The 72,089-nt window shown below is 40.6% G+C and overlaps 1 protein-coding gene across 4 annotated transcripts; it reads left to right on the top strand.

Annotated features, from left to right (window-relative positions):
- The first annotated feature begins 23,558 nt into the window (after positions 1 to 23,558).
- Positions 23,559 to 38,609, top strand: EDA2R (ectodysplasin A2 receptor). 4 transcript variants are annotated; one of them, XM_090264797.1, is made up of 5 exons: positions 23,559 to 23,645; positions 32,558 to 32,736; positions 33,276 to 33,361; positions 35,338 to 35,499; positions 38,227 to 38,609. In XM_090264797.1, exons 1-5 carry the CDS (start codon positions 23,559 to 23,561, stop codon positions 38,601 to 38,603), a joined length of 891 nt encoding a protein of 296 aa, XP_090120923.1. In that variant the 3' UTR covers positions 38,604 to 38,609. The 4 variants fall into 4 exon arrangements, with proteins under 4 accessions (XP_090120923.1, XP_090120922.1, XP_090120924.1 ...); XM_090264796.1 differs by having other exon boundaries at positions 38,221 to 38,609; XM_090264798.1 differs by lacking the exon at positions 33,276 to 33,361 and having other exon boundaries at positions 23,575 to 23,645; positions 38,221 to 38,609.
- Positions 38,610 to 72,089: the final 33,480 nt, after the last annotated feature.

The following is a 72,089-nucleotide window of genomic DNA, read 5'->3' as shown; positions in this document are numbered from 1 at the left end:
CCGTAGGGGGCTGGGGAGGAGGAAGAGGCTCATGCTCTCCTCTTCTCTTCCTAAAGGAAAAGCCAAAAAATGGGTAGAGAGGGAGAATGTTATAGACATAGGGGAAGGGCTTATAGGAACTTTGTGCCTAAAGACATCTGTCTTCTTGATGAATAGGACAGGAGTCTGCTTTCTGGACTGAGAATTAGGTGACAGAGTAGGGACTTTAGGGGGAGAGTATAGGTATAAAATAGCTGTTCAGGGAGTATGGGTAGAGCCTCTGGTTCAGAAGAAAAGAAGGGATTGTATTTTCGAGTGTGACAATAAATAATTCAGGAAATCAGCTATTTTTTTAGAGTCTTAGGTCAATTACTTACTGGTTGTGGAGCCTCATATTTCTCTTATTACCTCTTATTTCTGTGCCTCAATTCTATCATCTATAAAATATTAATGATATCATGGTATTTATCTCATTAGGTTATTGTAAAGATTAAATGAGATATTGCAAGTAGAACATTTAGCATATGTTCTTACATATGGAGTTGATCAGGTGCTGATCAAGTGTTGCCTGTTACTATTTTGCTTGTAGGGATCAATGTTCTTCTTTGTATGATGGCCCACCCAGGGACAGGGAGCTCCTTAAAGAAGGATGAATTGAAAGGTGAGCATTTTTCTCCTTGAACCCACACATTCAGTTGTTTGTTCCCTCATTTATTCAACAAAGACATATTGAATACTTAATATGTTTTAGTACTGTTATATGTGGGAATTAATCAGTGTAATGACAGATGAGATTCCTGCCACACAGGTTCACACCCCAATGAGAGAAGTTAGAATCAAGAAAGAGGGATAATGGGGGGCTCTGAAAACCCTCACTATTTAGGGGGCAAGTGGAGGAGAATCTGGGAAAAGCTATAGAAGAAAGAGTGAAACCATGGGTTCTATGAAAGTCAAGAGAAGACAGTCAGTAAGGAAAGGAACCAAACAATTGTGGATGTCTCAGAGAATTGGAATAAGACAGGAAGAATCCACAGATTTGACAGCAATGAATATATAGGTGATCCTGAGGAGAACAGAGTACAGCAGCCCCTCTCTATACCGCGGTTCACTTACTGTGGCCTCACTCTATGGCAGGGTTTTAAAAAATATTATATTTAATTATGTATCGTGGATTTTTTGCTATATCACAGGATTTTGTGGTACTGTATGTGTACATTAAAGTTACATAGGTTTGAGAGTGTAGAATATGTTTAAGAACATAAATAGTGTTTATAAAAGTGTGGAAAAGGTTAATAAGGGAGTGGGAAAGGTTAATAAGGGACTGGGAACAGTTTATAAGTGTGTGGGAAGGGTTTCTAAAGCCTTAAAATATATATAAATACTAAAATAAATGTAAGGTTCCTACTTCGTGGATTTTCACCTATCGCAGGTGTGTGTGTGTGTGTGTCTAGAACGTAATACCCATGATAAGTGAGGGAATACTGTATAGTGAGTTTAGACATGAAGCGAAGGAGGTGAGGATACGAAAGTAATGCTTGTGGAAAACCCTTCCCATAATCTTGGCCCAGAATGGAAAGGCAGGGTTTATAGGAGACAAGCAAAGGAACACTGGGAAGAAATACCACAAAGAAAAGCAGAGTAGACAGGAGGAGTGGACAGAGGTAAAGAGATTAATCCAAGACAGTAGGAAGCTCTGAAACAAAAGACAAAGATAGGCTTGAAGGTGGAGGGATCAGACGTTGTTTAGAAGGTTCTAGCCTGGTGTACTTTTATGGTCTCACTGAAACTGGAGGTAAAGTTGTCTGTTAGGATTTCAGGGTAGGATGTATTCATGTTGGGTGATCAAAAACAAGGGAATGAGTTTGAAACAGCCATCTTAGGCAGGGGGAAAGGAAGAGGATTAAGGATGAGAAAAAAGACTGTTGAACTAAGCTAACATCCAAGTGAAGTTTGACAAATTCCAAGATCAGAGTAACTCCTTCTTATATCCCAACTTTCTAATCCAGAAGATCCAAGCCTGTAGAGGGCATTGCCTTACAAATATATGGCAAAGGTTGTTCACACACATCCTACAGGCTCACTAGAGGGCACCAGGAGCTGATCTTAATATTCAGGAACATTCCAAGAGATGATGAATTCCATAGGGACTGACACACAAGCCTCGGTATCCCCTTGTCCCTTAGTTTCTGCTTCTTCTCTTTGTTCCCAGTTTCCAGAATTACTTTAAGGGCTCCATTGTGCCTGGATAATGCAGAGGCCTTCCCACAAGGGGTCCCTCTGGAATTAGAGGTTTTCAGGCTTCTCTAAGACACAGCCAAGGCCAATATTCTCCTGAGTGACCCTAGGTGACTCTGAGAAAGACATGGGGTTGGCATAAGAGAGCCCTGCATTTTTCACTGGGCCTCCGAAGAACATCTCTGACTCCAGAAATAGGCATGGGGGCAGGGTGGGGGGAAGCTGGCCCTATCTATCAAGCTGTCAGCTCAGGCTGATTTCAGCAGTGAAGTATAATCAGAGAAACCCTTTACCTGGGACGGGCAGGGAGAGGTTCCAATTAATGAGTGGATTCAACCTCACTTCTACTGCCCTGACACACGAGGCCAAAGTGATTGTCCCATAGAGGGCAGTGCTGAGAGCCTTAACTCTGCTGACCCCCCCACATTGTACTTCAGGTCTGGTTGTGAGGAAAAGTCCAAAAGGCCCTGGTAAACCGTTGTCAGATAGGGTGTTTAGGAGTCCTCTTTGTTGAGGTGAAATTTAAGCAGAGACATGGAGGAAGTGAGGAAAGGAGACATGCAAATATCTGGGAGAAGAATTGCCCAGTATGAAGGGACAGCAAATGCAAAGACTGAATTTTGAACATGTTTTGAGTACTCAAAGAAGCAGCAAAGATGTCAGTTGGATTGAATATGGTGGTCAAGGAGTGGTGTGGTAAGAGATGATATTAGAAGTACAGGGGTAGAGTGGTTGCGGGTGGGATAGAGTAGACCGGAGTGTAGGCCGTTGTTAAAGATTTTGGCTTTCAATCTGACTAAAAAGCCAGCCACTGGAATGGTTTAGATGGACTTGGGCTGATTTACATTTTCAAAGGATCACTTTGGCTGCCGTGCTGAGAATGGACTGAAATGGTGGAAAAACAAGAGCAAAGAGACCCATCAGAGGCTACAACAATAATCCAGGGGAAAACTGATGGTGGTGTGCAATGGAGTAGCTGCGGTGAAGATGCTGAGAAGGTCTGGGATCCATAGTATATTTTGAAAGCACAGCTGGTCAGTTCTGCTGAGAGATCAGATGTGAGGTGTGAGAAAAAGAAGAGGCAAGGGTGATTCCAATGTTCTTGGCTTTATCAAGCTTCTGTAACAATGAGTTGACTTAATCCATGTGAAACACTTGGAACAGTGCCTAGAAAGCGCTTTGTGAGTTTCAGCCACTAGTGTAGTGTTATTGGACAGGGTATAGTGGCAGATAAGTAGCTTCATGGTTGCTACTTGAGGTCGTTTTCCAAATAATAAGCCAATAGCTTTTGGACTCTGAAGTTTCCCTTGTACCTTTACCTCAGGCTTCTTCCCATCGTCGCGGAAGCATGATGGATCCCAAGGACCTCCTTCCTCTGTAAGATATGGATAATTATCCCTATCTCATAGGACTGTTGTAAGCTATGAAATGGAGCATTTGAATGATTTATAAATGCTTATTAAATGTTGTTCCTTCCTACCTTCTCTTCAAAGAAAGATTCTGATAGTGCTGTCCCCTTGCCAATGCACCAGCAAATGTCCTTCCAAGTTAGTTTACCCACATTAAGTGCTGCCAATAACACAGTATGGCTTTCTTTTCCCGCGCTCAGTCTGCTAAGCAGTATCAAAAGAGGCAAAACAGTGTATCTGGGAGCAGAAAGGATGGATGAGCCTCTGAGGCTGGAGTTGTTGAAAGACTCCTAATCCAGGCCTTGAAGGATGTTCCCATCTCAGTTGGAAAGGAATTGTTTTTTTAAAAAAATAAAAGACAGTGTGGTTGTTCCAGGTGGGAGAGTGTCTTCAGGATAAAGCGTCCTTTTCACCCCAGTTTAGATTTCTTTGCCTGCAAGACATTCCACCGTAGAGGCTTTCTTGGCAACTCAGGTTTAACATTCAAAGTCTTCCTGATAGTTCCTGTTTTGTCCTTTGTACCCTGGTCCTCAGGGTACTAACTACTGTAATGTTTATTTTAGATACGAAGAAATTGAGGTACAAAGAAGCTTTAAAACTTGCCTAAGGTTCTACAAGGGGTCCAGGCAAGTGGCATAACCACTTCCCTCTGACCCCTGTGCGCTTAGAATGCATATATACTGATAGACATCATTCTAGACCATTGCTACTATAAGCATAGTCTGGGGTCCGGCAGCAACAGCATCACCCGGGGATTTGTTAGAAAGTCAGAATCTTGACTCCACCCCAGAGCTACTGAATCAGAAGCTGGGCTTTAATGATCTCCCTGGATGGTCCATGTGCACATGAACATGTGAGAGGCTCTGCTGCGGAGTTTCAAGGTCATTGAGTTCAACAATCTCTTCAGGGACAAGGCAGAGTAAAGAGGTACATAGATCAGCTATTTTCATTTTAATCTCACAGATGACATCAAGGGCCATAAGAGTGCTTGCTGGCATTTATTAATTAATTTGTCTATTTTAAAATTTATTTAAATTCAAGAAACACTTACTTACATGCTAATATGTCCCAGACACTGTTTTAAGCTTCTTATACATACTAACACTATTTTGTATATTAACTCACGTAGTGCTCAAAATGATCATATAAGGAAGGGATTATTATTGTTCCCATTTTACAGATGAGGTCACTGAATCACAGAGCAGTTAAGTAACTTACGCAAGGTCCCACAGCTAGCAAGCGCAGACCCAGGATTCCAGCTCAGGCAGTTTTCCCTCCTTCTAGGCTTCAACTTATAGTTACACTGTAAAAGGTCACATTCTGGGCCCAGATCTGACCATAAGCCATACGTAGAGTTCACTTAGGACCTTTTCAAAGTCATCTCAGGGCCTATTCAGCCTTTTTTTTTTTTTTCCACCAAAGACTTTACAGCCCATGTAGTGAGACTCCATCCTAAACTCCTAGCATACAGCTCTTGTCCACACCAGGTGGGGAATCCAATCAAGGCACATTGTTTGGTCCCCTCCCCCAGGTTTTGGGCTGAAACTTTCCTTTCCCTCTACGCTTAATGCTATTTGCTTTTCCACATTTTTGCCCCCACCCCCGCCTCCATCTATGGAACAGCTTTGCATTTTGCCTGCACCTTATCGTGCCTGATTACATCTACATTGTCTCTGTCTCCCTGTCTCTCTCTCTCTCTCTGCTTCTCCCTGCCCCCTCACTGCCCTTCTAGCCTGTACCTCATAGATCGGTCCCTCATTATTCTATACTGTGTGCTGTTCTTTGACTATGCAGTTTCTTTTATCTCCCCAATTACTCTGTAAGTTCTAAAGATCAGAACCTAGTAACTAACATTCCAGGACTTCTTTACTGCTGCCTCTGAGCATAGACTCATAAATCCCCAGTGTCATTGCTGCAAGAGCCCTTAGAGGTTATCTAGTTCAGTTTCTTCTTTGAACAGAGACTCTGGGGCCCAAGGAAGGTGATTCCAATTCAATTCTTCTTTGTTTTTAGTAGTCTTTCCCCTGCTTTATGTCTCCTCTCCTCCTCCTGTCTAACTCCTACCTACCCTACTAAAAGAAAGACTTTTTTTTTTGTTTTTTTAAGTCAGGGCCAGGCCTGACAAATAGTTTTTCCACACGTCTGAAAATTGTTACTTTTCCAATGCTAATTTTCCCTGTCAAACTCCAGTCCTGCTAACACCAGTGTACAGAACTCTGAGGAGCTGAGCTGCATCCAACTGTGAAACAGTCACAAGAAATGGAATCTGCAAGATGTCCCCAACTACTTGACCTGCCCTCTGTGTCCACAGACTAAGCAGGACTTTAGTCTCTGCCCATATACCTTCTCACCTCTGCTTCAATCTTAGAGCTTTTCAGTTCCTGCCATAGGAGTGGCTTGGTCACTACTTACCACCTCCCCTTTGCTGCCCTCCCCACACCGTTCCGATCAGGGGTGGTACTTCTTTGCGAAGCCACGCCTAGACCCTTGAGTAGTCCAATGGCTGCTTCCTGAGCCTCACAGAGGTGGAGAAGTAGGCGGAACATGAAAGGGAAAGAGGATGGGTTTGGGCTGTTGTTGCTACACGTGGATGTGAACTGAGCCAGAGAGGAGCTTTGATTGCTACGGATTTCATCTACTGTGAGTGTGGTATGCAGGCTGGGGGCTGAGGGGTGGGGGCTTGGTGGGGTAGCTGGCCTGCACTGAGGTATATTTCCCCAGGAATTCTGTTGCTGGAGCAAGATCCATCTCTCCATCCATTTACAAGATAAATATGGGAACACCTTCTGGCATGGCAAGGAGGCTCAGACCTGTGAGAAATAGGGGTGGAAGTTCAAGATCAGGTTAGGATGACCCTGTTTATATACTACAACGTCAGAATGACTGGGAAGGCATCCGTGGCCATCTGTACGTCTAGCCATCTGTATCCAGGTGACAGGGACCTGGGATAGTGCCCTGGTGGCCTTGGCAGCAAGTTCCTTCCTGTGTAAGCTTTTACTGGACTCCTGTGGCCTCTGAGAACATGCCCGGATGTGCCCAACCACCCCGAGCATCTGAAGTTGGTAGATAAGGAAGAGAGGGAGGCTGAGAGCTCAGGGGAGGGAGGGAGGGGTCAGAGTAGATATGTGAAACATCCAGAGGGAAGTTGAGCTGCCAGCCCACCCATGTGGCCCCTGGGCAAGTCAGGGCTTGTGGAAAGAGCACGCAGGCTCTATTTGGGGGCTTTCAGCCTTCCCCCTCACCCAGCCGGCTGGGTTTCACTTGATCCCTCACTCCTGGAATCTAAGCCCAGGGCAGTGATATTTTGATCCTGCCTTACCCCAAACATTGGCCAAGGCTGAGGCAGCTGTGAGAACTGGGAGACAAGAAGAGACCCGCCAGAAACCAGGCTTGGAAAGCAAAGGCATCAAGGTCTGATTTGGACAAGTGTTAGCATGTCGTGCAGAGTGACTAAGGCAGGAGAGTGGGGGACATCTTCTACATAACTCTCGTGTTCCTTCCTTCACCCCAGCGTACCTTTAACTCAACATAACAGACTCACTGAACACCACCTCTGTCTCATCTCTGAGACAGAGAAATTCATAGGCTGAGCTTATTGAGACCCGACAGTCTCAACATGGATATAAGAAAAAATAAATTGAACACAAGATAGTCTTTCAAGGTTCAGTCAAAATTCTTTGAGATTGTCAAGTAAGGATTGTATCAAGCTGAGCCAGAGAAAATCAGAAGGGTTTTTTATTTTTACTGTTTTTTGAAATTGTAACACCTTCCAGAGCTCCAGAGGTAGAATACTTGAGTTCAAATCTAACTTCAACCATTTATAAACTTGTGTGACATTGGACAAGGAAAATTACTTCCCCTCTCTGAACTCTGATTTACTCTAGGCTAAGATGAAGGTAATAATAGAGCTTACTTCATCATGTTTTTGTGAGGATTAAATTAGATAATCCATGTAAAATACTTGTACACACTTAGCACAGTGGCTGGACCAAAATAAGCACTCAATATATGTTAACTATTATTATTATTTATGAAGCACAGATAGGATTTCAACAGGTGGAGATAGGACAGAAAGCAGTCTAAGCAGAAAAATCAACAGGAACAACTGTTGGAAGGCAAGGAAGCTCAGGGCATGTGAAAAGAATACTGGCTCAACTGGATTTCAAAGTACAATTAGGGAAAAAGTGGAAATTAAAGTTGTGATGGTTAGATTGAAGGAAACTGTAGAAAATGTTGGATGCTGTACTTTCTGTTTGACTCAACAGATAGTGGAAAGGCATTGTAAGTATCTAAGCTAAGGGGAAAAAAAGGCAAATCTGTGTTTCAGGAAGAATAACCAGGTAAATGTGAGTCAACTGGATTGAAATAGGGAAACATGAGAGGTGGATAAACCAGATGCAGAAAGGGAATAAGTCCCTGGAACTGAAGTGGTGGCTATGGGAATAGAAAGAAGGCAGCAAATTTTACAAGGCGTCACAAAACTTGAGTCTGCAGATTTTAGATGTTGATAAATTATATGAGGCTGAAAAAGAAGGGATGAAAACATGAGAATCTGGTGGGATTGGCTTAGACCTTGAAAGGTTATGCATTACAATCACACTGCCATCCACTTATGTGATTAGTGCAACAGAAAGGATATCCACTTTCCAAATTAGACACAGCTCTGTGGAAGTCCTGTGCCTGCTGCTTACGTGCTCTTGGTGGTCTTAAACATATCATTTATCTCTCATTCCTGACCAACATTGCATTTCCGTAGGGAATTTAGAAATATGTGTGGTGAGTGGGATTGCCTTTTGCACAAATACTGAGGTACACTGAATTTAGTGCCAGCCAGTTTGATGCAACACAGAACTGTTCCTCCTACCCACTTATAATACCAGTAGTAAGCTGAACTCTCAGCCTCAGTTTTCAGCACTGAAAAACAGGGAGAGTAGTACGCATGTCATTGTTTTGATGGGAGGATTAAGCGAGATAATCCCTGTAAAGTATCGAGCACAGTATCTTACACATAGTGGGCTTTCATGAATCGTAATATTCTTTCACTCCAATTGACTGCTCCTTAAAAACACCCTTGCTAGTCTCTGCTTTGAACACTCCCAGAGGGGAGTGTTACTTACTCATCTCTGAAATAATCCATTTCTTTTATGGGAAGCCTTGGCTCTTCAAAAGTTCTCCCTTTTGTTAAGGGGAAAAGTCTTCCTGTGGTTTTTCCCCAGAGATCCTAGTCATTCTTCCTGGGGCCACTTATGATAATTTTCTAGAGATCTAATGACCAGAGATCACACCTTCCTGCATCCCCCATTCCCAGATCAAACAGCCTAGCTCTTCCACCATTCCTCACATGCCATGGTATCAAGTCAAATAAGACTCTGAGGTTTTGAGCTATAGAAATTGGGGCAATGGTCATGATTTCAAAATCATGGGAAACATTGCAAAAGGAACAGGATGAGTGAATGTGTCAAGCTGCTTTGTAATATACTATTTCTTAAGTCCTACTATGTGCCAGCTGATTTCAAATCCATCATCCAATTGACTCCTTACCCCAGCTCAGGAAGGTGCAGGTGTTCTTGTCTTAATTTTACAGGAGGCCAAACAGGCCCAGAGAAAATAAAACTTGCTGGAGGTTGTTTAGTTTAGTCAGTGTCTAAGCCAAAACTGGAAGCCATATTTTTCTTGTTTTTTTTTTTTTTGTTTTTTTTTTGTTTTTTTTTTTTTCATTTTTTATGGCTCTTTGGATTTAAGGGGCAGACTGGACAATTATACGAACTTTGGCAGTAGAGAAGGGATCCACTAATTACTGTAGACTAGTCCTTCTTTGAAGGAACTCATTTAGAGAAGCTGTTTAAGGGGGACAAAAGATCCTAATTCCAGAGGAGAGTCAAACAATACCTCTCTACCTGAGAACACAAGTCGGGCCCCAGAATCCCTACTTTAAGTGTCTTCTTGAGCTGCTCGCACTTGAATGTCTCCTCCAGAGAGGGAGACGTCTTTTGTAGCCATTCCTTGGAGCTGAAGCCTGATGTTAAAGGATAAGCAATTTCCTTTCTGCTTTTTTTTCTGGAAACTGGTCCTGTTCATCAGTTGTCCCTTTGGGTTCTTGACAAGAGGCATGTGAGTCAATTTTACCATCAGTCAGTAAAATGGAAGGAATATTATTCTGTTCTCATGTGAGATATGAGGATGGCTAAAGTTTGTCCGTGATTTCCTAAAGGTAAAGATGATGCTTGATTCAGCGTTGATTTCTCCTCTTGTTACCAAGTCCTCATAGAATGACTAGAATAAAAGGTTCTTGCCAATTTTTTTGAGTGCTCAGATAGCTATTCTTCCTATGCCAGTGTGACTACAGTTATATCAACCACCCCCAAATACATCATAATAGTCTCAAAAATAAAGAAATTGTCAAGTAACATATGTGGTAGAATCAAAAAGTAAGATGTTTTCACTTTAGGAGGTTATTAGTCACCATGTACATTAGCCAAAGGGAGTGGGCAACACCACTTTCTTTCCATGAGCCAGCCCACCCTTTGACCCAGCCCACCCTTTGAAATTCTTCCTATTGAGGGTAAAATAAGCCAAGATTAGGCTTTGGAAGTGCATAAAAAAAGAGAGGGAGAAGCTACAGCTGTGCTAATATACTCAATGAGTGTTCAGTCCTGAACTTGGGCTTATCCCTCTCTTTAATTACAGAAAGTACACAAATTTGGAGACTTGGATTCTAGTCCTGGCTCTGTCGCTGACCAACTATGTTACTTTGGGAAAATTCTAGCCCTTCTCTGGGCCTCAGTTTCCCCATCAGGATCATTGGGGATTAGGATTAAGTTATCTTGAAGAATCCTTCTGGGATTTCATGACAATATGTTTCCAATTATCTGATGGTTTGGAGTTTTAACCAGTTCCTGAAGAGAAGAAAAATAAGCCATAATGAAATGTGTTGTCTTATGAGTTCTGATGTGGCAGTTACTGAAAGAGTTCAAGCTGGGTGGTATTTTTTTATTGGACAACAAGGAAGCTGGGAATAAGATGAGTTTTCAGCTCCCTTCTAACTCCAAGGTTGTAGGATTCTGTAAATTGACTTACAGAATAGGCACTTACATATGAGATCATAGGCTTTTTATTACATCAGCTTCACCTTTCACCCACTGTCTTGCCCACTGCTATACGTTTTTGTCTTGGTCATCCTATTGACTGATTCTTTTTTTTTTTTTTTTTTTTTGAAGACTTTATTTATTTTTAGAGAGAGGGGAAGGGAGGAAGAAAGAGAGGGAGAGAAACGTCAATGTGTGGTTGCCTCTTGCTCACCCCCAACTGGGGACTTGGTCTGCAACCCAGACATGTGCCCTGACTGGGAATTGAACCAGTGACACTTTGGTTTGAAAGCCGGTGCTTAATCCACTGAGCCACACCAACCAGAGTGGACTGATTCTTGCATTTCAATTGTAAGGATAAGCGGTCCTGAGCTATGCTTGCATATGTCCATTCATTTGTATGTTTGCTTCTTTGGAATATTTCATTTTCTGGCCTATGAGGAAGAAATGTGCATTTGATAGAATTTATATTGCTATGGGAGCAAAGGCACTGTTCTTACTGACATCTTCAAAGAGATAGAGCTATTCCAGATTGCTTTGTAAATTGGACAGGGTGGAGAGAATGTGGGGAAAGACCAAAAAAAAAAAAAAAAAAAACTTTAATAGATCTTAGAAATTAGTGCACATGATTGAGTTTTATCCAGTCCCAGCCCTGCAAAAAAATATATATATATCATACCATGAATTCAATTTCCAGCTGGAACAAGTCAGAAAAGCATAACCATCTTGGGAAGTCAATTAATATCCACTCCCTATGCTGCTAGTGGGATAACTAATTTTTGATGATACTATAATTTTATAGTATCTTGTCATGCTTGGTATGTGAATAAGTGAATCACTTTGGCTAGGGCCACAGCAGAGCAAAGCAAGGGCTTCAGTGTTGGCTGAGTGTTCATCTGGCCTGTGGCTTCTCTCCAATGTCCTTTGCTCCCCGGCTCTGGGTGGGATAACAACAACTATCACAACAACCCATTACATGTGTACCACTACCCAGAGTTTCCAGAACACTCTCACATACATTATCTCATTCTGCCCTTGAACCTCATCCAGGGCCGTTTCTGTGCCTTTGCTCCCACTTGGGAAGACTGTTTCAGCAATCACTAAAAGAATATTTTCCCATCACATTCAGCCCAAAGTTGGCTGTTATTAATTATATCACTATAGTCTTGGCTACACACTGTTTTTTCTCCTCCCTTTCACAATTCTTCTTAAGCCATTGCCGGGCACTAACCAAATATTTATATACTTTTTAGTTCTTTGTCCTCCTCAATTTAGAATCTTTTAAGTTATGTTTCTCTTTTTAGGTTTGTACTTTTTTGTTGTGAATGTGTATGCTCACACATGTTTTGAAGGAGAAAGAATTTAACTCATATGGTTAGCATTTGCTTTTGGCTGAATGGAAATGGCCCAGTTCAATTGGTTATTAATTGTATTTGTACAGTGACAACTGCTTTTAAGCTTTTTTCTTTCTCCACCCAAGCATCTTCATCATTATCTGTTGCTCTGTACACTCAAATAAAGGACAAGGTAAATATGTGAAGTTCTTTAATTTTGCACAGCTTCCTTCATTCTCCTCTGTTGATATAGTAATCCTAACATTACTGGAGCAGATGACGCTATCACTATCATTTGAAATTCTTCAGCCACTTTGGAAATGGAAAGAGACGCCTGTTTGTAAACTGTAATAACCATGTGTAGTTTCCATGAACATATAATATACTTGAACATTAAAAGACAATTTACTTTTATCACATGCTTACAAAGTAAATCAAAATAACGCATCCCTAGTCCTGATGCTCCTTCGTCTCCCTTTACGAACAACTGATGGTTGTTTTTTTAAAATCAAGGACATTCTCTTATATAGCCACAATGCAAGACGTTACTCAGATTTCACCCATTGTCCTACTTGTCCTCTGTAGTAAGAATATTTCAGGTCCCAGATCCAATCCAAGATTACCTGTTACATTTTAATTGTCATGTCTCTTTAGCATTCCTTCATCTGGATCAGTCTTAGTCTTTTTTGTCCTCTCAACTTTGACATTTTGAAGAGAGGGGGCCAATTATTTTGTAGACTGTACCTTGATTTGGGTTTGTCAGATACTTCATTAGATTCAGGTTATGCATAGATGGCAGAAATACTCCAGAAGTGATGTTATGTTCTTCTCATTAATCCTGTCAGATGGCAGGAGATTGTGACTTGTTCTCATGATGGTGATGTTAAATTTGATCACCAAATCCTAGACATGTCCTCTAAGTTTTTCTAGTGTAAAGTTACTATTTTCCCCTTTGTATGAAATAACTAAGCTGTGGGGAGATTACTTGAAGTTATTGTGAATACACTGTTCCCTATAGTAATTGATGGTTCACGCTCGAATCAAATAACAATTTCCAAATAGTGCTTTATAAAGTCTATTATTCCTCCTGCATTTATTGTTGACTCTTCACTGAACAGGTCTTTTTTTCTCCCTTCTTTACTTCTGTCAATATGGATCTACGGATTCTGATTCTACGCAATGGGTTATATTCCACTACTGTCATTACTTATTTTGATGTTCAGATGGTCCCACATTTGGCCAGCGGAAGCTCCATCAGGCTGGCTTCTGTGCCTGTCATTCTTTGAGCACATTCTTACTTCTGGCACAAGATGGTCCAGGCTTACTGCCCCAGCCCCGGCCCTGGGCTCAGCCATTTAGTTAAGTAGCCCTGGGTCTTTTTAACGGGGAGTGATATTAGAACCCAAGATCTGGAAACTAGATGTGTTCATTGCCACTGAGGTATCAACACTCATGTCCTTCCAGTGGTGAAATTGGGGAAAATAGCCATTTCATATTATCCTTGCTTTTCACCATTTTATATTTGTAACTCCTTTTTCTTACCACAAGAAGCCTGGCTCTCAACAAAATCAATATATTTACTCCTTTGCTCAGTTCTACAATAGACATAAAATTGTTTCAGGATTACTACACCCACACTACTATTAACAATAAACTACTAAGCTATTAAGTCAAATTGAAGTTTTCTTTGTAGTTCTTCTGGTCTTTTCAGACTGAGAGGAGTTAAAATACTTTAGCTAAAAGTTACTCAGATTCTTTATTTTCTACTTTTCTTTAATATCATTGTTATCCACTTGGTATATATTTAAGTTTATTTGTTTCTGTTTGTTTTCAACTTTCAAGTTAAAAAAATCCTTGTTGATTTAACTTTTGGCATTTTAATTATGATGTACCTCCGTGCAGGCCTCTATGGGTTCATCTTGTTTGAGATTCTCTGCACTTCTTGGACCTGGATGTCTGTTTCCTTCACCCGGTTGGGAAAGTTTTCAGCCATTATTTCTTCAAATAGGTTTTCTATCTCTCTCTCTCTCTCTCTCTCTTTCTTTCTTTCTTTCTTTCTTCTTTCTTTCTTTCTCTCTTTCTTTCTCTCTCTCTCTTTCTCTCTCTCTCTCTCTCTCTCTCTCTCTCTCTCTCTCTCTCTCTCTCTTTCTCTCTCTCTCTCTCTCTCTCTCTCTCTCTCTCTCTCTCTCTCTCTCTCTCTCTCTCTCTCTTCCTTCCTTCCTTCCTTCCTTCCTTCCTGCCTTCCTTCCTTCTCCTTCTGAGCTCCCTATGATTCAAATGTTGTTATTCTTGATGTTGTTCCAGAGGTCCCTTAAATTATATTCATTTTCTTTATTGTTTCTTCTTTTTACAGCTTCACTGGGGTGTTTTATGCTACCATGTCTTTCAAATCACTGATTGGATCCTCTGCTTCATCTCATCTGCTATTGATTCCATCTAATGTATTATTTTTAAAGATTTTATTTATTTGTTTTCAGAGAGAGGAGAAGGGAGAGAGAAGGAGAGGGAGAAAAACATCAAGGTATGAGAGGAACATCAGTTGATTGTCTTTTGCATGCCCCCAATCAGGGACCTGGCCCACAACCCACGCATCTGCCCTGTACTGGGAGTCAAATCAGCAACCTTTTGGTTCACAGGCTGGCACTCAATCCACTGAGTCACACCAGCCAGGGCCATCTAATGTATTCTTTGTTTCAGTTAGTGTATTACTCATTTCTGACTGGATCTTTTTTATGTTTCCAATCTCCTGTTCTATGCTTCCTATCTGTTTGTTGCAGTTCTCACTGAGATCATTGAGCATTCTTATAACCAGTGTTTTCAACTTTTTATCTGATAGATTTCTTGTTTCTGTTTCACTGAGTTCTTTTTCTGGGGTTTTGTCCTGGTGTTTCATTTGGAACCTGTTTTTTCTGTCTGCTCATTTTGGCTGTCTTTCTGTGTTTGTTTCTATGAATTAAGCAAAACAGCAACCCCTCCCAGCCTTGAAGGAGTGACCTTGTGTAGGAGATACCCCTTGGTAGACTATGTGTGTCAGGTGTCATCGTGGGCCACCTGAAGTGTGCATGGGCCACAGGGAGTTGGTGGGGGGGGGAATCCAAAGATTACCAGAACTAGAGCTAAAGTGGGCTCAGGATTAGGGTTAATCCTAGGGGCAAGCCACACCAGAGGTAAACTGCTGGAGCTGGAGCTGACAGGAGTTTTGTCTGCAGGAAGTCCTGGGGACAAGCTACACTGAGATAGAAGCTATAGCTAGGGCAGTGCGAGCTGGGGGGGTTCCCAGGGGCAAGACGCTTGGCTGGAAGCTAGAGCTGGAGCAGGCTGTGGAGGGATCTGTTTCCATACGGTCTCTCTCTCTCTTTATTGTACCGGAGCTATTAAGTCAGTCCTCAGTTCTTCTTCAGGAGCGGCTGCTCTGTCTGTAAGTGTAAATTTGATGTGTTCCCGGGAGGAGGTGAGTTCAGGGTCTTCTTATGCCACCATCTTGGACAATAAGCCAAGAAGTGGAGAAATGTGCTCCCAGTGTTGACCTCCCAACTATAACACAAGCTTGAACTGACACTCACCTTTGGAGACTTGGATGGGCCTCATCCCTTAATTCTTAAAATGTTGTCCTATATTACCCTATTCATGTTCTATTCTTTCTTTCTTTCTTGGGGTACCCTTCTTGGTTGCTGCTGTCTGTCCTTCCTTTTTTTTAACTTCAAATACGTATGTTCCTCAACATCTTACTTTTGGCATTTTTTCTTTGCTCAAGGCCAGTGATTTTCGAGCAATGTGCCACAAGAATGTTTAAAACATATGATACCTGACTATTTAGTCAGGGGCACTGACCTTTTCTCCCCTATATTGTCAACTTTAAAAAATGACAACAGCCGACACAACCGTAGCCACCCAGTGTGAATGTATCAAAATTGTATCTATTTTACTTCTGTAGAATTGACAAAAAAATATATGTTTTGTTGTGCCATAGAATTTTAGTAATTAGTTTATGAGCAGCATGAGATGAAAAAGATTGAAAATCACTGCTCTAGGTCAGTGGTTCTCAACTTCCCAGAAGTTTTGGTTTCATTGGTCTTAGGATATAGGTATTATTTTAAAGTTCCCCAGATGATTCTGATGTACACCCATGACCTAATCATTTTATGAATTTGACTTATATCTAGCCCTAACCTATGTTCTACATATTTGAATTGCCTGCTAGGTACCAGCACTGACATGTTCCTCTGTCCCCTCCAATTCTGCATACTTAAAATAATTTGAAAAACTGAGTATGTTGTCTTTTCTTTTAACAAGAAACTTCTCTTTTATACTCTTCATGGCCCTGAGATTCTTCTGGTTCTCCTGGCAAAAAGCTCTCAGAATCTTCTCTGACTCATATCTTTCCCTTGGCTCTCACATCCAAAGAATTGCAAGGTCTATTGACTTTCTTTGTAAGGTCTGTCTCTCTCATCCTCACTTCCTTTCTATTGCTATTGCTACCACCTCTGCCCTGGCCTTTATCTCTTAAGGCTTGGACAGTAACTCTGTATAGGCATTATTTAAAGCATACTTACATTAACGTTCAGAAAATATCTTCTTTTCAATTTAAAATGCTACTGATGAAAAATCCTTTTTTTAAGATTTAATTTATTTATTTTTATAGAGAGAGGGGAAGGGAGAGAAAAAGAGAGGGGGAGAAACATAAGTGTGAGAGAAACATCACTGACTGCCTCTCATAAGCATGCCAACCAACCAAGGACCGAATCTGCAACCCAGGCATATGCCTTGACCAGGAATTGAACTGTTGGCCTTTCATTTTGCGGGACAATGCTCATGCAACTGAGCCACATTAGTCAGGACAGAAAGTTAAATTTCAGTGACAGGCTAGGGGGACCTTTATTCCCTATTATAGAGTTCACTACTACCTTGGAAATCATATAAAACTCATGGGTCTTAAGTTACCTGTGAGTTCCGGTTATGCTTTTTACTAGTTAAATCAATTTAGGGGAATCTTTTCTCTTCAAACTTGTTTTTTTCAAAATCTATTAAGTGGTGCTAATAATCTCTAGCTTACTCTTAGGGTTATTCTAAGTATCCATTGAGCTAACTGATGTGAAACCCTTTAAAAACTGTGAAACTTTTCACTCAAGCAGAAGATTGTTACTGTTATTTTATGTATTTATACTATCTACTCAGCCAATTAACATTATTTAGTGCTTTCTATGTGGCAGGAACTGTCCTAAGCAGGGAAGATAAAGCAGTGAACACTGTGTTATGGTTGGGAGAGGAATAGGCGATAAAGAAGTAAAAATGATATATTATGTCACATGGTCATTAGTGCTATCGAGAAAAATGAAATAGGAATGGGAGATAGGGACTGTGGAGGGAAGCTGCAGTTTTATTTTTTTCTACTTTATTTTTTATTGTTTATGCTGTTACAGTTGTCCCAATTTTCCCCGTTTTCCCCCCTCCACCCAGCCCACCCCTCTCACCTGCAATCAATCCCCTCTCCATTGTCCATGTCCATGGGTTATTCGTACATGTTCTTTGACTAGATCCTTCCCCTTCCTTCCACCATTCCCCTCCCCTCCTACAGCTGTCAGTCTGCTCCGTGTTTCCATGTCTCTGGTTCTCTCTTTCTCATTAGTTTATTTTGTTCATTAGATTCCAGTTATAAGTGAGGTCACACGGTGCCTGTCTTTCACCAACTGACTTATTTCTCTTAGCATAATAGTCTCCAGTTCCACCTACGCTGTCACAGAAGGTAGGAGTTCCTTCCTTCCGCTGCATAGTGTTCCATTGGGTAAATGTACCACAGGTTTTTAGTTCACTCATCTACTGATGGGCACTTGGGCTGTAGTTGCAGTTTTAAAAGACTGGTTAGAGAAGCCTCACCAAGACAATGGTATAATGACAAGTACTGAAGAAGATGAAGGAGGTAGCCATGTGGATATCTAGGGGAAAAAAATATGTCTGACTGAGGAAACAGCAGATGTGAGGGGCTTAAAGTGGGAGAATTACTGGTTAAGTCTGAGGAATAGCAAGGAGGCCAGCATGGCTGGAGTTAAGAGAATAAGAGGAAAAGTGGCAGATCATGGGGTCAAAGTGGTAATGGGTTAAGAGAAGATAGGCAGATCATATAAAGCCTCACTGATCATTATAAGATCTTTAGTTTTATTGAGTGAGGTGGAGAGCCCTCGATGGATTTTGAGGTTGGAAATGACATGATCTAACATGCTTTAAAAAGACTCACTCTACCCTTAGCAGCTTTATCACCCATTCTTTCTAGAAAAAAAAAAAAAAAAAAAAGGAGGGCCTCCAGGTTACTTCCTTACTGAGTTTCTTCTGAATGTGGGGAAACAGAAAAATCTTTTTCTGACTGTACCTTCTAGTCAGAAAAAATAGACAAGAACCAAAAAGAGCCGTCAAAACAGTGATTTTCAAAGTTGGCTGCACATGAGAATAACTTGAATTTTAAGATTCCAAAGTTTCAGGTTACACCTCTGACTAATTATGTCAGAATCTTGGTAATAGGTCCCAGGTATCAGTATTTTTGAAACTCTCAATGTGCAGCCTATACTGAGGATTACTAGTCAAGGAGCTTGGCCAAACCTTCATGGTAGGAATGAGAACCTTGCATCCTCCACCACTGCGGAGGACCATGCTTCTGATGGGAGAATTGAGCCTGCAACCACTGACCATGCTGAGGAGTGCAGACTTTACAAGTACTGGAGCATGGAGAAGGTAAGTTGTTTGATAGTTTGGAAGCAGGTTATGGGCAAAATAAATCTAGAATAGGAATCTCCCCTAGCTAGGCCAGAAAAGGAAAGCTGAGAACAAGCGCCAAGTGATAAACCGACATTTGGATTACAGGCCAAACATCTGTAAATGATGAGGGCACTGTACAGATTAGAAGCCTGATTTTGAAATGAAGTAGCATTTTCAAGATCAAGCTCAGCAACTGCTTTGATTTTTGCCAGTCCTGTACATGTGGGAAATTGAGGAGGCTCACGGGACAGGAGTGGGCAGGGCATGGACCAGCCACTGTCTTCCTTGCCCTTTTTAATCCCACACCTCCTGCACTGTCCAGGCAAAGCAAATATCTTCCCTGAAGGCCTAAATTCTTAATTTAGCCCTGTCATCCTGTCCTGTCCACCCATCCTAGATAGAGAGAGCATGTTTCACCCCACTGGCATGTGCAAATTGAGAAGAGCAGCAGCCGCGAGCTGCAGCCAGAGGCAGCTGCACCAGCAGCAGCCTGCGTACCTTACATCCAGCAGAAACTTGGCCAACGTTGATTATTCAGGGCAGAGTGAGCTAATGTGAGGATTATTATTAAGGTCAGCGTCATTGCTTCTCCTCTTCCCTGCCTACTTGCATTCTTACTCTTCTAGGTTATTTTTTTGGGTCAATCAGGACAGGTGGATGGGCAGGGAGAGCTGCCACATGACAGACAAATGAAATAAGCAGACACTAGTAATTTTACCACTTGTCAGGCTCCTTGGTTAAACCCAATCAGAATATCCAAATAGCCCTTACTGGCATCCATGTTGTAACATGTATTAAATACTTCATTGTTTTTTCTGGTTGAATATTTCATTCTATGGAAAGACCACATTTTGTTTATCTATTTTTTAGTTGATGGATGTCTGGGTTGTTTCTACTTTTTGGATATTACGAATAATGCTGGGAGGAATATTTATGTACATTTTTGTGTTTACATGTATGTTTTCAGTTATTTTGGGTATATACCTAAAAGTGGAATTTTTTGGTCACATGGTAACTGTTTAACATTCTGAGGAACTGCAAGGCCATTTTCCAAAGTGTAAACTACTTTGCATTCTTACCGGCAATATATGAGAGTCCCAATTTCTCCACATGCTTGTTAACACTTAATCACACTTTTTTATTACAACCATTCTAGTGGGTGTGAAGGGGGATTTTATTGTGATTTTGATTTGCATTCCCCTAATTGCTTATTAATGATGTTGAGCATCCTTTCACCTATATTGGCCAATTGTATATCTTCTTGGAATAATGTATATTCAAATACTTTGGCCATTTTTACTTGGGTTATGTATCTTCTTTATTGTTGAGTTATAAAATTTTTCTATATATTCTACATAAACATCTGTTAATCAGATATCTATGATATAGTTTTTTTTCTCCCATTATGTGGGTTGTCATATTTTTTATAGTATCCTTTGAAATGCAAGTTTTAAATTTTGATTAAGTATAATGTATCTATTTTTTCTTTTGTTGTTTGTGCTATTTGTGCTGCCTTTTAAAAAAAGCATTTCCTAATCCAAGATCACAAAGATTTACATCCACATTTCCTTATAAGAAAAAAACCTGAGATGTATAAAAATGTTTTGTTTTCTTATAAAAAAAATTCATAGGAAGTTTAGTTTCATCTTTTACATTGGGCTTTATTTCATTTTGAATTAATTTTATATATGCTGTAACATAAAGGTACAATTTGATTTTTTTTTTAATGTAGATTGCCAGTTGTCACAATATCTTCTTTTCTTTTCTTTCTTTTTTTTTTTTTTTTTGAAAAGCCTATTCTTCCTCCATTGTATTGTCTTGGCACACTTTTTGAAAATCAATTGAGCATAGCATAGCAACTTTATTTATAATGGCTTCAAGTTGGAAATAACACAATGTTCACCAACCAAAAAAAAATGCATAAATATATTATGGAATACCCATACAATAGGCTACATAGAAATGGTAAAGAAGAAATGTTGCTACACACACAGTGGATAAATCTCACAGAAGTTACATTGAGCAGAGAAAACCAGAAACAAACATGTGCTCTTATATGAATCTAGTTTATATGAAGTTTAAGGACAGGCAAAACTAAGAATCACAATAGAAGCCAGAATAGAAATTACTCGGAAGAATGTGATGGTATTGAGTGGGAAGGGGAATGAGAGGTCCTTCCAAGGTAATGGAATGGTTTTTATATCTTTATCTGGGGAGTGTTTATATGAGTGTAAACATATGTAAAATTTTTATAGGCCTATCTATAGTACTGACTCATCCAGCCCTTTGGAGGATTCAGCCACATTTCTGTGACACTATAGACAATTACCTAGCTGCAGTTATGAGACATCTCAGAGTAACTCTGATTTTCTTAAAACTTAATTATTCTCTTAAAATAAAAGGCAGTCATCTGCCAAAGCACACTGCTGACCACAGGGGAGAATTTGGCATAAGTTCCAAGATTGTCCTTGAATAATGACATTTAACCATTATTAGGCAATTCCACTCATATGCCCAGATTTCTTCAGTACAACTGGAGTCTATGTGATTTTGTTCTCTTTAATAAATGTAATATGTTAAGCTTATAATGACAGACAATTTAATTTGTTTGCTTTAGATCAACTGTTAAAACCAAAAAAAAAAAAAAAAAAAGAGAGAGAGAGGGGGGGGGGAGAAAAGGCCTCCGTTCATTTCCTGGGTCATGGTAGGGAGATTTGGCACTAAGCCTACCTTGCTGAGACATAGGTCTCAAAACCAAGGTTAAAGGATATGTGCTAAGATTCATGCCATATGCTGTTGATTAGATGGATGGGACTCTGGAAACCAAACAAAATAGGGTGTTTCAGACACCCAAAGGCCAGAAGCAGCTGCTATGAAGATTTCAGATGCCTATGTCAGGAGCTTATCTCAAGAGTAGGCCTGCACTTTGGTTTCTGTCAATGTAATGCTCTGTTTTGTTTTGTCTGTTTGTTTTTGCGGGCAACAGAAGAATACAGGGGAGTTGTTCAGACCAGTATGCTGGACCTGTGATGACACTTAATTCCCTTGTCATGAGGGCTATGAGACCACTGATGGTTCTTCTCCTTGATGAGAAGTGTGGCTAGAGAGGGGAACATGCCTATTGAGGCTAACACTATAGGCCAGTAATCAGAACAACACAGGGGGAAGCATCTTTAGCTTGTGAAAAACGGATTGTGTAGTCCACTTTCTTCCGAATAAAGAATGGGAAATGCCCTGGCTGGTGTGGCTTATTGGATTGAGTGTCGGCCTGGGAACCAAAAGGTTGCTTGTTCAATGTCCAGTCAGGGCACATGCTTGGGTTGTGGGCCATGTCCCCAGTTGGGGGTGCACAACAGGCGAGCGACAGATTTATCTCTCGCACATGGATGTTTCTCTTCTTCTCTTTCTCCCTCCCTTCCTCTCTTTCTAAAAATAAATTTAAAAAATATTTTTAAAAGAATGGGAAAGAATGGCCCCGTTGACGGTAGGAAAATGTGTGAGCTTGCCAGACACGATGACTTACTCCATTGCTATTGGGGACCTCTGAGGGAAGGAGTGATGTCCTCTCAAGGTCTACATGCACACTATCCTGTCTTCTGACAAAAACAATCTCACTCCACCTTTCTTTTTGAGCAGTGCAAACCCGTTGTAACAATTACTTGAGTCTCCCTCATTAAGATTCATCTTTGTAGAGAACTACCTCTCTGAATACTTAACTCAGTCTTACTTTGCATAGTTTTTCAAAAGCCTTCAAAATGGTTTGATGGACTTTAGGTCATTTAATTCTCCCAAGAGCTATATAAGTTAGGTGAGAAACACTGTTCCCTTTTTTCAGATTAATTGAAGCCAAAAAAGATTAAGTAGCTCATGCAAGGTTATAGCTCGAAAGAAGAGCTAGGTAAGTTGACCAACCATCCCAGATTGCCAGACACTGTCCCACTTTTAGCACTGAAAGTCCCATGTCCTGAGGAAGCCTTTTATTCTTGAGCAAACCTGGATGATCGATCACACCAAGATTAGGACCCTTATCTCCCAACTGTCAAACGAACACTAGTGCTACTGCCCTAAGCCATCTATATTCCAAGAACTTATCTGAGTAGTGTTTCCCCTTCTCCACACCTTAGTGTACCAGGACATTTATTCATGCTGGGTCTTTTTGTCCTTCTATTCTACTTAGGACAGAAGCAATAGCAGTTAGCTGTCCTCAAAGGCACTTCAGACAATTTTGATTAAAGAACCATGCTTCAGGTTTCTCAGCCACAAATGAAAGATGATAATCCCTATATTCCTTACCTCACATGGGTGTTGCGTGGAACAAATAATGTTGAATACAAAAGTGCTTTCTGAACTGTTAAGGGCTAGTGACATGTGAGATAGGAGCCCCCCAGATAGAAGTCAGCTTCTTGTTTTATCATTCTCTTCCCAGTTAAGCAAGTGATCTAGCCACCAACTATGTGAACTTTGGCCAATTCCTTGGCCTCTGTGCTTCAGTTTCCTCATATTCAAATTGGGGTTAATAATCATCCCTGCTATGATTGTTTTAAGGTTTTTACTAATTATTACACGTGAAGCATTTAAGAGTTGCTCGCACATGGTCAGGACTATATGAGCATTGGCTGTTTTACGTTGTCTTCCCCAACTTTTCTACCTCAAAGACAGACAAGATTAAGAGGACACAGAAATCAGGTAACATGGGAACTACTACTTCTCTTGCAGTCTCTTTCCACTAACTCCCTAGTTTTTTGTGTTCTGTACCCAGTCCTCCCATCATGGATTGCCAAGAAAATGAGTACTGGGACCCATGGGGACGGTGTGTCACTTGCCAACCATGTGGGCCTGGACAAGAGCTTTCCAAGGTAAGTCCCTGTGGCCAGAATATTTTTTCTGTTACATCTTAGGAACCATCTGGCAATTGAGAAGGTCCAAGATTAGGGGAGCCCCACCTGTGGTTAATACAATTCAATGGGCAAAATATGAAATCCAAGGATTATGACAATAGCAGCCACAGCTCCAACAAGAAGTCATCATGGCACCCTGGCTGGTGTGGATCAGTGGATTGAGCATCGGACTGCGAACCAAGTGTCGCTGGTTCAATTCCCAGTCAGGGCACATGACTAGGTTGCATGTCAGGTCCCCAGTTGGGGGCACGAGTGAGAGGCAAGCACACAGTGATGTTTCTCTCCCTCTCTTTCTCCTTTCCCTTCTCTCTAAAAATAAATAAATAAACAAACAAACAAACAATAAATAATTTTTTAAAAAAAGAAGTCATCGTGGCAAGATGAGGGTCAAAGGAGGGTTCCATGAGATAATGGGATACCTCAAAAGGAGATGTGGCTTGCAGAGGCCTAGGAAGATTGTTTGGCATTAGGAAAATATGGCATAAAGCAGGGCCCACCCACTTGAGGTTCAGGAGGCAGATATCAGGTCTTGGGAATGGGAAAGAGAAAACTAAGAGGGCTGAGAAAGTTTTTCAAAGGAGGATTAAGGATGGGGAACTAGGGATGGTCTAGGATCTAAACTGGTAGAAAGGGTCAGAACAAAACAACCAGCAGGGTGGGCATCTTTTGCTCAGCCCTGGCTCCGAAGATGGTGCTGCTTTTTTTTTTTTTTCTTTCTTTCTTTTCTGCCTTAGGTCTCTGTTGGTCCCAGAACCTGGGGGTGATATTAAATTTAGGCTGCAGTTGGGCCAAAAGAAGTCTGGAAGGAGACAGCCAACAGATGTTTTCTTCACACTCACATCTTTTTATATATTTTTGTTGAATTTATTGGGGTTACATTGGTTTATAAAATTATATAGATATCAAGTGTACAATTTTTTAAGAGATCATCTGTACAGGGTGGGTACAAAGTAGGTTTACAGTTGTTCATATGGAAAATGACTCAATAATTAATAAATAACAATATAAAAATAAATTCTGTGTTTTACATACAACTGTAGACCTGTTTTTGTCCCACCCTGTATACTGTATTGTGTGTTTACCACCCAAAGTCTAGTCTCTTTTTGTCATCATTTATCCCCCTTTACCCTCTTCTACCTCCCCCATCCCCTTTCTATCTGGTCATCACATACTGATGTCTTTCACACTCACATCTTATTTTCTGCAGTTGTTCAAAATTCAGCCATCACTTACTGAACACAGTCGAAGTGACACACATGGTTGTAGGCACAGAACATATGATAAAACAGATTCAAGTCTTTGCCCTAATGGGCTTTACTCCTTCCTTAGTGAAACAAACACAGAGTGGGATACATATAAAGATAATGAAGGACTTAGATATGGAGGTATGATGAGAATTAAATTAGGGTGATCTGCTACAGAGTGACCTGATGGCTACTTGAGGTACAGAAGCAGAAGGCCTCTCTAAGGAGGTACCTTCTAGGGAAAGGATACAGCTAATGCAGAGTCCCAAGGTGGGGACTGTTGGCATGTTAATGGAAGAGGCAGAAGATTAGTGCAGCTGATGAGTGAGAGGGGGTGAGAAGGAGTGAGGTACACAATGAGATCACAGAGGGAGGTGTGGGCTAAACCATGTATAGTGTTAAAGTCTATGATTAGAATTTTTAATTTTTTTCTAAATGCTCAAGGAATGCTTTGAAAGGGTTGGGGTAGGAGAGTGACATAATCCTATGGTTGACAGAAAATATAACTATTATTTAGCCCACCTCTTTCTACCAACCTGTTTCACAAATGAAGAGACTGAAGCTTATGGATGTCAACAGATACAAGCACTAACTCTAATTTTACCTCTTTACACATAACATTCTGTACCACAGTGGGATGCCTACATGATTGAAAAGGGATCCCAGGATCAAGGAAGGATCATCACAGGTTAGGTCATGCTAGACATTTGGATAGATCTGATGAAATCTCTTTTTCTTTGTTCTTTAACTTTATATTTTTAATGTATTTCTATTTTTTCAATTACAGTTGACATTCAATATTATTTCATATTACTTTTGGGTGTACAGCATATTGGTCAGATAATTATATAATTTACAAAGTGATCCCCCAATAAGTGTGGTACCCACCTGGCAGTATACATAGTTATTATAATATTATTGACTATATTTCCTATATTGTACTTTACATTCCTTTGACTATTCTGTAACAACCAATCTGTGCTTTTCAATCCCTTCACTTTTTTCACCTAAATCTCCTAATCTCCCCTCCTCTGGCAACCATTAGTCTGCTCTCTGCATCTATGAGTCTTACTCTGTTTGTTTATATAGTTCTTTAAATTCTACATATATAAATGAAATCATATGGTATTTGTTTTTTCACTTACTGAGTTATTTCATATACCATACTACCTTCTACATCCATTCGTGCTATCGCAAATGGTAACATTTCATTCTTTTTCGTGGCTAATATGCCATTGCATGTATGTATCACAGCTTTTTTATCCATTTGTCTATGGATGGGAACTTAAGTTGCTTCCATATATTAGCTATTGGAAATAAAGCTGCAATGAACATGAGGTGGCATATATTCTTTCAAATTAGCATTTGGGGCTCCTTCGGGTATATACCCAGAAGTGTAATCACTGGCTCACGAGGCAGTTCCATTGTTAATTTTTTGAGGTAACTCCATACCGCTTTCCACAGTGGCTGCACCGGTCTGCATTCCCACCGGCAGTGCAGTAGGGTTCCCGTTTCCCCACATCCTTGCCAGCACTTGTTGTTTTTGACTACTGATGATGGCCATTCTGACTGGTGTGCGGTGGTAACTCATTGTGGTTTTTATTTGCATCCCTCTGATGGCTAGTGACATTGAGCATCTTTTCATATGTCTATGGGCCTTCTGTACGTCCTCTTTGGAGAAGTGTCTATTCAGGTATTTTGCTCATTTTTTTAATTGGATTGTTTGTTTCTGTTGTTCTTGTTGTTGAGTTGTAGAAGTTCTTTAAAATTTTTGGATATTAAACCTTTTTCGGATGTGTCATTGGTGAATATGTTCTCCCATATAGTGGGTTGCCTTTTCATTTTGTTGATGGTTTCATTTACCACGCAAAATCTCTTTAGTTTGATGTAGTGCAATTTGTTTAGTTTCTCCTTTTTTTCCTTGCTGAGGAGATATACCAGAATAATATTACTATGAGAAATGTTCAGTATTTTACTGCTTATGTTTTCTAGTAGCTTTATGGTTTCAAGTCTTTCACTTAAGTCTTTAATTCATTTTGAGTTTTTTCTCTTATATGGTGTATAAAAGTGATCTGGATTCTTATTTTTGCATGTATCTGTCCTATTTTGCCAACACCAATTATTGAATATACTATATTTACCCCATTGTATGTCCTTGCCTGCTTTATCAAATGCTAATTGACTATATAGGTGAGGGTTTATTTCAGGGCTGTATATATCCTGTTCCATTGAATTCTGTCTCTGTTTTTATGCTAGTGCCATGCTGTTTTGATTGTTATAGACCTGTAGTGTAGTTTGACATAATTAGAGAAAGGAAGGGAGGAGAAAAAATGATGCATGATACCTCCAACATAGCTATTTCTCAAAATTCCTGTGTCTCTTAGAGGTCCTCTGTGGTTCCCTACAATTTTTTGGATTATTTGTTCTAGTTCTGCAATATATGCCATTTGTATTTTGATAGGAATTACACTGAATCTATAGCTTGCCTTGGATACTTTGGACATTTTATTTTTTTTTATTTTTTTTTATTTACCCTCCTTTACCCTTTTTTTTTTTAAATTTTGGTTTGGACATTTTAAAGATGTTAATTTTTCCTACCCATGAGCACAGTATATATTTCCATTTACTGGTATCTTCTTCAATTTCTTTCTTCACTGTCTTATAATTTTTCAAGTACAGATTTTTTTTAAGATTTTATTTATTTATTTTCAGAGAGACGGAAAGGGAAGAAAAAAGAGAAAGGGAGAAACATTGATGGGTTGCCTATTGTAGGCCCCAATTAGGGACCTGGCCCACCACCCAGGTACGTGCCCTATCCAGGAATCGAACCAGTGACCTTTTGGTTCACAGATCAGTGCTCAGTCCACTGAGCCATGTCAACCAGGGGTCAAGCACACATTTTTTTACATCTCTGGTTAAATTTATTTCCAGGCATTTTATTTTATTTATCCTCACCAAAGGACATTTTATTTTATTTTATTTTATTTTATTTTATTTTTCTTAGAGAGGAAGGGAGAGAAAGAAAAGCCAATATGAGAGAGAAGCATTGATTGGCTGCCTTCTCATACACACCTGGACCAGGAATCTTATGTGCCTGGTCTGGGACCAAACCCACAATGTAGGTATGTGCTCTGGCCGGGAATGGAACCCACGACCTTTGGTTATGAGACGATGCTACAACCAACTGAGCCACACCAGCCAGGGACTTATATTTTTGATGCAATTGTAAATAGGATAGTTTTCTTATTTTGCTTTTTTTGATAGTTCATTTTTGGAGTATAAAAATGCTGCCATTTGTTTATTTTCTGCTTTGTTTCCAGTGCCTGAGGAGATACTCCAGCAAAAATATTTCTACGTTGAATACCTGAGATTTTACTCCCTATGTTTTCTTCTAGGAATTTTATTGTTTTGTGACTTACATTTAAGTTTCGTATCCATTTTGAGTTTATTTTTGTGTATGATGTAAGTTGGTTGTCTAGTTTCATTTCTTTGCATGTACCAGTCTAGTTTTCCCAATACCATTTATTGAAGAGACAGTCTTTGCTCCATTGTATGCTCTTGGCACCTTTGTCAAATATCAATTGCTCATACAAGAATGTGTTTATTCCTGGGCTCTCTTTTCTATTCCATTGATCTGTATGTCAATTCTTGTGCCAGTACCAGGCTTCTTTTTTTATTACAGTGGCTTTACATGAGGTCTGTCCAGAAGGTATCCAGCCACACAATATGAAAAACAGACATATTTATTTAAGAAGATACAAGAAACATTGTACATAGGACAATGACGCCTCAGTCCTCTTCAAAGTAGGCACCTTGTGACCTTACACAGTCCTCCCAGTCACCATCAGCTGACCTGTCGTATTTTCCTGAATCTCATCAACAGTGATTTTAGTTTTGCAAAAAACCAGAAGTCATAGGGTGCCAAATCTGGGCTGTAGGGGGACAGAGACATGAGGTATGATCTGGTTCATTGTCGTGATAAAGCTGCCAATCACCAGTTGCCCATAGCTGTGGCCTTCTGAATCATCCTAATAGGTTCTGCAGAGGAATGTTCAAGCTTAATGCAAAATTTCATGCAGATTTTGTTGCTCTACTTGCTCAGCCATTTTTTAATGTGATGGCCACATAGTACACACGCTCACTCAATGGCATCTACCACCTCCACTGACGAGGACAGTGAAGTTGTCATTGTTCACACATGCGCATTCCAGTCCAGTCCACTCTCCTTGGCTGCCTGGTTACATCAATGTCATGTAAACCGTTCTCATTATATTAACAACGGCTGGACTTTTTTTCTGGACAGGCATCATAGTATAGTTTGATAACAGGAGTTGTGATACCTCCAGCTTTGGTCTTCTTTTGTAAGAGTGCTGAGGCTATTTAGTCTTTTTTGTTTCCATATACATTTTCAGAGTGTTTGTTCAAGTTCTCTGAAGTATGCCATTGGTATTTTAATAGGATTGCATGGACTGTATAGATTGCTTTGGGTAGATTAGCCATTTTAATGATTTTAATTCTTCCAATCCATGCACATGGTACATACTTCCACTTACTTGTATCTTCCTTCATTTCCTTCTTCAGTTTTCAGAGCACAGATCTTTTGCCTCTTTAGTTACATTTATTCCTAGGTACCTTATTTTTGTTGTGTTGTTGCAATAATAAATGAAATTGTTTTCTTTTTATTTAAGATTTTATTTATTTACTTTTAGAGAGAGGGGAAGGGAGGCAGAAAGACAGAGAGAGAAACATCAATGTGTGGTTGCCTGTCATGCACCCCCAACCGGGGACCCGGCCCGCAACCCAGGCATGTGCCCTGACTGGGAATCGAACCAGCGACCCTTTGGTTCCCAGGCTGGCACTCAGTTCACTGAGCCACACCAGTCAGGGCTGGAATTGTTTTCTTAGTTTCTCTTTCTGATAGTTCATTATTGGTGTATAAAAATGCCATCAATTTCTGGGTATTAATTTTGTATCCTGCTACTTTGCCAAAATTGCTTATTAAGTCCACTAGTTTTTTTGGTCGAATTCTTAGGGTTTTCTATGTACAATATCATGGTATCTGTGATTAATGGCAGCTTTACTTCCTCCTTTCCGATTTTGAAGCCTTTTATTTCTTCTTGTCTGATTGCTGTGGCCAGGACTTCCAGAACTATAATGGGACTAGAAAAATTAAGTTTCTGTGCTCTCACTGGTGTGGCTCAGTGGGTTTTCCTGCAAACCAGTGGGTCATTATTTTGATTTCCAGTCAGGACACATGCCTGGGTTGCAGGCCAGGTCCCTGGTTGGCGGTGTGCAAGAGGGAACCAATCAATGTTTCCCTTGCACATCAATATTTCTCACCCTCTCTGTCTTCCTCCCCTCCTCTCTCTCTAAAAATAAATAAATTAAACCTTAAAAAAAAAAACTAGAATAGACCTATAACTAAACTAATGAAATTGAAGCAGTAATTAAAATACTCCCACCAAACCAAAGCCCTGGACTGCATGGCTTCACGGGAGAATTTTACTAAACATTCAAAGAACTAACATCTATCCTCTCCAAATTATTCAGAACAAAATCAAGAGGAAGGAAAACTTTAAAGCTCTTTTTATGAGGCCAGCATCATCATTCTAATTCCAAAACCTGGTAAAGACACTACAAAGAAATAAAATTATAGGCCAATGTCCCTGATGAACACAGATGCAGAAATCCTCAACAAAGTATTAGCAAACTGGATCCAGCAATACATAAAAGACCATACACTATGATCAAGTGGGATTTATTCTGGGAATGTAAGTTTGGTACGATATCCACAAATCAATAAACAGGATACACCACAAAAACAAAGGGAAGAATAAAATTCACATGATCATATTTTTACAAAGCACTTGATTAAATCCAGCACCCATTTATGATAAAAGCTCTCAGCAAAATTAGAAGAGAGGAAACATATTTCAACTTAATAAAGGCCATATATGACAAAGCCACAGTCAAGATCATACTCAATGGACAAAAACTGCAAGTGTTTCCTTTAAGATCAGGAACAAGACAGGGATGTCTGCTTTCACCACTCTTACTCAACATAGTACCAGAAATCCTACCCATAGCAATCAGACAAGAAGAAATAAAAGGCATACATATTGAAAAGATGAAAAACTGTCATTATTTGCAGATGACATTATACTATATATGGTGAACCCAAAAGATTCCACCAAAAAACTGTTAGAACTAACTGATTAATGAATTCTGTAAAGTAGCAAGATACAAAATAAATATCCAAAAATCAGTTGCATAAACCTTTGACTGTTTTCAAGAGTTATGAGAACATTGACTCTGACGGTTTCTGTTTGCCATGTTTCTGTGAGGGAACAAAAGCTTGGAACTGCTGCCCCTTCCTTTGTCCTGGCATCCTCTGTTATTTTTAATATATGAATTTCAACATCTTTCTGGGTGTCCCTATATGCCAGAAAATCAAAATATAAAGAAAATTAAGGATATTTTAATAATAAAATAAACATAAAGCAGAAAACAAGTATTTGGGGTGGCAGGCCTGGGAAGAGGCATACATCATTTTAATCCATTGGCTAGAAATTAGGCACATGGCCCCACCTAACTGCAGTGGGGTCAGGGAATGTTGGCTATGACATTCCCAGGAGGAAAGGAAAATGAGTGTGGTCAATAACCACCCAGTTTCTGCCAGAACTATCAAATAGCTGATATCCATTGATAACTAGAGTAGTGTCTTTGAGAAAGAGCTATGACATACCAAGCTGGAGCCTTGTTCTTAGGTAAAAATGCCATAGCTGGAAGAATATTTATGGACCATCTATTTTCAATCTCCTCTGATTCCCAAAAATTGAGAGGGGCTCTCCAGAGTCACACTGAGTCAACACTAGACCTGAGCCAAGAGCAGCTGGATAACTCATCTCTCCTCTATACCATTGACACTCAAACATTTTTGACCATTACCAAGAGCAAGAAATAAATTTTTCATTACAATACATAACTTACAGATGTTTTATCTGTAAAAGTTTTACAAAGCAACACTGAGATAGGTAGTAAGTACAACTATATGTCACACCTCTGCAGCTGCCCACTATCTAGAACATTATAGAATTTCACCTTCTTTTACTTTCATAGTTAGTAATGATCAGGTGATATGTGTGGTTGAGGACAGGTGAGCAAAGTGAAATGGGAGGAGCCAGTACACAGTTCACAATGTTCTCTTTCTCGATGTTCCAATCATGGCAACACAAACATGAAGCCTCTGTCATCCTGGGTAACCCAATGAGGATAATGTAAAGCAGAGCCCCCAGCAAACCTCTAGTAGGCAAATAGTGTGAGTGAGAAACAAACCTTTGGTTTTTATTAGACACTAAGATTTGGAGTTTCCTTATTGCCATAGCGTAACTTAACCTGTGCTGACTGATATAAGTACCTATGATAGCTTTAGTACATGCTATGTACTTTGGTATTTGATATCATTACTTTATTTTGTCTTATTTCAATGCAGTAAATTGATTTCCTGACTTAGTAATGGGTTGCAACTTGCAATTTGTAAACTCTGTAAAATGCCCACTTGTCCCAAAGCTGATCTTCTACCCAAGTTCTTATACTGCAATGTTAGTGACTGCCATTTCTCTGCAGGATTGTGGTTATGGAGAGGGGGGAGATGCATACTGCACAGCCTGCCCTCCCCGCAGATACAAAAGCAGCTGGGGCCATCATAGATGTCACATTTGCATCACTTGTGCTGTCATCAATCGTGTCCAGAAGGCCAACTGCACAGCTACTTCTAATGCTGTCTGTGGGGACTGTCTGCCCAGGTGAGCCTGCTGTATGAAACCAAGCTGTTCCAGGCCTTCTCCAGCCCTTGGAAGTCTCTCTTATCTCTCAGAGCCTACCTAGTTCTAACTGTCCATATCATGATGACTTTATGCTCCCACTCGGGAGAAGCAGTGTCCTGTCAAGATCCTCCTATAAAGTGACTAGCACATGGTCAGCCACAGATGAATATTTAACAGCTTTATTACCATGCTGGCATGCTTAGCCCAGGCCCGAGTCAAGATATATGTCACTCTAAACATAAAAGAGATTGGGAAGGAGCTGGTATCAAAGCAGAGATCCCCTTTTGTGATACTAGTTTCCCTTTTGGTTATAGCGTGCGGTGAACGGGGAATAGATTTAGTATCTGGGACTCTGAGTCGGAATCAGACATAGAGACAGAGAAGTCATGAGGGATGGTGGTGGGTGTTGGCTTCCACGAGGGCAAGACTCCTAAAAGCTGCCTATGGTCCCAGGAAGGATCAAACCCAGGGCATTGATTGTTTGATCACCTTGCAATTGCTTATTGCTCTGATCACAGGTTCTACCAAAAGACACGCATTGGAGGCCTGCAGGACCAGGAGTGCATCCCGTGCACGAAACAGACCCCCACTTCTGAGGTTCAATGTTTGTATCCAGTTCTCTTCTTTTTTTAATTCCCCAACCCACTGAGTGGCAGTAAGGCAGGGTAGTAAAGACTTCTACTACCCACTCATACTCTTTCCTGCAGGGTAGATTAGCAAGGGAATTAATTGGTTAGATTTGAATCCTGGTTTCGCAATGTACAGTATTATCTGTGTAACCCTCTACAAATCATTGAAATTTATTGACTCTCATTTTCTTCATCTGAAGAAAATATGAGTCATGACAAACATTGTTTTTCGTACCTTACGGGATGACTGTCTAGGTATAATGAAATAATAAATTTAGAAGTAGCTTATAAATTATAACATATGTATACTTATGGATGATAATGTGATGATTATGATGATGATGATGGTGATGACAATGATATGAGGTTTATAGGAGTCCCTCGTGCTTAGGACTAGTAATGGTTGAATGAAGTACTAGGATCTAGTCTATACCTATATCACTATTCATTTATCTGTCCATCTGCCTATCATTTTTTATCTATCTACCATCTATATATCTACTTGTGTCCTTTTCAAATTATTGATATCTTTTTAAATCTTAAAATATTTCAAATATATGGAAATATTTAAATGCAGAAAATATAAAATAAAAATGCTCAATAACAAATATCCATAATTTATAAATTTAACACTTTGTGTATTTTCTTCAGATTTTTTTTAAAAGAACGAAGATTCTGGAGAACATTATGCTAGGTGAAATAAGCCAGTCAGAGAAAGACAAACACCATATGATTTCACTCATATGTGGAATCTAACAAACTGAACTAATAAGGAACATGGGGACAGACTCACAGATGGAGAGCAGGATGACAACTAAGGGTGAGGGAGGTTAGGGAGTGGAGGGATTGAGCAAAAAGGAAAGAGGACTCATGGACATGGACCACAGTGTGGTGATGGGGGGGTGTGTATAAGGAGGCTAAATGGTAATGGAAAAAATACAATAACAAATAAAATAATTTTAAAAAAACTAGAAAACTAAAATAAATAAACAAACAAACAAATGAAGATTCCATAGGTTTAATGGAATTCCCTTTTTCATCCTGAGTTCTCTTCTCTTTCTACCTCCTCAGAGGCAACCACTATCATGAAATTGTATGTATCTTGATGATAGGCTATGCTACAGGAACAAACCCCAATATCGCAGCAACTTAATACAATAAGCTTGTTTTTCACTATACAAAGGTCTTCCTCCATCTTATGACTGTACCATCTAGATCGTGTGACTTCCAGGTTAATGAGACATGAAAAGAGATAGAGAAGGCATACTGGCTTTTAACTACTAAGATCTGCAAGTGACACACATTATTTCTACTTACAGTCCATTGGCCAGAGGTACTCTGATGGCCTTACTATAAAAGTGTATGGGAAATGCAGAGAAGCACATGAATAATTGGTGAGCACTATGACTCTGCCATCTCTCTACCCATGTTGTAATATTTGGATTATTTTGTGACATATGTATATTATTTATAGGCAATCTATGCTGTTATTTATATTTTATAATGTTTTATATAAATGATATCAAGCTACCTACTCTTTTTCCAGCTTGTTTCCCCGTCTAGATTATTTAAATTAATCCATATACGTCTTTTATTTTAAGTGCTATATAGTAATATTATATCATAGGACTGTATTATGATTTTTTTATCCTGTGCCCAATGGATGAACATGTTAGTTTGTTTCTATTTTTCTAGGTTATATAACTAGTAGTGACATGGAAAGACCACAGAATATGTGCACCTTCAAATAATTGTAGTAATTTATACCATACTAGAAGTTTATGGCAGTTTCTCTGCTTTATTCTTTATACTTTTGCCTGATCTACAGAGAAGTAAAACCGGCTTAGCAGCCCTAATTGGAGAAGGCCCTAAGGAGCGAGTGATGGTCTGAGGAAGTTCAGGACCAGTGGCAGGGTGACTGTTGACCCTCCTCTCATTTCTTGTCTGACAGGCGCCTTCCAGTTGAGCTTAGTGAAGGCAGACGTACCCACAGTGCCTTCTCAGGACACCAGACTTGTACTGGTGAGCAGTCTGCTCGTGGTGTTTACCCTGACCTTGCTGGGGCTCTTCTTCCTTTACTGCAAGAAGTTCTTCAACAGGCATTGCCGGCATGGTAAGTGTACCTGCTTCATGTGTTACATTAATCAAGAACAAGACTACGATGAGCAGAAAAGAAGGATTCGGGGGGTGGGGGGGCTGAGAGCTAATAGGCCTTCCATACAGTGCTGGAAAACCCCAAGGGTGGACTATGGGGGGGGGGCAGAAGAAAGCATGGGACTTTGGAGATGCCTGAGGTTGACCCCGGCCATTCACGGGACCTGCTTCATTAAGATATAGGGGTTCGTAAAGGAACACAACATCATGGGAAAACCCTTGGAAATAAAACCTGCAGGCTTAGGTTCTCAATCTACTTCTAAATAACTGCAACTTCAGACAAGTCATCTTAACTTCTTTTGGCCTCTTTCTCCCTCATCTTTAAAATGACACATGGAGTTAGAGTAGTTGGTTTTGTTCTTTAACAAATTTTCATTTGCACTAATAGGTATAGATTTGGAAACATGTCAAAAATGAAGGGAGGCTGGCTGGATTTGGGATATGACTAATAAAAGTGGGTGAAGTCTTGCGTAAATTATTAGTATAGTAAACCCAAACGTGGGTAACAGAGCCCAATGTCCAGAGGAGTTGTCAAACCTAAACGTTTTTCCCTACACAATAATGATAACCAGAAAGGTCTGGCAGCCAACAGGACAGAGCAATGTGAAATTCCAGATGGAAGGTTATATTTAAATCAGGAGTAACATTATGATCTGTTTTCAGCATAACTCCAGCCATGACAAAAATGGGGGACAGAATGTCCAGGTCAGGGCAAAGGTGGAGGTGGAATGGTGGCTGACTAGGACCAGACAGGGTATTAAAACTCCAGCCAAGGCTATTGAGGCTCAGTACAACTTAAGTATCATCAGGGGAACTGAAAGCTATGTAGAGAAACCAAAGAGGAACACAGGCTAGTGAGCGGTATTGATTTAGTAAGGAAAGGTGAGGGTAAAGTTTACAGGATGCTGGGGTGCTTAAGACCCCTCCTAAGCCCACTGGATACAGGGCCCAAAGCAATACAACTTTTACCTGTCTCTATTTGTATGAGAAGATCCCCTTATATGGACCTACCTCGGTCAGTTTGGCTCTAGGGACTGCCAGATTGTCTTCAGAAAGCCTAACAGATATGTTTAGCTGTTCCTCTGGCTTAACTGGCGATTAATCTAGCACTTCATGGGCTTCACTGACACAAGGGGAACAGTATTGCCCCTTTATGACCCTTATCAAACTCTATCTCTCCTCTAGTCTTTGGAAATTGTAGTTCAGGGTAGATCATCCAGTATTTGACTTTGGAGGTCCATTTCTCAGATAGGAGCTGTTGCCCAGTCCTTGGGCATCAGTATGCAATATGGATAATGAAGCATTTGGGCCACAGGGCCCAGAAAGATGAGGCACCATCTGAGAGCTGCCTCACTCACTCAGAGAAAAAGAACTAGGTAACTTTGCTATGCTTTTTCTCAGTCCTCAACATAATAATGTACAGTAGTACCCTTCTGTGCGAATATGAGGGCAGGCAGCTCCCTCATGGTCTCCATAGGAGAAAGAGGGTTAGACATGTTTTCCACTGGGGAAAGCATTTATCAGGAGTCACTGATTTGAATACATACTGTGGTTATGTAGGTGAAATTAGTGTGTGAATTAGATCCAATATTAGGTGCGATAGAGAGTAGTAGGGACTGTGGCAAACTAAAGAATTCATCTCCTGTCTACAGGGAATTTACTACTCAGCTCCAGTTGTTTGTCACCATGTGGGGATATTTCATATTTAAAGATCTCCTGGATTTTCAAGAGAAGCCAAAAATCTGATTTTTGTTTGAAATAGTTTTAAGCTCTGATGCATTCTAATAAAAAAAATAAAACCACAACCACCATGTGCAGGTTAAGAAATCATATATAGGTTCTTAGTTTGTTACCTCACTTAAGCATAAATTACCACAAATTCAATGGCTTCAAATGACACCCATTTATAATGTCGCTATTTTCATAGGTAAGAAATTTTGTAGGCTCAGCTGAATCTCTGTTTAGTCTCAGAAGGCTGAAATCAAGGAGGGTTGTATTCCTTTCTGGGCGCTCCAGAGAAGAATCCATTTCCTTGATCATTCAGAAAGATGGAAGAATTCAGTTCCTTGCATTTATAGGGCTGAAGTCCCGTGTGTCTGTGGACTGTCAGCTGAGGGTCATTCTCAGTTACTAAAGGCCACTCACATTCTCTGGCTTATGACCCCATTACTTTTTCAAAACTAGCAATGCTGAGTTGAGTCTTTTTGATGACTCACCTTTCTGATTCTCTGATTCATCTGCCCCCTTCTACTTTTAAGGACACATGTGACTACATTGGGCCCACTCGGGTCATCCAGGGTAATCTACCTGTTTTAAGTCCCATGATCTTAATATTACCTGCAAAGTGCCTTTGATGTATAACATACACACAGGCATAACACCAGAGGGTTGAAGATCATGGGGTTAGGTGTCAAAATCTTGCTTCCCAAAGAGGGTAACTCTTTATCTGAAGAAATTGACTCTTTTCCCTGCTTTACCACCAGGGATCCTCAACATGAAACCCCATTGTAAGTGGGTTTCTCAACTGTGCCACCTCAGCCCGGTGCTAGGTGCTCTGGTTCCCAGGATGAAAATGGGGAGTGCTAGCTCCCAGGCCCTTTTACTATCTTGTACTCAGGACCAGGTGCCCTGCTGCAAGGAGCCCCTATCTTTGCGTGACCCAGTGGCTTTTTGCTTCAAGTTGCAGGAGGTTCGCTGCAGTTTGAGGCTGAAGAGGCAGCTGAGGACGAATCTCTCTTCCCCATGCCAGCTGGCCAGGAGACCAGTCCTGAGTCCCCACTGAGTGAAAGCATCTTTGACACCCAGCCACTGAAGCCCATCCTGGATGACGACCGCAGCTCGACTCGTGGCTTCCCCACGCAGGAGTCTTTTACCATGCCCTCCTGTGCCTCAGAGAGCCACTTCCACTGGGTCCACACTCCCATCGAATGCACAGAGCTGGACCTGCACAAGTTTTCCAGCTCTGCCTCCTATACTGGAGCTGAGACCTTGGGGGGGAATGCAGCCGAAAGCTCTGGAGAGCGCCTGGAACCCAGTGTGTCCTTTGAAGTCCCCAGCCCTTAACTCTACTGAGGTGAGCTGGAAAGGTGGGGAAGACCAGAAACTGGGGGCAACCCCAAAGGAATCCTTCTGTGGAGTGCTATTGTTCAGTAGGGCTAGCAGCAGAGGAACAGCAAGCTAGGATCACTGGTGGATGTTAGAACAGTGGTGATGCTAATCTTTTGAGCCAGTCAGATATCAAGGAACTGGCTAGGTTGATGTGGCACCAGTATCTCTATCCTGGCATTTTGCACTGTCTCTCAGGGTCCCACTATCTAACACTTAGTTATTCAGTGATCTCCCCTCATGTATACAAGCACCATGACAACCGAGAAATATGGAGGTCTTGACATCTGAGAGCCTCATATTTCAAATCTACCTCCATTCACTAACAGCTATGTGAACCTTGTGTAAATCCCTTTACCTCTCTGAGCCTCAGGCCCTTAATCTGTAAAATGTAGAAAGCATTACTCACCTCCTAAGTTCTTGTGAGGGCTGAATGAGAATGGCATGTGCAAGTGCATTTTATAGTCTCTGATACGTTAGAGATGTTTAAACTATGTCAGTGTTTCTTTCCTTCCTCCACCCCCACTCACAATTCGCACATTCCTTCATATCTGCTGCACTCGTATTATCGCATCTTTTTATGGTAAGCAGGTCAAAGTTTGTTAGCAGGAACCAAGACACAGGGAGGGAAAGCAATTTGCTCAGTCAGTCACAGAGCGGATCAGTAGCAGAACTAAGCTCTAGCCCAGGTTCTGGGGCTCCAAATCAGAGGTTTCCAAGCCTATCAACGCAACTATTTTATAGACAACGTTGCTTTCTCAAAGGCTTAAGTAGTGTGAGGCAATATGAGGCAGGAGGATGAGTAGATTCCTACTTTTCAAATCACCAGCTACCTTTCACCACCCATTTCCGTATTTCCTCCAGCTAAGATATTGTCCGGGTCCTTCAGGGACATGCTTCTCCCTACATCCTACCTGAGAAAATGTGAACAATATGTGCATTAATGCCAAGATTGCTATCAAAACTTTTCAACTCCGACCTACCCCCAAACCCCCCAATCAAAGCTTGAATCCCTTTTATAACATCCCACCAAGAGTCTGTCTGTGTCATCTTTGCTCACATGCTTGCAGCGTCAGGAAGCTCACCAGCGCTCAGTGTGTATTGCCACTATGATCGGTGGGTCTGAACTCAGCAGAAAGAAAACCTTTCTGTCTCCCTTTAGTAATCACCATTGGGTCCTGGCTCTGTTCCCTTGGCCTGCACAGACCCCATCTGCTTCCTTTTCCTTGTGATAGCCCTGAACAAATCTGATGATAGCATCTCCTCTCTGAGAAGTACTTTTGGTTCCTCTAAAGTGTTTTGAGCTTAGACCTGAAGCCAGCTCCACGAGGAGTGGTCTACCAGTGTAGAGTAGGGTAGAACTATCATCTCTTTAGAGAGGTGATGTATTTGTGCTAGCGCATCCTAAACCGTTGGTCTAACCCACGTTAGTTAGTTTTTCCTTTTGAAAGATGGGGAGAAGAGGGAGCTAGCAAGATTGTGCTGACAGTTTTCTGACTCGCTCTGCTCCCTCCCTAGGTCTCTTGGGCTCCTGGCAGCCTTGCTCAGGCTTTCTCCCTGGACTCTCCTGCCTTGTTTCCGTACCACAACAGCAGAAGAGGCCTGAGATGTGGTGTCCTCAGCAGCCACTACTCTATGGATGGGGCACAAGGTATCCCATCCCACCAGAGAACTGACTCTTCATCACGTTCCCAAGACTGCTCTGCAGCATTTCTTGCTTAACCATTCTTGCTAGCCTGTGAGTTGGATTCCCCAGCCTCAGGACCACCAAACAGGTTCCTAGCTCAGCTTGAATACAGAGAAGGGGGGAGGAGATGACAATTAATGGGGAACAGTTTTACTGTGTGCACTGCCCCTCCCCCAACACATACACAGACAGACAGACACACCTACAGACATCTTGGGAGAAGCCTGACATCTTAATTTCCCATTCATCCCTTAGACTTCTGCAACCGACAGCTCTGGAACTAGCCCATTTACCAGGGTCTTCCTCCCCACATATAGGTCTCGACCCCTCTCTAGTGAGAAGCTAACTCAATTCAGTGTCCTTTTGATCTTTAAAATGGCAGTTTCTTTTATTTTTATTTCTCTTCAACTCTTGCCTCTTTTGTCCTTTCTTGGTGACTAGTCTTCTAAAACCTAAGGTTGAATTTCTAGATCCCCAGGACCAAACTCAGAGATCAGAACTTTGGTCTTTGAGGCTGTAGTGAAGTTCCTGAGATCTAGGGGGGGACACTGAAAACTTAAGGTTCTCAATGAGGCCTTACCCCAGGGCAACTCAAAGACTATTGGTGCTTTCTTGGTTTAGAGGGGGGAAAAAGTCAATTTCTAACCCGTCACCATCAGTTTTACGCGTTTCTCAGGATGAGATGATGGAATTTTTTTTTTCCTGACTGATTTCAGAGAACCTCAGGGCTCAGATGTAGGCATCACGGATTGTTTTTAAGTCTACTTTAGGTCCATAACGAGATGTTAGACTGATGCCCACTCCCTCACTGTGGGCCAGATTTTGAAGGAAAAACTGCTCAGTTGAATAGAGCAACTATCTCCTTTGTTTGGGATCAGCCGATATAGTCCAGAATGTGACTTTATTTGTAAAAGCCATCACTGCAGATAGAGGACTGCTTTGTTGATATAAGAAGGCTTCAATTTACTACATATATGGATGCTGTTCTGTATAGGTTTATAATGTGCCATCATAACAATCACCTCATTGGATCTTTTCACAGATCCTAAGGTAGGCAAGGTAAAGGTTACAATCCCTGGTTTATTGATAAGAGATGGAAAATAACTGGCCTTAAGTTACTTAGCGATGTAGGGGTAAATAGCAGAGCTAGGGGCTCTCCAAGTCTTGAAATATTCGTTTCCTGGAAGACAGTGTCCTGGAGTAGGATTATTTTGGTTTTCTGGCATATCTGTCCCAGAAAACAACTCTCTTGGAAGGAAATATGGTAGAGACAAATAAGGTCATTATGCCTGGAAATGAGTGACGTAATGTCTTTTCCCATCATACCAAGCCTATCCTCTCCCCTTCCTACCAGTTTCCCCACCCCACTTTGAAGCCAACCTGGATGTACATTCTCTGCAATGTCTGATCTCAGTGGGAAGCTAAGAGACTTTCCATTCGGCACTGACTCTCAAGAGGTCAAAAAGCAGGGCTACAAGGTTACACATGACTCTTTCTTCTTGTCTACCTCTCTCCTTTGCCTTTGCGGTGTGAAGAGAAAAGATAAAGGCCGGAGCTATTAGGAGCATTCATCCTACTTTGCCTCTACCCCACTATGTTCCTCAGTTAAATTTAAGTCTCTGATACTAGTTTAGAGAAGACTTGAGAGTTTAATTTTATTTAGAGGTAGGCAGAGGGCAATTATCCCATCTTTAAAAGCTTCACCCAGCCAATATTTGAGCAAATATGTCAATTATAACACTTCAGTGTTTTATAGTCTAGAAAAATTTATTCATACATTTTGCCTATTTTCAAGATGAGGATGGCTTTTCAGCCCTTTGGCTACAATCAAGTGTAAAGATGAGGAAACTGAGGTGCAGACCAGAGTAGTAACTTAACCAAAGCAGTTTATATTTGGGAAAGGTAGCCTGCCCCCCATACCCTCTCCCAGAGTCACGTATGGATCCCATAGTTGATACAAGAGGCCAGAAAAGAGAAAGTAGAACAGAAACCGCTCCTGATATGGCAGAGGGACAGTGAAGGCTGTTGGAGGTCACTGGCTGTTTTTCCTCCATTACCTACCTAACCCTTAAAAGATCACTAAGGAACATAGAAAAGAACAGGAAAGAGACTTAGGGGATTGATTAAAACAGTTCATCCCACTACTAGAAAAAGCAGCCAGCTTCATAATCAAGTGTTGATGAAGAAAGCTTCCACTGAAAGATAGTACATGTCACTTGCATCTGAGATGGAAAGGGCTTCATTTGCTTGCTTTTGTTTTTGTTTGTTTGACTTTTGCTTTTTTCTCCTTGTAACTCTTACCTTCTATGACCTATAAGGTTTCTTCTGCCTTCTGCCAGGTCCCTCTAGACTCACTGCACTCCCTGGGTCAGCTGGAAGGTTTTACACATGTTTGAGCAGCAATGGTCCTGCACTGCAGCATAGAGAAGGGCAAGCAATTTCCTTGTGGATCTCCAGGGCCTCAACCCTTCGAGGTGCTATATCTCTCTAGCTCCAGCAGAGAAGAGAGCAGGGGTGGGGTTTGCTCTCCTGGAACCTTACAGAACATTTCTGAGCCAAGGTGACCTTCCCACTGGGGCCTGATTTCCACAAACCACCTTTCAGTAGTCCCCAAAGATACCCCGTAATCCACTTAGGGGCAGCTGAGTGGGGTGAAGAAAGGAGCCTCACTTCTTTCTATGGCCATGTTAAGTAGATCCCAGATCTCCCACCACCCCTTTCCATTTCATTCTCTCTGAAGAGTTTTGGCTTCAGTTCTTACCTATACATCCTAATACCAGGGAGGAACAAGCTCCATGGAGGATATTCTTTATTATTTGGTTATCTTTCTGAAGCCTATACAGCTAGTTCTTGCCCCACAAGTATCTATTGGTTAATTAAGTACATGAACCATCACGAGGCCATAGCCCTGGAAAAGGCATGCACTCTACACAAGGCCTCTGCTTTCACGATCATATTAACTGCATCTTTGGAGACAGTCTCTCTATAAATGCTGATTAAGGGCCCTGGGGCAAGCCATAGGTCAGGGTGATAAAAGCACCCAGAGTGAAAGCTGAAAGGCCCCATTGTACTTGACTGGGGATTAGAAGTAACCAAATAACAGGTCTGCATCAAGCAGCCTGGCCTCGCACAAGTATTAGCAAATATGGGTCAGCCAAGGGTTTAGGCCTTGGCCTTTGACTTCTCTGTTCCTATCTTTCTGGGACACTTTATTCTTATCTCTCTGGCTTTAATTAGTCTTTTTCTACACCTTCTTGTAGGGTAAGAACTAGTATCCAAACAGATGATTCAGCTTGAGCAGGCCTTAGGTGTTGAAAGGTCACGATGTTCTTGGCAGTGGTTTAAGTCCACATCTAGCACTGCTGTTCTATGGGAAGAATAGCGACTGTAACACAGTAATAATGACAATAATATAATGATAAAATGACACAGTCAGCCCTCTTGCTTCACCGCCTGCTGTAGACTGTATAATTTAAAAACTCTTTGACACCCGTAGTCTCATTTGATCCTCACAAATCCCTGAACTGGGATTCATTATATTCCTTTAAAGAAGTGGAGATCAGCTCATATTAGACACATGGCTTGGCAGGCTAGAGGTCAGTCTGGCCCAGGTCTCCTGATTTCCAGGCCAGGGCTTTCCCCGCTACTCAAGGCATCCCCTTAAAAATACTTGACAATGGTACAGTTATCATAGCGGCAATGGGGGCAGCACTGCAGAAGAGCCAGCAGTCATGTAGCAAAAACCTCCCAACGGTGTGTGTAAGCACAGTTACTACAATGTTCAAGATGAGTCCCACCCAACATAGTACACTTCCTGGCTGAAATATCCACACCTACATAGCTTCTTAGTGCTGACTTTTGCTGTAGCAGTGAAGTTATCAGCCTTGGTTTCTGAGGTTACCTCACCCCACAGTTGTGCCAGCCAGGAGCAATATCCTTTATGGTATGAGCATTGTGTGGCCATCCCAAGCCGCACCCAGAATCATCTTGGTTCTAACTTTCTTTCTGAAGTTCCAAAGCTGGCACTGGCAATGAGAATACAGAAATAGTTTTATTTACTTTTTAAGGTATTTTGGGTAGTGGTAAGGTAAAGCATGCGTTTCTTTAAAGCTGTTGTTTGGCCATGGCAAATATCACATTCAAGTGTTTGCTCCTGGAAAGTGCTTTTAAATACTTCTTTCCTTTGCTTTTAAAGTTTGGCCATCTTTGCTTCAGCGCTTTGCTTTTATCTGTTTTTTCTACTTGGGAGTTATTGGTCAGTGGAAACACAAAAGACGCTTAATATAAATATTTTGAACATACCCCTGAGCCTAGAGAATAGTTGTCTATATTTCAACTAGCGAAAGAAAGTTGTTTTTGTTTGCTAAGGCAGTGGAAGTGTTTCTTGGGGATGAGTTTGGTTTTTCGGTTCACTATTTTTCCCTCTGCACACCTTCATTGGAGTTTTGACAGGGATGTCTGAGAGCAACTTTCTCCGCCAAGGTTCTCAGAGCCAGGCTAGGTGATACTGGAGCGCTCTGTCTTCAACATACCACCCTGCTATACCGGGAATGTAATCTCTCATGCCCCTGAATCCATGCCTGCCTCACTAACAAGGTCTTTGGCATTTTACATTGAATGTAGATAAATCGTGATTATTTTCTCCCTTGTAAATTGGATATTTACAGAGGTTTTCTTAGATTTTCTTGAATCTTGAACCATATGCATGTGAAGCTACTGACAGGGTTGTGTTTTACTTCTGATGCTCTGGAAATATTTTATATTAGCCAATAAACAGAAATATATCCAAATACCGTGTTTAATCCTCTACTTTCAATGAATCAAGGCCCCTCATTTGGCTGGTGTGTCTTTGATCAGTGAGTATAGCAAAGAAATGGGTTCTTGTCAGTGGATGCAGCACAAGAAGCGGGATCCACTCACTTGTCACCCAAGAGATCTGGGCTATATCCACACTCTCCTTTTATATTTTTAATTGTTTATGACATTTATATTCTCATCTGGGCTACAGATTAATACTAGACATTTTTGTGTTCTAAACTACTACCTCTTTTTTAAAATTTATTTTCAGAGGTGGGGAAGGGAGGGAAAAAGAGAGGGAAAGAAACATCGATGTGCCAGAGAAGCATCCATCAGTTGCCTCTCACATGTCCGCAACCAGGGGCCTGCCCCCACACCCCAGGAATGTGCCCTGACCAGGAATCGAATCAGGGACCTTTTGGCTCTGTGGAAGGATGCCCAACCCACTGAGCTACACCAGTCAGAGATAAATTCTTAGCTCTTAAACAGAGTTCCATGACCCTAAGAGGACTGTGTCCATTCTCCTGAGGTCTATAGAACCTTTAGAAATGTGTGCATGTGTGTGTTTTCATTTGGATCATAATAGTCTTTCAAACATAAGCATATTCTATCTTTGCCATCTGCATGATTACCTCTTAAGCAGTTTTTCCTTGCCATTTCAGAGTCCGTGTTAGTGTTTACAATCTCTTCGGATTCAAGGAATCACTTAAACAGATAGCATTTAACTTTGAATGCTGTGTTTGACTATAGTCTTATTTAAAAGCTAGTAAGAATCAAGTTTCCTACCATCTTTAATATTATGTAATACCAACACCAACAGATGTTGGCAAGGATGTGAAGAACTGGGAACGCTCCTATATTGCTGGTGGGATTGTAAAATGGTACACTGGGTTTTAAAAACAGTCTCGCAGTTCCTCTAAAGTTAGAGTTACCATATGATCCAATAATTCTACTCTTAGGTATATAGGCCAAGATAACTAAAAATATGTGTCCACACAACACTTTTACACAAATATTAATAGAAACATAAAGTGGAAACAACGCAAATGTCTATCAATTGGTGAATAGATAAATATATTGCTCTATATACATAAAACGGAATACTATTCAATAATAAAAAAAGATTGAACTGATACAGAGTATGTCAAAGATGAACCTCAAAACAAAACAAAACAAAACAAAACAAATGAACCTCAAAGCATGCTAAATGAAAGTGTCAGACGCACAGATCACATACTATATGATTCCATTTACACAAAATGTCCATAATGGCAAGCTAATAGAGACAGAAGGTGGATTAGTGACTGCCTGGGGCTGGAGCAGAGAAAAGGGATTGAATCTAGATGGGCATAAGGGATCTTATTTGGGGATGAAAATGTTCAAAATACTGACAATGATGGCTCCAGCACTCTGCAAAGTTAGTAAAAGTCATTGATATGTACACTTTAAACGGATGAATTTTATAATATGTAAAATATACCTCAATAAAGCTTTTTTTAAAATCCATGCTCACTGATCTTGGTATACACTGTGTTGGTTTACCAATTTGATTACTTTCCAAGCATGTGCTTTGCCACAAACAAACTCAATCTGTCATACATACACATACATACACACACACACACACACACACACACACACACACACCCAGTTTACTCAATTCAGGATAAAAGAAAGATATAATCTGAGTCTTCTTCAGTCTCTTTATTTCGAGCTCTCTCTATATAACTTCAAAGAAAGAGGAAGGCTGCATCTAGGAGGAACTTAGAGGAGAAAGACTGAGAAGGTATCACTCAGACCAAAGGAGGAAGAATGAAGAAAACCACTATAGCTTCAGGGCTAAGTAAGGAAAATATTTATATTGGGAGATACCATCACAGGCTACAGAGGAGTTTACTGAAGGGGCCATCACAGAATGGGGGAGGAGTAACTGGGAATTACCTGGTAGTAAGAGGCCAGGGCTTGTGGTGTTATGCCTCTGTCAGAAATAAAAATAAAAATAAAACAAAACAAAACAAAAAAAACCTTTTTGCTCAACCGGGCTTACCATTCTCACTCAAAAATGTTTCAGTACTGGAGAGTCTCCCTAGGAGCTTCTCAGTATCACATAGTAATATAAAATTATTATCAGCTCATGATATAACAATCACTCCCATATAGCCAGAATAACCACATTGATAACACTATCTCCTTGTCCACAATGGTATCACTGAAGGAACACGGTGAACATCTGAGTTCTTATTCAATATTTTACCTCCGACATTCAGTAGCTGGCATAAGACCTTTGCCCTGTTTTGGACAATGATCTCTAAGAGCCTTCCAACACTGATGTGCCGTAAACATGCGGGACCGAACTTTATCGTAGACTCACTCTTGATACAGGAGAGCTCAAAGAAGAAAAAGAACAGAGAAGACAACCAGAAATGGTGACTAGAACACAACTCAGTAAATAACAGGGGCTTGTTTATGTTTTTCACCTATGAACTTCATTAACATTTGCCATTACCTTTGGAGTCAGTTATTTTTAATCCCCTGTCAGTTTAACTAAATTTTGATGAAATGGGCCTCCACCTGCATTTGAGAAAGTAGAAACAACAAAGACACAGGTCGCAGTGCACTTTTCTGTTCATTAGATCTATTGGTTAAAGTAGTAAATTAGTAACGATATTAAACAATATTATATTACACTAAACAACACATATGATAAAGATTAAAAGACCTGGGCTTGATTAGAAACTCTTCTTCCATGAAGACATAGTTGTTGACAATCACTGATGGATCTCTTTTTAATTTTATCTCCACACTGTCTTATATAGTATGTGTTTCTTAGATACATTAATTGAACCTTCCTACCCTAGTCAAAAACTTCTACAGCAGTAATTCTTAACCTTGGCTTTATAGTTGAATCACCTGGGGAGTTATAAAAACACTGATATCTAGACCTCATTCGTAGAGATTTTGACTTAATTGTTCTAGAGTCCAGCCTGGACATAGGATTTTAAAAATCTCCCCAAGTGATACTAATGAGTAGCCAGGATTGAGAATCTCTTCCACGTAGAGAAATTCTCCTAATGGCTTTCCTTATCATTGTCACAGGTAATCTATTTACTCTGCTAAAAGGCCCTTTTAAAACTCCCGAACTTCCTGTTTTCTGCTTCTTCATCTGTAGGCAGAAGCCAAGAGGGGAGCCTCTATAGGACTATCGCTTTTCCTTTTATTAAACTTAACTCTTTCCCCTTTGAGATTGAAACTGGTGTTCTTCCTAATCTGTATTAAATGATCTTCTACTAATTATTCCAATTACACATTTAGGTATAAAATTATGCTCAAATATTCTTCCTGGGCAGAGTCTGCAGGCTACAAAATCAAGCCACATTCTTAAAAAAAAAGGCTTGAAGTTCCAGATCAAGGAGCAATACAGGTATTTCTGTATCCCTCCCATTAAGTACAGCTAATATCCTTGAACATTATATATATATATATATATATATATATATATATATATATATATATATATATAAAATGCGAAGGCCCTGAGCTGTGGAGATAATTCAGACCATCTAGGGGTTATGTAACCTAATGAACAATAAAGCAGTGCATTTTTTTGGTTTTCTTCTTGTTGCATATATCTCACACTGGGTGACAGAAAAGCCAGAAACACAGAAACACCAATGAGCACACACCAATAAAACGCCCCCCACCCAAGTTCCTGCTCTCTCCAGCCAAAAGACAAGAAAAGAGGCAATCTAGCAAGACAGAAACTTTCTAGATCGTAACTGCTCTACATCATGGAAGTCACTGTGGTCCCATACCCATTCTTCTCAGTAAAGGCAGTGTGGGGAGCAAAGACTTCTGCCTTTACAATCTGCTCTAATTAGGCCAGGGTGGTATCAGAGAACATCAAATGGAGACTGGGGCCTTTTATCAATTCCTTATGGTAATAAGCATTCCCCCGTGGCATAAGTAGAGGCCTAGTGAAGGGGGGCTGGAATTATTTTACTTAGCATAAAACCCTCTACATCCATCCATGTTGTCACAAAAGGCAAATTTCATTCCTTTTTATTGCTGCATAATATTAACTGTTTCTATACAACACATCTTTTTTTGCAGTTTGTATCGTTTTAAATTTTATCTTGTTATTGAATTTATTGGGGTGACATTGGTTCACAAAATCAAATAGGGTTTGCCCTGACAAGTAGGTTGGGGCATCATCCCACACACCAAGATGTTGTGGGTTTGATCCCACGTCAGGGCACATGCCTAGGTTAAAGGGTTGATCCCCAGTTGGGGCAATCCAATTTACGTTTCTTGTTTATCTCTCACATCAATGTTTCTCTCTCTCTCTCTCTCTCTCTCTCTCTCTCTCTCTCTCTCTTTCTCTCTCTCCCTCGCTTTCTCTCTCTCCCTCTCTCCTCCTCCTCCTCCTCCTCTCTCTCTCCCTTCCCCCTCCCCTCCCTCTCCCTCTCCATCTCCCTCTCGTCAATAAACATACTCTAGTGAGGATTTTAAAAAGTTACAAAAAAAATACTTCACAGTTGCATTAACATCATGGGGAATAAGAAGACTTCTTTATTTCCCCCCTCAAAATTATAACAAGTCAGACCACTATATGCAACAATGATCTCCCGTTTATGGCAATACACAATGGAGAGATCCACACGTTGAAACATCTGAAGATTCCATATCAGAACAAGTAGAGGAGGCAGGATAGAGAAAAGACACAGTCAGGGACTGTCATGCCTGGCACCTGCGGGATCCTCAGCTGACGAAGTAGCATTTGAGGACTCAGGCTGCAACTATCACATAGCAGTCCGGAGGGCGGTAAGGGCAGAAGCAGCATTCTGGCCTGAGTAGAAGCACCTGTTGAGACTAAACCCAGTGAGAGGGGTAGGGATGCAACATCGAGTGGTAGCCGCACACTAGAAGTTGGCATTACTAGTAAGAAGGCAAGGCTGCAGACTCGCAAACCCATCTCCACTCTTCCTCCTCATTTACCCATGTGGTGGAACCTCGTAAAAGCTGAACCCGGTAGAGATAGCAGAGACGCCTTGCATAGCAGAATGTGGCTGGCATCCTCTGGTTAAAAGAAGGCAGCACCAAGAACTCACGGGCCTGGAACCTCGTTGCCTGCCACATCTTACCATGGGTGTGGTACTCTGAAACCAAGGCAACCCGGACACAGAGGGGACACCCACTACCTCGGTGAATATGGGGCATTTTCCACAACAAAGGCAACACTACCCCACTAAGACCCTGAAGTGCCAGTAGTGCAGGTGAGAAAACAAAAACCTGTGCTATAGCACCATCTACTGGAAAAGAAAAGAACGACATCTATTCGCGAAGCTAATAAATTAAGAGCAAAATTACTTTAAATTCACAGGCACAGAAACAATCCATCAAGTACCAATGTAGCTCAAAAAAAAAAAAATCTAAAACAAAATTCAAAGACATGGAAGATTGTGATTTAAATAACAGAGAATTCAAGATTGCATTTATGAAAAAACTCAACGAGATACAAGTTAGCTCAGAAAAGCAGTTTAATGAGGTCAGGAATAAAATTAATAAACAAAGGGAACACCGTACTGAAAATAATAACGCTATTTAAAAGAACCAAACAGAAATTCTGAAGCCTAGGAGAGCAATAAATGAGATGAAGAATGCACTAGAGAGCATTGGAACTAGAGCAGACCAGATGGAAGACAAATCTAATGAACTCAAAAATAGAAATCTAGAAGTGGCTCATAAAGAAGAAGAGATAGCTGAGATTTAAAGAATGAAAGAGCTCTATGAGAACTATCTGGCTCCCTTAGAAAAAGTAATATAAGAAAAATGGGGATATCAGAAGGAGAAGAGAGGGACAAGGAAATAGAGAGCCTCTTCAAGCAAATATTGGGCTGGCCTAAAAGGTTGTTTGTTTGTTTTCTCTGTAGGATGGCTCTAGTAGTGCGTAGTTGTCTTTAAATTGATTCAAAACAATTTTGTTACATTGTATTGTGACAGCTGTCATATCAGCGTGCATTTTTTAAAAACATAAAAATGGGTGAATTTTGGGGTAGCCATTTTAATGTTGAAGATGGAAGAAAATAGGCAACACTTTTGGCACAGTATGCATTATTGTTTTGAGAAAGGTAAAAAAGCAACTGAAATGCAAAGAAAGATCTGTGCAGTGTATGGAGAAGGTGCTGTGACTGATCAAACGTGTCAAAAGTGGTTTACAGAGTTTCATGCTGGAGATTCCTCACTGGATGATGCTCCATGGTCAGGTAGACCAGTTGAAGTTGATAGTGAGCAATGAAATTGAGAAACTGACTGAGAATAATCAACATTATACCACAGGGGAGATGGCAGACATACTCAAAATATCCAGGTCAATAGAGTTATTGGTGAAAATAAAAAATGTGTCTTTTATTTTATAGAAAAAGCTAAACAGACTTTTTGGCCAACCCAATAATTAACAAGGACTTCCCAAACCTATGGCAAGAACTGGACCTTCTAACTTAAGAGCTAACGGAGCACCTAATTATTTCAATGAAAAAACACCATCTCCAAAACATATTATATTAAAACTCTCAAAAGTCAAGACAAAGAAAGAATTATGAAGGCAGCCGGGGCGGGGGCGGGGGGGACTGTATCCTACAAAGGAAACCCTATTATATTATCAGCAGGCTTTGCAGGAGAAATCTTACAAGCGAGGAGATAGTGGAATGAAAATTCAAAATATTGAAAGAATGAAACCACCAGCCAAGAATAATATATCCAGCAAAGTTATTCTTTAGATACGAAGGTGAAATAAAGGCTATTGCAGGCAAACAATAGCTGAGGGAATTTACTACCACAGGACCTGTGTAACAAGAAATGTTGAAAGAAACATTTGTAGCTAAAACAAATAGACAAAAGCATACAATACTTTGAGTAAGATGAAAAAACACAGACCAAAACAGGAAATTTCAACTTTCTTTCAGAATAAGGTATTGAAAGTTAATTGTACCATAAAGGGTAAAGGGGAAAACATTTTAAAAGACCAACTTCTGCCATTTGTAAATGTACAGCATGAAAAGGATGATTTGTAACAAAAACATAAGCAGGGAAGGGGAAAAGACTGAACTTGCACAAGTGAATGAATATAACACACAATCAGAAGGAAAAGGACTATTGTATGAATTTTTTTTTTTTTACATAAACCTAATGGTAATGACAAAATGAAAATCCAGGGCTGAGACAGGTAACATAAAAAGGAGGAAACATTTTAAAAATCACAGGAAACCGCCAAACTGAAATCGCAGACAGGAATACAAGGAAAACAAAACAATGAAGACACAGAGCAACCGGAAAATGAAGAATAAATGGCTGCACTAAGTCCTTATTTATCAAGAATCACCCTAATGTAAATTATCTAAACTCAGCAATCAAAGGCACAGATTGGTGGGATGGATTAAAAAAATAAAACCCAGCTATACGTAGCCTTTACAAGACCCATCTCAGCTACAAAAACAATCATAGGGTCAGAGTGAAGAGGTGAGAGATGATACTCCAAGCAAATGGCATCCTGAGAAAAATGGTGTAGCTCTATTTATGTCACATAAAACAGATTTCAAGATAAAAAGAGGTAACAAGAAAGATAGACATTTTATAATGATAAATGGAACAATACATCAATAACTCATAATACTTATATTGATATATGCACCCAACCTGGAAACAGAAAAGTATGTAAAGCAATAAGAGACCTAAAAGAAGAAATTGAAAAAAACAAAGTTATAGCAGGGGACCTAAATACCCCATTGATAGCAATGGATTGATTATCCAAAAAGAATGTCAATAAGGAAAGATGTGCCTTTAATGATACAGGAGACAAGATGGACATAATCAATATATAGAGAAATCTCCTACCCCAAATGACAGAATATGTATTATTGTCAAATATACAAGGAACATTGTCAAGGGTAAACCATGTTGCAACACAAAACTAGTCTCAATAAATTTAAGAAGACTGAAATCATACCAAGCTTATTTTCTGATGACAACGGTATGAAACTTGATATTAACTTCAAGAAGAAAGCTGGAAAAAACATGGATATATGGAAATTAAAGAACATGCTATTGAACAACTATTAGGCCAAAGAAGAAATAAAAGAGAACAAAGGATACAAAAACACAAATGAAAATTAAAATATGACATGCCAAAATTTGGGGGGTGCAGCAGAAGTGCTAAGAGGGAAGGGTTTAACATTATAGACCTACCTCAAGAAACAAGAAAAATCTCAAACAATCACTCCTTAAATGACTAGGAAAAGAAGAATAAAGCCCAAAGTCAGAACAAAGAAGGAAATAATATTTAAAGTAGACTTTTTAAAAAAGATTTTATTTATTCATTTTTAGAGAGAAGGAAGGGAGAAAGAGAGGGGGAGAAACATCAACATGTGGTTGCCCCTTGCACACCCCCAACTGGGGACCTGACCCGCAACCCAGGCATGTGCCTTGACTGGGAATTGAACTGGTGACCCTTTGGTTCTCAGGCCAGTGCTCAATCCACTGAGCCACACCAGCCAGGACATGGAGTAGAATTATTGAATATATGTGTGTGTGTTTCTCGAAGTTTATAAGTAGTATTATCACAAGTTCTGTGAGAATACTCTTTCCAAACTATGAAAAACAATGTATATTACATATATTATTAAATTTTTGTCAATTTGAGAAGCAAACAATATGGTATATTACTATGTCTTTCATGTATTTAAATTTTTCTCATATTCATAGTAGCTATTCCTGCTTCTTTGGGACTTTTTGCTTTTTCATCTTAGAATATTCAACAATTTTAAATATGATGTTACCATTTTCTTCCTCAAGGTTTAATTAGAGAAATTTTGAATTTCTTATTTAGTAGTAAGAGAAAAATCCTGGAGGTGCAGCTCCTGCCCTCTGGGCTCAGAGATCAAGTTCTCAGCTGCTTCTTTTTCTTCAACCAGATCTTCAGCTTCAGGCTTTTACTTACTTGGTTGTTTTTTATTTGTCAAGTTATTGAGTTAACGTTAGTTAATAACTGTATACTCTTGCATACTAGCCACCAAAAGTCTAGATGAATATCTGTATAATTTCAGGTGTACAACATTATTATTCAATGTCTGTATACTCTATTAGCCCAAGGTTACATAGCAAGTTAATGATGGAGCCTAAGATAAGAACCAAGGTGTCCTGCCTCCCCAGCTTATATACTTGCCATGATTATCTGGCTTGGCATTAGTTGTATTATTAGTTTTCTTACAGATGCCGTAATAAATTGTCACAAACTTAGTGGCCTACACAACACAAATTAAAGAGCTCAGAAGTCCAAAATGAGTCCTATGGGGCCAAAACCGAAGTGTTTGAAGCAGAGGTGGTTCCTTTGGGAGGTTCTGTTACTTGCCTTTCCCAGTTTTGGAGGCTGCCTGCGTTACTCAGAACATGTCCAGCTAACTCTAACCTTTTCTTCTGGTATCATATCTCTCCTCTCTGACACTCCTGACTCTCCTTCTATCAAATAAGGATCTTTATTATTACATTGAGCCCACCTGGATAATTTGGATTAATTTCTTCATGTCAAGATACTTAATTTAATCACATTTGCAAAATCTCTACTACCGCATAAGGTAACATATTCACAGGTTCTGAGAATTAGGATATGAATGTCCTTTGGAGCATATTATTCTTACAGCCACAGAAGTTGTATTCTCGGGCAAATGAAAGGAATGAACAAGCAGCCTTTTTAATACTTTTAGTCACCTGATTAGTAGGCAAAGCATAACTCAAACACAGTAAAATTCCCATTATAAAATGCCTGCCTGTATCAGATACCAGTTGCATTGTGAGTCAGCCTATGACCTGCATGGAGAGGGAGGCGCATTGCATTCACTGACTGTATCATGAAAAACATTCTCCTTGGAGAAATCTGGAGGCCTCAAGATTGCATTATTCTTACACAGAAATAAAACTTGGAAAATAAAATAGCTGTCTCAGAAAGTTATCTATCCAGCTCAATTCGAACATTTCAGAAAAAGCGCTAACCAAGAGCTATTGCTCTCATCTGTCACTCCTCTTCTAAGTCTTCTATATTAAAATCTTTTCTCGACCTTCCTTCCTCACTGTGGCTTTGTTCTCCCCATTTCTTTCTGCATTACCTCTATTGTTTACATATATATATATATATATATATATATATATATATATATATATATATATATATATATCCTCACCTAGGCTATTTCAGCTTGGGAACAACAACAAAAAGAAATGTATATATATATATATATACATACTTGTTAGCTTAAGAGCAGCCTTTACCTGCAGTCAGAGACATATATTGCTCAAGGAAGCAAGCCTTCACAACTCCCATTTATTTTCCCTTTTCAGGGGAGTGTCTGCCCATTTCTTCTGTTTCTTTTCTTTTTTTTAAGATTTTATTTATTTATTTTTAGAGAGGAGAAGGGAGGGAGAAAGAGAGGGAGAGAAACACAGATGTGTTGTTGCCTCTCACACGCCCCCAGCTGGGGACCTCACCTGCATCCCAGGCGTGTGCCCTGACTGGGAACGGAACCACCAACCCTTTGGTTTGCAGGCTGGTGCTCAACCCACTGAGCCACACCAGCCAGGGCTCTTCTGTTTCTATCTTATGTTTTTTTCCAAGCTTCCCATCAGGAAAGCTAGGCCATCAATCATTGGCTTCTCAGTCTAAATGAGCTCCTGCCTCTTGGTTTCAGAGTAAAAGTATTTTAATGCAGTTATGTTAATTCTATTGTCCTCAATCAATATTTATGTCTAACTAGAAAATGCAAATTTTGGTCGCTCCCTTTCCTGTTCCGTTACTTGTTATCAAGTGTCTGACTCTGCTTGCCAGATATTAACACATGGTAGTTGTGCTATACAGGGGACTCCCATTCAGGAAATATTCTGGGAAGGAGAATATAAAAAGTTTTGTTTCAGCTAATCTTGAACTAACTTGAGAATGAGCTGCCACTAGCTGAGAGGAGATTGTGAGTGATATTTTCTTTCCACTATTGAATAGTCTTCATTGCACACAGATCAGTGTTCCAAACCTCTCTCATCGGGAGAGTGGGGAGCAGGAATAAGGGAATACTTTGGGGTAGGAGAGAAAAATTGTTATTATCCCTGATTTCTCCAATGCCGCTCTTAATCAAATCCATTCCTATTTAGAAGCCCTTTTCCCATCAATTCCTATCCCCAGGGAAGCAACTGTTGTTACCTTCATTTTCTCCGATATCTGGATGAGCTTAATAGAATAGACAGAATACAGGAAAGGATTCAGGTACAATGCATGAGAAACCTGCCCACAGTAAACCACCAACACAATTATTAAAAGACCACTTCTCAGGACCTTAGAGCAAGATGCTGGCACAGGCAGACATGCTCACCTCTTTGCACAATCACATCAAAATTACAACTAAAATATAGAACCACCATCACTCAGAACCAGCAGAAAGTGAGTTGTATGGAAACCTGACAACTATGGAATTAAAGAAACCGCATCCATCCAGACAGGTAGGAGGGGCATAGACACAGAACAGTTGGTCTCTCGCCCACATGTGGTGGGTAAAAACTCAGGAGGGAGATCTCGGGAGTCAGGAGTCCCACTCACACACCAGGCCCCCCAGCCAAGGGTTCCAGTGCCAGGAAGATAAGTCCCCCAACTTCTCACTGCAAAAACCAGCAGGGATTGAGTCGGTAGAGGAGGCTGCTAGAGCCCCAAGCAGTTCGGACTCACCTACTCAGACTCACTCCCTCTGAGCTCCAGCACCAGGGTAGCAGCTTGAAAAGCACCAGTGGGATACAGGGAGGAAGTGAAGTATCTGGCATCAAGGTGAGCAGAGGCCGTTGTCTCTTTTCTAAACCTTCCGCCCAAGAGCCGGCAAGCTGGTGCCATATCTGAGTCTCCATTAACCTGGCTAACACTGTTTGACCTGCCTTGGAGATCCCCAGAGACTCCACCTCACCCAATTTACAGGCCCATCGAAGCTGCTTTTCCATATGAATGGCTGGTCTTGGCTCCTGCTTCACAACTTCCTAAATCCTATCAAACAAACAACAGCTGGCCTCAATGAGCTCCAAGCCTGGCACTACCAATAGATAGTTTAGATTCACAGCTTGGCTTTGCCTGGGAATCGCTAAGCCCAGCACAAGTAGCAGCCATCTCAGATTGCTTTATAGCTGAGGCAGGGTGGCCCCGGGTAACACACAGGTGGGGGCTGGCCTTGGCCTGCACAAACTTCCCCCTGAGTAGATTGGTGGCACCTTAATCTTCATTGGCACATCTAGTTTTCCCCAATATCGATGTAAGAACTGTTCAAACCTGTAAAGAAGTTTTTATGAGTTTATTTGAGTCAAACTGCCAAGAATTGCTGAGAAGCAAAATCTGAATGGATTTTTTAAATGCTATGGAAAACGGCAGTTTTACCACTTATTTTCTACATCAGGATCAAAAGGGAAAACATAACGAGGTTACATTAAATTCATTGGTGATAGATTAGGGATGTGGGAGAAAGCAAAGGAGGGGGGATTCTATGGGACTGGATAAAAAATAAAAGGAATAGACAACCTTTTTTTTATAGAGGTGGGTGCAGGATTGTTAACAGTTAACAATCGACATGATAACAATGAGGGGATTTGTGGTCTCTGCTGTGGCCTGGTGGTTGTGCTGTGAGGGTTGGGGGGAAGTAAATTGATATTCCGAGGATGTGTCTTAGCTGCAAAAAAAGACAACAGATGGGCTCAGTTAAAGTCAAGATTGACCTTTGTTAAGGAAAAGTACCAGCCTAGGATGTGACTGCACACCATGACTCTCTTTCAGTTAGAAATTTTTATGTTCAGACCCTCCTAGGTGGTTACTCCTTGTCTCTTGAGTTTGCAGGCCTCCCCTGAGCTGGTCAGGTTTCGTATGTGGCCCCTTTTTCATCCACACCAATAATACCTGACAGCACTGTGGATATTTTTCGTCGAGATTGATTTTTCCTAGGACAGTGCAAGAAACTGGGTTTCCATTTGTATTCCATATTTCTCACTGGGGACTATGGGAACACGTCACAGTGGTGAAGAAATACCCTGTATTTCCTTTAGAGAGTGCAAGAGAACCCCACACACCAAGCCGTGGGAGGTTTTCTGAATGTCCCCACCTTATCTCCTGCATACCTCAAAATTACCTGTTTGGAGAGGAAATACAATAATTTTCCTTTACCCCAACTTTTGCCTGGACCATTTGGAAATATTTTAAATCTCTATTGAATATGAAATGTTGCAGCATTACCATGTATTTACCCCAGTCAGGGTTAGAACACATGTATCTTTTTCCAGCACTCAGTTTCCCCCAGAGGTGAATACAGAAATACTGCTTCCTGCCACACACATTAAATTGAGCAGACAGAGCCAGAGGACAGTCTCGTCCGTGGACACCAAAATTTCCCTAGATATGCAGAGAATATCCTGCATCCCTCTTACAGCCAAAATTTATCTGCAGGCAATGCTGGAGTGTCCCCTCCCTCCTCCCTCCCAGATTCTGTAACCTCAAATCACCTCTTTAAAAGAGACAGTATGGTCTGTCCAGGCCCAAAGGGTGACCAAGAGCTCTGAAGACATTTTTCAATGGTCTCTCCATTTTGTTAGATCTCAGCCTCACCTCTTCATCCCAGCCATGAGAGCCACTGGCATATCCTCACAGGGATTCAGCCCCTTCCACTAACAATGCAAGATCCCCAATCTGCCAAAACAAACAAACAAAACAAAACAAAACAAAAATAAAACCCATATGGCTGAGCCTCAGCAGCTGCACACATCTGCAGAATGAAATGATTTATATTAGGAGTGTCTTGGAGCAAAACAAACATCTAATTCCATACCCGAGTAAGCAGGTTTTTGGATAAGCACAGTGAACTCAATTAACTGGATATCTTTACAGCACAATAGCCTTGAAGCAAGAGCCTTCAAGCAGCCCACCCTGTGTGGCCTTAGGACAGGGATCTCAGTCCAGTCACTGCACCACCAGTAAGCCTTTCCGTCCTCCTCACCTTTACAGAGGCTTCGTGCACCACCACGAACCTGTAGTCCCTGCCCTGCAGAACAACCAGCACAGCCAGTGTAAAACGCTCCCCATTTGGCAGGGGGTGGGCAGGGTTCGCAATTCCTCTCTGGATCCTTCTTCTGCCTCTAGGGCTTAGCTTTGTGTACCCCTCGGAATTCTTTCACAGCAGCCTTTTTGCCCTAGAGCCACAGCAGTTGCATGTGGGGTTCCCGGAGAGTTACCCCAAGACAGCCGATTATGGCTAAGGCCAGAGACCACCTGCTTGCTGAGCGGTATGGCTGGGCCTGACCGATCAAAGCCTCCTCCTGGTAAGCAATTTATAGGATACCACAGGGAGAGAGGGAAAGGGCAGCCCTGCACTGCAGCCAATTGGTACGGGAAGGAAGGGGGACAGTTCTCGCTACCGAGCAAAGCGGGGCTCCTTCACGTGGCGCCTTGGTGTATGACCCGACCATTAATGTTGAGAAAAACAGCTCTTTATTTACAATATTCCAACCTGTGGTGGGCTCTGGGAACTCCTGCTTGGGGCCCCGTTCTCCCATGAGACCCAGCACTGCCCTTGCTCCCCAAAAGGCTAGACGCCCAAACCAAGCCCAGTACTTCCCCCTCCTTTGTCTGCCAGCTCTGTCCTCCAGGATCTGGGGTACGTTGTCCTCAGCCTCCGTGTAACAGTCCAGGAAAGCGTGTGCCGGGTTACACTGGATCGTGGTGAAGTTCGGGAAAGGCACGAGTCCTAAGAGGGGGTCATTTCCATAATGTCCGGCAGAGTCCTTGGTGGCCTCGGAGTCAGCGGGAGCGGGCACGATCCAAGCAGCAGCGGGCCTGCTCTCCTACTGGCCCGGGCCGCATGGCCGGGTCTGACTACAAACTGCACAGCTGCTTCTCCTCACATGGCTGCTACAACCTGCTGCTCCATCAGGCTTCTTCTTATGGTGGATGGGGCGCTTCCTTATGCACCCCCCCTTATTTTAAATGCTGACGCGGAGCCCCATACGTCATTGTTACGAAAAGTATCTTACACTGTTTCATCAGCCCTTTTACTCTGGAGGCCACACTGCCTGCCTTTAGGAAAAGCTCAGCTATCTCCTTGTCATTGATATGCAAAGATTCTCAATCTGTATCATCTGCCCTTTTACAGCCTTTGACCCGGGCAGTAGCACAGTTGTTATCTAGCTACCAGCCTGCCATAGATATACAAAGTACCCTAAAAGCTGTATTAGCTTCTTCCTCCATCCCTAGAACCTTGGGCTGTCGGGACTTTGGGGATGGCCCCTGCCCTGTTTCGTTCTGGCTCCTGGGCCCTGTATCCCTTTCTCCCTTGTTGCCCACGCAACAACTTTTGAGCTGCTGTTCAATTTTACAATCTAGTTTTTTTTAAAAAAAGATTGTATTTGAGAGGAAAGGAGGGAGAGGAGGATTGCTGTGTGAGAGATACACTAACTTCCTCTTGCACGCCCCTAACCGGAGACCTGGCCTGTAACCCAGGCACGTGCCCTGACTGGGAATCAAACCAGGTGACCCTTTGATTCTCAGGCTGGCACTCAATCCACTGAGCCACACCAGCCCAATCCAGTCTTTTTCAAAGTTGGGTTTATAAACACGTCAAAATGTCTGTGTCTTTCCACCCTGTACCAGTTTTGTGAGGCACGGTTGTTACAGTTTCAAGATTTCTGTCCCTGATGCTTCAAAAGAAAAGCCAATATTCAATAGATCAGAGTTTAGAGCAAAGAAAGGTTTATTGATCAAGAGAGCCTAGCTCCAGAAGATGAGGGTGCCTTATGGCATTTCACAAACCTATTTTAAGAGAGGATGGAATTCATGTGTCTTATTGTCAAGGTAAAGGAGCCTGGAGGGTGTGGGGACTGCGGGCAGCTGCTGAAAACTGGTCCTACCAAAAGTGTGATATTCCTAATCCCTTTGTTCCTGGCCGACCCCCACTGATCTGAGTCTGGTTGTGGAGTGAGTACTTAATGTATATTTCCCCACCTCTTCGCTGACAAAGGGACCGCTCCAGCCTCAGGCAGAACTCCCCTGGTTAATTAGCATATCTATAGCCGGAGCTCTCAGCCAGCCTGAAGGCCATCAGAAAGAGCTCCTATTTCACTTAGTTACACAGCCCCAGCTATCGAAAGACAGATGTAAAGCAGTGGCCTCTGTCACTAAGACAGACACCCCTGATGGACACTCCTGGCACCTAATTTCATGGCTGCAGCTGAAACCTACAGGAAAATTCAGCGAGTGGCTGTGGTAAGAAATGAAAGGTAATAAATATGTGCGTGTGTATAAACTTGGTTTGTCATGGTGAAGGAAGTTCTTTCACCTATACTATTTTTCTTTCTTTCTCTTTTTTGCTTTTGTTTTTGTTTTTTGTCTTCCCTCTCTCCCTTCCTTCCTTTACCTTTGCAAACCCCAGGGCACCAGCACGAATTTGGGTTTTCTGATGGGCAGTAATTTTCTTTTACAGGTGGGAAAACAAACAAGGACACCAGTCATTTGTTTGAGATGGAAATATTAGTGGTGGAGCCATGTCTTTACACCACGTCTTCTGACTCAGGTATTTCCCTGGAGCCTCCACATAATTTCTCTGAAGTGAGACAGTGGGATTAAGTGTGCTGTTATGTTAATCATGCAGAATTGTGCATTTGTAATTTGGGGTGTGTTTTGTTCAAGGCAATTTTGTAATACGTGTTTTGGTCACCAAGTAAATAATACATAGATAATATGGCAAATAAGCATCTCTAATGATCTCTTTTATTGTTCAGCTTGAGTCTAGCTGCTTCATTGGTCACCCAACAAAGGTGGATTTAACGGTGGGCACACCGGGCGTGCGCCCTGGGCCCCAACTTCTGAAGGGCCCCACAAAACCCCAACTTTACACTTTTTTCTAATGACACCAAGTTTGGTTTCATTACTACGCTGCATACAATATGGTTAACATGTATTTTTATTTTCCCTGTCTCTTTTTTTTAAGGGGCCCAATATTTTCTTCTGCGCCTGGGGCCTCAACCGACATTAATCTGCCTCTGTCACCCAATCCTGTCAATTCTTTCTTTCACAAATAACTCTTCCTCTATATTCATGCTTACACTTTCTCAAACAGGAGCTTCCTAACTCCCCTCTCTGACTCCCCTTCCTGTGTCCCCAGATGTCCATGACTCTGGCCCACCAAGGGCAGATCAGTCTAAATCACATGTTTACCATGTCAAGATCACTGCGTAAGAAGTTCACATGTTGCCTTGATGACAAACTCTTCTCTATAGAAACTCCTCTGAAATTTGCCCCCACATCTGCCCAACCAGGTTTGCCATCTTCTAACCAAATTCTCCCTATTTCCCATTTTCAGTTCTAATTCCACTCCTCAGGAAAGTGTTCCCTGACTTCTTTTTTTAACAGCTTTGTTGAGCTTATAATTTGTATATCACACAATTCACATATTAAGCTCTCCAGTGGTTGTACAATAATCACAGTGCTGAACAACTATCACTACAATCAGTTTTAGACTATTCTCATTATCAAGAAAAGAAATTTTGCATTACATACTTACAGTAGGAAGACAAATATGTTCTGGGGATCTTGGTTAACCATACTGCATTATGTAGCTGAAAATTACTGGAAGAGTAGATGGTAAATGTTGTCACTGCACTGAGAAAATGGTACTTATGTGACACAATGGAGGTGTTAGCTAATGCTATGGCAGTAATCATTTTGCAATATATGTGCATTAAGTCAACATTTTGTACACTTTGGACTTACATAATTTTATATGTAATTATATCTCAGTAGAGCTGAAAAATAAACTCTGTACCTGTTACCAGACAGAAAACCTGGCCCTGAGCAGGTCTGCCTAAGGCCAACTGTAGTGTATGGGTCCAGGAAAGATTTCGTAACATGAATCCAAACGACTATAAGGGTACGTTATTAAATCTGGGGGCAGTAAACCAAGAAAGGGCTTAGAACAGCAGAAGAAACTGGAGAGTCCAGGCCGGGTAGCTTTAGCTCACTGGGAAGTCAGAGAAAAGGAGGCCTTGGAGACAGGTTCAGGTAGTTAGCCTGGGATGAGCTGCCTATGCCCACTGCTCCCCTGGTTGTAAGTCCCAGGGTCTCTTAGAGTTTAGAGACATGTGCCTGTGGAGGAGGAAGTGAGGGAAGAGGGAAAAGGGAATGGCCTGGGCTGCCCCCCAGAGGGAGAGCTGGAACACTGGGTCCTGTCTTGAGACTTCTATCTATTGCAGATAGGAATCTTAGGGGAAGTCTCAGGGGAGGGTTTCAGCAGAATATTCATCAGTTCTCCAGGTGTGCCCTTTCAGGGTCATGCTCTCGATACTGATGGGTCAGTGACAGGGCAGGGGGTCTTTAGTAATTGTAGCTGGTCCTGGTGTCACCCACCTGGTTTTGCTGCTATTCTGGGCCTGAAGCTGAAACACAACTGAGGCCTAGATGTTATCTGTAGGGAGGTGACCTTTTGTATCTGGCTGTAAATTGCTCAACCCGTTTGTTCAGCTCTCTGTCTCACTTTCTCTATTACACTTGCCAAGGAATTTTCCTAGCTTTGGACTATCCTACTTCATGCCCAATTGCAGTCTCTCCCATTTCTCCTCAAGTACTCAACTGCCTCACAACCCCTGCCCCAGCCCAAGGAAGCCAGTAATATCTCTCTGTATCTATGGGTGTGTCTACTCTGGTCATTTCATATAAATGGAAACATACAATATATAGTGCTTTGTGATTGGCTTCATTACTGTGGTATAATGTTTTCAAGGTTTGATCCATGTTGTACTGTGTACAAAGTCTTCATTCTCTTTTATTGCCAAATAATAGTACATACATTTGTACAGATACACCACATTTTGTTTATTCATTCAGTTTATGACCATTTGGATTGCTTCTGCCTTTTGGCTCTCGTGAATAATGATGCCATGAACATTCAAGTGCAAGTTTTTGTATAAACATGTTTGAATTTATCTTAGGTATATACTGAGTGTAAAATTACTGGGCCCATGTAATGCTATGATTAACTTTTTTAAGGAACTTCCAGTGCTTTCCAAAGAGGTTACACCGTTTACATTTCTGCACAACCTCATCAACATTTGTTATGCATCTATAGCCGTCCCAGTGATTGTGGAGTGGTATCTCATTGTGATTTTGATTTTGATTTCCCTGCTAACTGATGATGTTGAGAATCTTTTCATGTGTTTATCAATTATTTGCATATCTGTTTTAAAGAAGTACCTATTTAAATGTTTTGGCTATTTTAATTGACTTCTTTGACTTTTTATTATTGAGTTGTTATAACATGTTATACACGTTCTTTATACATTCTGAATACTACTAGTTCCTTATTAGATACATAATTCATAAATATTTTATCCCATTCTGTTGAATGTATGTTCACTTTTTGATAGTGTTCTGTGAAGGACAGACATTTCTAATTTTGATAATGTTCAATTTATTTTGTTGTTGTCATTGTTTATGCTTTTGGCATTACGTCCAAGAAACCATTGCCTAATCCAAAGTCCTGGAAGTTCCTCCAAATTTACGTTCTAAGAATTTTATAGTTTTTCACACTCACAATTAGATCTTTGCTTATTTTTACATATGGGGTGAGGTATGGGTCCAATTTAATTTTTTGAATGTGAATATCCAAATGTCCCATTAGTCAAAATGATTATTGTTGTTCATCAGGTCATCTTTTGACAACCTTGTCAAAAATTAATATACCATAAATATGAAGATTTCTAAACCCTCAATTATGTTTTATTAATCAACATGTCTATTTTTATGCCATTACTGCACTATTTTGATTACCATAGCTTGTAGTGAGTTTTGAAATCAATGTAATCAATATCTGTGGATCCTTCAATTTCTTTTTCTTTTTTCAAGAACATTTTAGGTATTCTGGAATACTTACATTTTCATGTGAAATTTAGGTTTAGGTTGTCAATTATTTTTCCAAATAAAGCCAGACTGGATTTTTATAGGGCTTGTGTTGAATGTGTAAATACATTTGAGGAGTAGTACTGTTTTAACAATATTGTCTTATAATCCATAAACATGACGTGAGTGAAATGTGTTCTGAGTTATTTGGATCTTCTTTAATCTTTCAACAATTATCTGTAGTTGTTGGAGTACAAGTTTTGCACTTATTTTGTTAAATTTATGCCTAGGTATTTTATTATATTTATTTGCTTTTGAAAATGGAATTCAAGTTTTTATTTTATTTTCAGATTCCTCATGGAAAGTGCTTATAAATGCAATTGACTTTTATACACTGCTTTTTTCTCCAATATCCATGCTGAAATTATTTACTAGTTTTAATATATTTTTTATTTTTTAAAGATTTCATTTTTATTTATTTTTAGAGACAAGGGAAGGGAGAAAGAGAAACATGGATGTGAGAGACAAAGATGTGCATCGATCTGTTGCCTCTCGCATGCTCCCAACTGGGGACCTGGCCTGCAACCCAGGCATATGTGCTGACCGGGAATTGAACTTGGCGACCTTTCAGTTCACACAGGCCGGTGTCCAATCTACTGAGCCACACCAGCCAGGGCAATAGTTTTAATATTTTTATTGGATTCATTCAAATGTTCCCTATACAACATTTTTCCATTTGCAAATAGTTTTACTTTTTCCTTTCCAGCCTGAATATCTTTTATTTCTTTTTCTTGCCTATTTGTCTTGCCTAAAACTTCTAGTCTAATATTGAATAAAAGTCATGAGAGTGGGCATCCTTGTCTTGTTTCTGATCAAGCGGAAATAATTCTTCCCTTTTCCATTAAGTATGATATTATCTGTGGAATTTTTGTAAATGTCCTTTATTAGTCTGAGGAAGTTTCCTTCTATTCCTAGTTCATTTCATATTTTTATTATGAAAGGGTATTCTGTTTTTTTTCAAACATTGTTTCTGCATCAATTGAGATAATCACATGGTATTTGTCTTTGATTCTATTAATGTGGCATATTAATCAATATTCAAATATTAAATCAACATTACATTCCTGGGATGAATCCCCTTTGGTCACTGTAAATAATCCTTTTCATATGGATCAGAATGATAAAATTTGGTTCAGGTTTTTCCATCTAAAAAAACTTTGGCTTGTAGTTTTTTGTGATGTCTTTGTCTGGTTTTGGTATCAGCATAATACTAGCCTCACAGAATGATTTGGGGAGTTTTCCCTCTATCTAGTTTTGAAGTAATTTGTGAGGAGTTGATATCAATAATTCCTTAAGTATTTGGTAGAATTCAATAGTTAAGCTATCTGAGCCTCATTTTTCCCTTGTGGGAAGAATAATTATTAATCAAATCTCCTTACTTGTCATATATCTATTCATATCTTCTATTCTTCTTGAGTCAGTTTCGGTAGCCTATGTCTTAAGAATTTGACCATCGATGCCCTGGCTGGGTATCTCAGATAGTTAGAATGTTGTCCCCTTATGCCAAGGTTGCAGGTTTGATACCTGATCAGGGCACATACAAGAGACAACTAATGAAAGAATAAATAAGTGGAACAACAAATCGATGGGTTTTTTCCTTCTCTCCCCCTTCCTCTCTCTTTCTCAAAAATCAATCAATAAAGAAAAATTTTTAAAGAATTTGACCATTTAATCTGTTACTTAATTTGTTGCATGCAGTTTTTCATAGTATTCCCTAATAATCTTCTATACTTTTGAAATGTCAGTAGTCATGACCCCTCTTTCACTTCTGATTTTAGTAATTTGAATTATTTTCTTAATGATTGCTCTACAGTTACAATATATATCATGTATGAATGACGCATGGACATGAACAACAAACGGTGTGTGGATTGACAGTGGGACCAGGGGGGTAGGCTGGGCAGAGGAGGGTGAAGGGGTAGAAATTGGGACAACTATAATATAATAACAATAGAAATAGAAAGAAATATACCTAAGATTTATACTAAATTATTTCCAGTGATATATAGAAATGTTGCTTCTATATAGTACTATTTCCTCTTCCTCTTTTTTAAACATTTTTTAAAATCCTCACCCAAAGATATATTTATTGACTTTAGAGAGAGGGAGAGGGAGATAGGGAAACATCCACACGGGAAATAAATATCAATGAGAGAAACAATGATTGGCTGCCCCACCTGGGGATCAAACCCACAACCCAGGTATGTGCCCTGACTGGGGATCAAACCCGCAACCTTTTGGTGTACAGGATGACGCACCAACCAACTGAGCCACTTGGCCAGGGCCCCTCTTCCTCTTGTCTGTCATTATTCATATTACATCTATATGTTACAAACCCAAGATTACATTGCTGTACTTCTCACTTTATAAAATGTTCTGTCTTTGAAAGATGTTGAGCAAAGATATGAAAACAAGTATATTTTACAGAGTTGGTTATATTAACCTTTTAAAACACTATTTCTGATTCATTTCATTACCCTATTATGGTTTTTTTCTCCACACCTTCTTTTATTGTAAAGTATTACATTAATATGTGTTAGGGAGACAATAATAAACTATCCATACAAACAATTGCTTTTTAAATTGGATTGGAGAAGAAAGGAGAAGAAAGATGCAATTAAATTATCTTCTTTGCATAATTAGTACTTTTACTGGTGTTCTATTTTTTTTTTTTAATGTAGATTTCAATTACTGCCTTGGATCACTTGTTTTCAGCCTGAAAAACTTTCTTCAGTATTTCTTGTAAGATAGGTCTACCACCAATGAATTTTCTCAATTTTTGTTTATATGGGAATATCTTTATTTCACTTTTAGTGTTGAAATAATATTTTTCTGGATATAATATTCTTCATTGACAGGTTTCAGGACATTGGATATATTGTCTCTCTGGTTTCTGGCCCCCATTATCTGAAGAGATATCGAGTGCTAATCTTTATGGGGGTCCCCTTGTACATGATGAGCTGTCTTTGTCTTGTCTTTTTCTTTGGCTTTCAACATTTTGACTATCATCATGTTTGAGTATGGTATCTTTAAGTTTCTTCTATTTTTAATTCATGTGTCTAACAATTTTTTAGGCTCTATTCAGTTTTCTTCATAATTTTCCTTTCTCTTCTTCAGATTACATAATCTCTATAAATTTATCTTCAAATGTATTGATTCTTTTGCTATTTCAAATTTACCATCGATCCCCTCTAATGAAACTCTTTTTCTTTTCACTGTACTTTTTACATTCAGAATCTTCAGTTTGTTCATTTCATAATTTCTATATTTTATTGATATTCTCTATTTGATGGAGCATTGTCATGCTTTCCTTTATTTTTGTAAGCATGGCTTCCTTGAGTTATTTAAACGTACTGAAAATAGCCGATTTGAAATTTCTATCTGCTAAATTTAACATCAGTGCCTCTCATAAAAAGATTTCTTTGCTTGCTTTTTTCCCTGGGAATGTTACACACGTTCCTGCTTCTTTACTTAGCTAATGATCTTTTTCTTGAAAACTTGGTCTTTCAGATCATTTATTGTAGCAACAAGCAGAGACTGTTTTTGTTGTTGTTGTTTTTTTAGTGACGAGACCATGCTATTTTAGTGAAGTCTTTTTCCCTTATAATATGAAGCTTCTGATGTTGTTCGTTTTTTAATTAAAAATATTTACTGATTTGAGAGTGAGAGAGACAGAGACAGACAGACAGATGCCTTCCCTGTGCACCCCAACCAGGGATCAAACACACAACCACGGTATGTGCCCTGACCCAACCCACGACCTTTCAGTGAACTGAATAACTGAGGTTGGGACTTCATTTTGTAGACAGTGGGGCGTGATAATATGTTCTTCAACAGGCCAGTCATGTGATTACTTGAGAAAGGTTGGATATCTGACTGCAGAATGAAGGATGGATTTCCAGTAGTGAGACTGGAGGCAGAGACCAGTAAGAAAGGAAGCTATTGCTACCTTTTTTTGTTTAAAGATTTTATTTATTTATTTTTAGAGAGGGGAAGGGAGGGAGACAGAGAGGGAGAGAAACACCAGTGTGCGATTGCCTCCCACATGCCCCCAACTGGGTATCTGGCCCACAGCCCAGGCATGTGCCCTGACTGGGAACTGAACCAGGAATCCTTTGGTTTGCAGGCCGGTGCCCAATCCACTGAGCCACAGCAGCCAGGGCTCTTGCTACTTTCCAAGGGAGAACGGACAAAGTCCTGATCTTTGGCACTGACGGGGGAGGAGGGAGTGAAGGATTGAAGTGACCTTTAAAAAGTACACTAGAGGCTTTTCAGACAGATTCAACAATTCCTGTATAAACTGGAATAACGATTTAAATGTGTTTTTTCTGAGTGATAATAGAAATTTGCAGAGCTTAAAATGGTTAAGAGTCCATTAATCCTAGGCTGTGAATTTAAGCAGTTCCTGGGGGCGGGCGGGGGGTGTTTGTTCCAGGATTGCGGAGATAGGTGTCTAGTCATGATCACTTGTGTAGCATAGAGAGGTAGGCAGTTATGTAAGGATTAACTCCTGCTCTCAAGAAACTTAAAGTTTTAGAGAGAAGGTTACAAAGCACTTCAAAAATTTAAGAATATAGCCATCTTTCCCTTACTCTAGGGCCTAGCAATAAAATAACTATGTTGAAATGCTTCACAAATGCTTATTAAATAGAACATAACTAGAGTATAATGTTCAGTATGAGCTCATGAAAAATATAGGTTAGTAGATTAAAGGCAGATAAAGCTTCCTAGAGAAGGTAAGGTTTAAACAATATGGTTGAAATAACATAGAATTCAGGTAGCCCTAGTGGAAGTGATAAGGAATGGGGTTGGGTTAAAAGTGGGGAGGAGGGGATGGTATTGGCATGAGTCAAGACTAGAATTATGTGTATAAATCCAGAGAGATGTCATGCCTTGCTGGTGTAGACATTGGGGTGGAGTTAGTGTTACCAAACAGCAAGTGGGGTCCCGCTGTCCATGACCACCCTCTAGGGAAAATTCTGAGGGTTTTGGTGAGAAAGGAAAGGAGTCTGTATTCAAAAACTTCAAAATTTTGGAATAACAGCTTTCCACATGCATTAGTCACTTAAGCCTACCAATTAAGGCTAAAGTCTTTAACTCCTGAGTTCCCCTATCATTCCCCCTGTTAGTTTTTAATTATCTTATTTCTGTAGGATTAGTTTACAAACTAAAAAATCATAAGATACAAGAGCTACATAGTTTTGGAAGAATGGGAGACTTCTGCCTCAGAGTCCTTCCCCTGTAGAACACCCAAAGAAGAATAATCTTGGCACCCTGTGGAGGCCAGCCCAATCCTAGGTGTGCCCGGAGTTCCTTCTACCATAGAAAATACCATCCGCAAGCAGCTGCAGCAAGATCATCCAGGCATCCTCAAAGAAGAGAGCCAGAGAGCCTGTCTCTGCCCTCCTTTTATTTTAAATCTTCTGGCCCATAATTCCACGTGTTCTGGAGGCATTCAGCTTCTCAGCCAATCCTGCTCTAGGATAGGTACCAGTGTCAACCCCCTCCTGCGGCTGGTCCCTACTCCTCCCCAATGATCTGATTAGATCTCTCTGTATCATTAGGGGGCAAAATAGTGTTAGAAAGATTGAGTGAAATAATTATTAACATGGCAAATAACATATCATTCATTCATTCACTCAGACACTGAACAAAAAGCCACACAACCATTCAGAAAATAATTATTGAACACCTACTCTGCACTAGGTATTGTATTATATGCATGAGACCACCTGAAGAGGTAGACTCCAATTGAAAGAAATACAGAAAGCATTTCTGGTGGACTAGTGTTCCAGCTTTTGATCTCTGGATATGGGCAATCAGAAGAAGGAAGGGAATGGTTTCCCATGAAGATCAAATCCATAGATCCCAAATTCCTCTTTTTGCTTATCCAGTATATAACCGGTGGCTTAGCTCTAAGCCCCTCTATGGTCTCAGTAACCTCTTAGCAAACTGAGAACGAAACCACTTCAAACCACCCTTCCATGGGCTGGCCAAAATCTCTGAAGATTCTGGAGAGCCTTGGGAAGGGGACAGGAAGAACTTCCTGGTAAGAACTGGGAGGAATGGCACCATCTATTCTCAGTGACAAGCAAGCTTTTACTGAGCACCTACTGCTTTCTTAGGCCTGGGCAAGAATTATGGCAGGCTTGCAGATGTGGGCAGGTGGCAGTAAAAGTAGCCTAATTCTCTCTCCATATCTTTAGTAAGACTTGAAGACTTAAACTGATATAACAGTTGACTGATAGTGCTGAGCAGCCTGTGATGGTGAGCTAGAGGTGTACTGCAGACTATAAGGGTTATATCCATTCAGAGGAGGGAGAGATATATCAGTGTCGGATGGGCACCGTTGAATCAGCTCTATAGAGATGATGAAATGGGAGATGACTCTTGAAGGCTGGGCAAGGTTTGGGAATTAGTGGAGAGAATGAAGGAAAGGCAAGCTTGGCAAAGCTCTGAAGGTGGAATGACCACGTGAGCAAGGAAAGAGAAAGGGTAAGGAGTGAGAGGTTGTGAAATCTTCCTTCATACCAGTAAATATGAAAGCAACAGAGCAAATTGATTTCAGTTTCAGAAGGGCCTTGAAGACCATGTGAAAAAAATAAAATTTTCCCTCAGAGTAATGGGCAATGTTTTGATTGACTCCATGCCAGGTGGATGCCAAGCACCCTTCATCCTGGCTATAACTCTTATTAGATACGTTACTTTTTCTGTGCCATTTGGATATCTTCTAAGATGATCAACCACCCTGGTTTGCTCAGGCTGGAGGGATGTCTTAGGACATGGGAATTTCAGTGCTGAAGCTGGGAAACACACCAGCATAAATGAGATGAGTTGGTCACCCTGATATTTACCTTCTTTGTCGCTCTCACTTAATTTTTCCTTTCTTGCCTCTTACTCAGGAGTCTTTCTGTCCTGCTGCATATGGATCCCAAACATACCATCCCCACCAATTATTTTCCTC

This window comes from Furipterus horrens, unplaced genomic scaffold (genome assembly GCF_987537825.1).
Source record: "Furipterus horrens unplaced genomic scaffold, mFurHor1.1.pri manual_scaffold_17, whole genome shotgun sequence".
In the NCBI taxonomy this organism is placed as follows: domain Eukaryota; kingdom Metazoa; phylum Chordata; class Mammalia; order Chiroptera; family Furipteridae; genus Furipterus; species Furipterus horrens.
This window is presented reverse-complemented; position numbering and strand designations above follow the sequence as displayed.

Excerpts from the sequence above, each read along its gene's own strand:
- EDA2R (XM_090264796.1), top strand. The coding sequence starts at position 23,559 with ATGGATTGCCAAGAAAATGAGTACTGGGACCCATGGGGACGGTGTGTC. Across the intron at positions 23,646-32,557 it reads CTGGACAAGAGCTTTCCAAG|GATTGTGGTTATGGAGAGGG; the intron begins GTAAGTCCCTGT and ends ATTTCTCTGCAG. Across the intron at positions 35,500-38,220 it reads CAACAGGCATTGCCGGCATG|TTGCAGGAGGTTCGCTGCAG; the intron begins GTAAGTGTACCT and ends TTTTGCTTCAAG.